This window comes from Tamandua tetradactyla, chromosome 7, assembly GCF_023851605.1.
Source record: "Tamandua tetradactyla isolate mTamTet1 chromosome 7, mTamTet1.pri, whole genome shotgun sequence".
In the NCBI taxonomy this organism is placed as follows: Eukaryota; Metazoa; Chordata; class Mammalia; order Pilosa; family Myrmecophagidae; genus Tamandua; species Tamandua tetradactyla.
In genome coordinates this window covers 80194168-80266256 of record NC_135333.1, presented here as the reverse complement: position 1 = coordinate 80266256, position 72089 = coordinate 80194168, and the positions used below count along the sequence as shown (strand labels likewise).

Below are 72089 nucleotides of genomic sequence, written 5' to 3'. Positions count from 1 at the left end.
TAAGTATTTGTGCTAAAACTAAATAATAAAATATTTTACCATATCAAAATAAAGTATTTTGATTTTAAACAGGTCGGAAAATAGAGAATTCTGCACCACAAATTAGCTATTCAAGAAACCTGTGGACAGAATGAAACATTCTCCTGCCAGAAGGAATTTTACAAGGATCTATGCTTATTAGAGAAACCATCATTATTTTTAACACAGCATTATGTAGTCACAGTATAGTGAATTCTGTTTACACAAACAAAATACCATTTCATGATAGGAAATAAATGTGTGTTTTAGAAAATCTAGGCTCAAGGATAAAAGTACTCTATCCAATCAATAAACCATAGCAACCTACAGAGTTAAAAGAGTCTAGCCCAATTTTTTTTTTTCATCCTTCAGGAAACAACCACAAAATGGGACAAATTATATTGGTATTGGAGCATAAAGGAATGTCATGCTTCAATGTAAATTTGCTTTAGAATAATAATAATTGCAGAGATAAATTATGGTTGAAAGGTCACTATATAAGGAATTCAGGTAGCTATTTGTAGGGCTTGGACATTTCAGTCAGTCTCACTATTTAAATTACATGTTTGTCAGTTAATTAGAAGATTTGAAGAGGGTAGGCACTTATGAATTTGGATATATCTTAATCTTCAACCTATACTAAAGATGATTTATTGTAGTCCACTCACCACAGACTGAACTTTGTATCTAGTAACTGTGTACTGGTCAAAGAAGGATTTCATGAAAGACTGATGCCTCAGTTCTGGAAAACAGCGTGAAAGCTTGGTGCTGGTAGTGGCCCAGAAGCATGATTTTCACATCAAAAAGGATGGTTAATAAAATAAAAAATAGAAGTAGAACTGTTTTTCTTGCAATTCCACCTTGTCATTCTGTTGACATAGAGTTAAATTTCCCTAAATTTAAGGTACAATCTGTTCTCACTATACTCTTCAATGATCTGAAACTGGTTTTAAAATAAGTGGTGGATTTATAATCTAATCCATGTCATTGACAAGCAAAGGAAGTGCCATTGTAATGGCCAAGTTCCTTTTCCAAGTAATGCTATGCAGCATATTCTCCTGTCAGTAGATTTGCTTCAGGAATCACCTCTGCACAGTCAGTGGAATGCATTAGAACATCATGGAGCATTCTTCCAGCTTCCCCGGGAAAGAAAGAATTCTGTTTTCCACTTTCTAATTTTCACTAGATGGATGGACTGTCCCCAATGTCATTAAGCAATGAATGAACGTGTTAAAAATAAATCCAACTATTGCCACCAAGAGGCTACCATGTTATCTTAAGGCAGCTTTAATTCCCTTGCAGGGAGGAAACTGAGTAGGATGGAGCTAGGGAAACACTTAAAACCTCATTACCACATATCTCCTCTTCACCCAGAGGGCCTCCAGCCTGCCCATGATTGTCCTGGCTGTACTTTCTGCGGAACTTTGAAAAGTAAAGGTTCAAAGAGCAAGACTTTCAAGCTCCCCTTTCCATGTCAAACACTTTCAACTCCTGATTTCAAAGTGCCACTCCGTGGCTGTTCAAAGGCCTGTGGACTCGTAGGGGGTGAGATTGGAGTTAAAGGTTGAACTACAAAGCTCCTTGCATTCACAGTAATAGCCAGCTTCAAGATACAAATGGTAATATAAACTCAAGCACCTATCAATAAAACGGCCAATATATGAAAGGAGAAACAGAAAGATTCTAAATGGCCTTTAAATTTTTTTTTTCAACTGAGCTCATGCTGTCATCAGTTTGGATGAAAGCCTAATTGATATTTTGAAGCACTGCGTTGCTGTCTGTTCCCATTACAACAAGGGGGACTGGAGAATCCATCAAGAAAGAAAAAATAAGAAAGAAAAATCACCCACAAACCCCAAAGAAGTTAGATAAGAATAGCTAAAGAAGTCCCTTCTAACATCTGAGAAAAAAAACTCCTACCCCACTCTAGTTGAGTATTCACACTCTACCCTTGTGCTCGCTAGCCTTTTTATCTGCCTGCCCACAAGACATGGAGCACCATTAATTGGTCCTCAGGGAGGCTAACGGGCCTCAGCTTTTATGACTCAGTTCTTTGTATTGTACACATGTGGGCATCTCTCAGGAGATAAACAAAAGAATATGTGTGGAAAGGGACCAGAAATCGCACAAGTCTAAATACTGAATAAACCCTTTCCTTCATTTACTGTTAATGGTTTAAATTACATGAAAAACTCTAATGCCCCACCCATTGCCCTCTTCACACTGGTTAAGCTAATGTGCTTTTTCTCATTGCTCCAGATCCATCGTCTGTGGAATTCTATTTTCTATTTGAAATCAAACACTCTAACTCCTTCTTGGCCCCTTCCTCTTATCCCTCCCATCCTCTGCCACAAATCAGAGAGGCGGTCTTATGGGAAGATAAAAAGAATAAAAGAATACTAGATCATAAGAACTAACTTGGAACCAACACATTGGCCTTGCGTCTCTTCAACACAGTCTAAACCCTGGGCACCTGCAGCTAATTCTCCTGATTTCTAGCCCCGGACTTGGAAGTGCTGAGGCACAGACTCTGCAGCAGTGTTTTTCCTGCCTCATAAAATGTTTTTTTATGTGACCTCCCTTACGCAGCATGTCATTCCTTTACTATAGATAGTAAGTGCTCATTATAGTATTTGCAGCAAATTGTTTTCACATGAGAACTTGTATTGCTTTAATACAGCTAGCATTTAAATGTGAAATTCATCTTGAAAGTAAAATCAGGTTTAAATTTAGCACACATGAACAGAATGCATTTTGCTTCTTGAGGTCTAAAATCAGACCCACAGAGGCCAATGGTAATATTCAGGGGTCAGACCAGGGGCCTTCACAGTGCTACATAATCAAGATAAAACATTTAAGCTTAATATATCTAAAACTTCCAAAATATTCTGAAAAATATATAATTTACAAAACAAGTTGCTTAAAAAAACTTTTTATTTGAGAATAATTTCAAACCTACAGGACATTTGCAACATTAACGTAAACCCCATACAGAGGACTCTAAAATATTTCTGTTCCTCCAGATACACAGATCAACCAATTTTAATATTCTGCTACCTTTGCCATATAATTCTCTCTTTCTATCTATTAATAGATTGAACTACCTATTATCTGTCTTTCTTCTGAACATTTGAAAATAGATTGCACACATCATACTCCCTGAATACGTCATGCTTCCTTGTATGTTCACCTATGTCATCACTTTAAGTGTCGTTACCAAGTTCAATAAATTTAACACTGATATAAAACTTACCTTCTATATTCCATTTTTTCTTATGCCCCAATAATGTCCTTTTCTTTGGAATTTGAAGAAGATTTATTGAAGTAAATTCACATCCCATACAGTCCATCTGAAGTGTACTATCAATGTCTTCCAGTATATTCACAGCGCTGTCACCACAATCAGTTCCAGAACACTTTCCCACTGAAAAGACTTCAACGTCTCATACAGTTTCATGTTTCATCCTCTGCCTTTCCTTCTAGTGATATACATGGCCCTAAACTTTCCCTTCCACCCACAATCACACCCACATATTATCACAGTTACACCCACTGTAATGTGCTTCCATTACCTCCATCCATTTCCACCCATTTAAAATCAAGCTTATTTCATATTCTGCACAAATTAAGCTTTAGCTTCTCCCTGTTTTCTGCCCTTATTCTATTTTTTGGTGACCCATGTTCTAGTTATTAACCATGAGTTTGCTAGTTATGTTTAGTTCATATTAATGAGTGTTCTGGTTTGATAGCTGCCAGAATGCAATATACCAGAAACGGAATGGCTTTTAAAAAGGGGGATTAATTAAGTTGCTAGTTTACAGTTCTAAGGCTGAGAAAATGTCCCAATTAAAACAAGTCTATAGAAATGTCCAATCTAAGGTAGCCAGGGAAAGATACCTTGGTTCAAAAAGGCTAATGACGTTCAGGGTTTCTCTCTCAAGCGAGAAGGCACATGGCAAACAGCATCAGGGTTCCTCTCTCATCTGGAAAGGCATGTGACGAACATGGCATCATCTGCTAGCTTTCTCTCCTGGCTTCCTTTCATGAAGCTCTCCGGGAGGTGTTTTCCTTCTTCATCTCCAAAGGTCGCTGACTGGTGGACTCTCTGCTTCTCGTGGCTATATCATTCTCTGCTCTCTCAGAAATCTCCCTTTCTCCAAAATGTTTCCTCTTTTGTAGGATTCCAGTAAACTAATCAAGACCCACCCAAATGAGTAGAGACATACCTCCACCTAATCCAGCTTAACAACCATTTTGATCAAATCACATCTCTAGGGAGATGATCTAATCACAGTTTCAAACATACAGTATTGAATAGGGATTATTCTGCCTTTATGAAATGGAATTTTGTTTAAAACATAGCTTTTCTAGGGTCCATACATCCTTTCAAACCAGCAAAGTGAGGTCATACAATATTTATCCTTTTATGTGTGACATATATCACTTAACATAATCTCCCCAAGATTCATCCATGTAGTCACATGTGTCATGATTTCATTTCTTCTTACAGCTACATACTATTCTATCATAAGTAGATACCACACTTTGTTTATCCAATCATCAGTTGATGGACACTTGGATTGTTTCCATCTTTGGGCAATTGTAAATAATACCACCATGAACAGCAGTGCACAATTGTCTGTTCATGATCCTCTTTCAGTTCTTCTGAGTATGTACCTAGTAGTGGGATTGGCGGGTCATGTGGAAGTTCTATACATAGCTTCCTGAGGAACCACCGAACTATCGTCCACAGCAGCAGTGCTATCCTACATTCTCACCAATGGAGAATAAGTGTTCCAGTTTCTCCACATCCTTCTCTCCCACACCTGTGCTTATCTGCTTTTTAAATAGTAGTCACTCTAGTAGGTGCGATATGACATCTTATTGGAGTTTTGACTTGCATTTCCCTAATAGCTAGTGATGTTGATTTTTAGTCATTTGTGTATCCTCTTTGGAAAATTGTCTAATCATGTTTTTAATTGAGTTGTCTTTTTATTGCTGAGTTGTAGGATCTTTTTATATATCCTGGGTATTAAACCTTTTCTGGCTATGTGATTTCCAAATATTTTCCCCCATTGAGTAGGTTGCCTTTTCACCTTCTTGACAAAGTCCTTTGGAGTGCAAAAGTATTTAATTTTAAGGGAGTCCATTTATCTTATTTTTTTTTTTCCTTTCTATTGTTGCTTGTGCTTTTGGTGTAAGGTTTAAGAAACCACCTCTACCAAAATATCTTGAAGATGGTTCCTTGTATTTTCTTCTAGTTTTATGGTTCTGACTTTTGTATTTAGGCTTTTGGCGCATTTTGAGTTAATTTTTGTATAAGGTATAAAATGGGGGTCCTCTTTCACTCTTTCAGATATAGATATCCACTTCTCCCAGCCCCGTTTATTGAAGAGATAGCACTGTTCCAGTTGGGTGACCTTGATATCCTTGTCAAAAATCATTTGCCCCCATGCCAGAGACCCAGATTCAATTCCCAGAGTCTGTCCATGAAAAAAAAAAAAAAAAAAAGATCAATTGACCATAGATGTGAGGGTCTAATCAATTCCATTAGTCAATATTTGTATCTTTATGCAATACCATGCTGGTTTATTTTTTATCACAGTAGCTTTGTAATATGCTTTAAAATCATAACATAAGAGTTCTCCGACTTCATTTTTCTTTTTCAAGTTGTCTTTGGCTATTTGGGGCCCTTTACTTTGCCAAATGAATTTGCAAATTGATTTTTCCAATTTTTCAAAGTGGACTGTTATAATTTTGATTGGAATTGCATTGACTCACTAAATTTAACTGGGTAGAATTGACATTAATAATGTTGGTCTTCCAATCCATGAACATGGAATGTCCTCCCATTTATTTAGGTCCTCTTTGATTTATTTTAATGATGCTTTGTCGTTTTCTGGATGCAGATCCTTTATATCCTGGGTTAAGTTTATTGCTAGGAATTTGATTCTTTCAGTTGGTATTTTAAGTGGAGTTTTTTTCTTGATTACTTCCTCAGATTGTTCATTACTAGTGTATAGAAATACTACCGATTTTTGGTGTGTTAGTATTGTATCCTGCCACTTTGCTGAAATCATTTATTAGGTCTATTACCTTTATTGTAGATTTTGTGGGACTTTGTAGTTTTTGGATCATATAATCTGTAAACAAGGAAAGTTTTACTTCTTCCTTCTGATTTGGATCTTTTATTATTTTTTTTCCTGCCTAATTGTTCTAAATAGAACTTCTAGTACAATTTGAAAAAACAGTGGTGACCGTGGGTCTCCTTTTCTTGTTCCTGTTTTCAGCAGCAAAGCTTACAGTCTTTCTCCATTGAGTATGATGTTAGCTGTGGGTTTTTCATTTATGCTCATTATCATGTTGAGAAAATTTCCTTCTATACCTATCTTTCAAAGTGCTTTTATGAAGAAGGGATGTTGGATTTTGTCAAATGTCTTTTCTGCATCAATTAAGATGATTATGTCCCCCCTTCCTTTGATTTGTTAATATTCTATTATACATTGACTGATTTTCTTGTATTGCACCAGGATGAAACCCACTTCATCATAGTGTATAACAGTTGTAATGTGCACTAGGATTAGATTTACAAGTATTTTTTTTTTGAGGATTTTTGCATCTATATTCATTAGAGAGATTGGTCTGTAATTTTCCTTTCCTGCAATATCTTGGTGCGGTTTGGGTATAAGGCTGATGTCAGCTTCATAGAATGCGTTAGGGAGCTTTCCTGCCTTTTAAATTCTCTGGAGGAGTGTGGGCAGGACTGGTGTCAGTTCTTGGTATGATTGGCAGGTAGAATCCACCTGTGAAGCTGTCCGGTCCTGGGCTTTGTGGAAAGGTGTTTGATGGCTGTTTCAATTTTTCTGCATGCTCACTCAATGTCTGCTTAATATTCTTCATCAATTTATCCATCTCATTGAATTTGTTTGGATTTATTTAAACATTTTTTATTAGTTCTAGATTCTGTATTTCCTCTGAAATTATTTGCTCTTTTGATTGGACCCTATCTTCCTGTTTTTAAATATGGCTTATTATTTTTTGCTGATGTCTGAGCATCAGATTATGTTGGAGAGTTTACTCTGAAGATCAGATTCCCTCTCTTGCCAAAGCTCTTGTTGATTGGATCTGTGGTAGTGTGGTTTTTTGACACTTGTTTCATCAGTATTTCCCAACCGGGACCAAGGAACCATGGAAAGGGGCATATACCAGTTCCACAATACTGCAGGGAGAAGGCCAAGTAAAGATGCCTAAAGTCCTTTAATTCTGCTCCCCAAGGGTGCACATTCTTTGTCTGCTTAGCATATGCAGAAAGCCTTTTACGGCTTCCCTGAGGTGCACTTTCCTTATCTGCCAGCAGAGGGCACTCTTCAGCAAACTATTCCCCTCCGCCCTTGGGATGCTGGCTGTTTTTAGCTGTTAGCGCCAACTATGGTGTATGTAGCTGGGCTGGGTGAGGTGGATTGAGACCCCTGCAGGCACAGAGCTAGAGCATGTCCTCCACTGCTCTAGGGAGAGTGGACCTCTACTGCCCTTTCAGTCTAGGGCTGCCCATGCACCAGTCTGCAGAACCAGACACTTTCTGCTGCAAGAATGGGGGAATCGGCACTAACATGTGGGGCTGAGGGTTTTTACCATGTAAAAACAGCTCACAGCTTCTCTGTCTCTTCGCCCCACACTTCCCCGTGTGTTGTACAGCACTTACCCTGATCTCGAGAGATCCATTGTTGCAGATTGCTTTTAACAATGTGCTGATTGTTGCTTAGAACCCTAGTCATTTTTTCTAGGAGAGAATTAAGCTCAGCTTCTCCCTAATCAGTCATTATTCCTTTTGAGCCCTTTCTCCTCCAGTTTTATATCCCATCCAAGGTCATTTAGTCTAGTTAATTGTCATTATCTCTTCAGTTTCTCCTTCTCTCCCCCTTTAATTGAGGAAACATACATAACATAAATCTTTCCATTCCAACCCGGCTCAAGCTTACCATTCACGTTTGTAGTATTGCAGTACCCTCACCATTGCTAGAAGTTTTGCTTCATCCCAAACATAAACCCTACACACTCATTCTGCATTAGCTCTCCTTAGACTCTGCCCGCCCACCCCCACCTTGTTAACCTGGGCACTATCTTCTGTCTCAATGAATTTGCATATTCTTTGAAATTTCCTTTATGTTAAACATGGGGCTTAAATTTAACATCCTGAATCTGAACAATCTCATTTAGTTTGCTACCAAGTTAATGTCAATAGCATATATAAACTACATTCCTATAGTCCTCCATCCCTCCAGCATTATGTAGTTGTTCTTGTCACAAATTATATATGCATACATTATGAGTCCAAAATCGTTGATTTATAATTACATTTTTTTTTTGTGCAATTGATTCTTAGACCCTGTGGGAAGTAAAAAGTGCAATTACAGATCAAAAATAGAGTATCACTGGTATTTATATTTACTCAAGTCATTGTCTTTAATGGAAATCTTTATTTCTTCACATGGCTTCAGTCAATTGTCTAGTGTCCTTTCTTCCAACCTGCAGAGCTCCCTTTAGCATTTCTTGTGGGGCCAGTCTAGTGGTGACAAGTTCCCTCACCTTGTGCTTATTTGGCAGTGTCTTAATCTATCCCTCACTAAAATAAAAAAAAGTTTTGTTGGATGCAGTATTCTTGCTTTGTATTTTTTCCCCAGTACTTTATATCATCCCACTCCTTCTTGCCTTCATTGTTTCAGCTGAGGAATCAGCTTGTAATGTTATTGAGGCCCCCTTGTACATGACACGCTCCTTCTCTCTTGTGGCTTTCAGAAGAGAGGGCTTCTCTCTCTCTTTGGCGGTTGGCGGTTTGATTATAATATGCTGCTCTGTGGGTCTATTTCAGTTCATCCTGTTTGAAGTTTGTTGAGTATCTTGGATGTGTATATTCCCCTTTTTCATTAAGTTTGAGGAATTTTCGGCCATTATTTCTTTGAATATTCTGCATCTCTTTCTCTATTTCCTTTCTTTCTAGGTCTCATGCAATATGTATATTGGTATGCTTGACAAGGTCTACAGGTTCTTCACACTCTGTTAACTATTTTCATCCTCTATTCTTTCAGCTCCTCGGACTGGATTATATCAAATTTCTTATCTTCAAGTTCAATGATTCTTTTTTCTGCTATTTCCAACCTGCTGCTGAACCACTCCAGGGAATTTAAATTTTCAATTACTAGAGCCTGTAGTGCTGTTTGTTTCCTTTTCATAATTTTCATCTCTCTAGTGATATTCATTTTGAATTCATCTATCTTTTTTTTTTAATTTCCTTTGTTCTTTAGCCATGTTTTCCTTTAGCTCTTTGAGTATATTTAGTATCTTTTTTTTTAAAACAAGACTTTGCCTGTAATGTGCCACGTCTGGTCTCCTCATTGGTGATTTCTGTTGCTTTAATCTTCTCTGTTGCCTTGGTCGTCACTTCCTGTTTCTTTGCATGTTTTGTAATCTTTTGTTTAAACCTGGATATTTTGATATTTTAAAAGACAATCACTTAATTTAACTTCTTAGATGTCTGCTCTTTAAGCTTGTATTCAGCTAATGTTAAGACAGAGCTTTCCTTGGATGTCAAGAGATAACAAAAATAAAGTAAAATAAGAAGAAAAACAAAACAAAACAGCTTCCCCAGTCTTTGCAGACTGACCTGTGCAAGTGCTCTCCTTCCAAGCTTCTCCATACAATGGAGTTTAGAGAATATATCCAGGCTGAAGCATAGTGGCCGTCATGATCCTTTCTGCACGTGTCTTGTCTTAAGCATGCACACATTACCCTAGTGATTCCCCTGTTTACATGGATGCAAATACCTCCTCTTCCCTAGGAAACAGTTTCCTCATGGTTGTAGCCACTGCACTGCATGTCCTACAGTCAAGAACTCCTTACCCCGAATTAGTGTTCTGTAGGACTGCCCTCCTGTGGTGTTCTATAGGAGAGCTCTGTGAGCGATCTCTATACGAAGGGCGGGTTCTGGGTCGGCGATTCTGTGACACATGTCCTGGTTGACCAGCAGACCACCGCAGATATATCGGGCTAGATATACATGTTTCCATTCTATGAATGCGAGTTACTCTGCTCCCTCTGGAATGGGAACCAAGTCCCACTGGGAGCACAGGCCAGCTCCAAGCAGAGCCAGTAAGGGGTGGGGTGGGGTGGGGGAGGGACCCACAAGACTGCCGTAAGATCTTACCTACTCTGTAGTGGTCTTTTTCTTGAATCATTGTTCAGCTTGTGACTATAGGCCTTTAACTGTTTTCTGGAGCTTTGCAAAAGATATTTGTGTCAGTTCTTGCTGGTTGTTTATAGCTTCTGTGGGAGGATGGATCTCTGAAACTTCTTACTCCACCATCTCATGCCTAAGATTTCAGCCTGTTCCACTCCAATCTATTCCTAAACATGTCAATATAAATTATTTTATAATGCCCTTTTCCTGTTTCTCTTAACTCAGTCCTCTAGAAAATAGAGCCTGCAGCAAAAGTTTATATGATAACATTTTATCAGAAAAAAGGCAAGTTAGAGCAATAATAGTAAGTGAAAAAGAGAAGCAAAGATGACGTGAGAGAGGTAAGACAGGCCATGTTTTACTGAGTGAGTCATATATTCTCAGTTAACGCAGCTAATGGCATTAGCCTCATGGGCGATTTTCATGGAGTGGTATAAAACTATTGCAACTTGGAACATCCCATAAGAGGAAAGAAGAACAAGGAGTTTATCTGCTGGTTCCTTACTGTGTCCTATTACTGGTTAATATATGATTCATGGGATCTTAACTTTATTGTACATGAGGGGTACGTCTATGTGCTTCTAGGCAACTGCCAGAAATGCCATAACAGAATCTTCATTTATGCAGTTCAGTCACAACGCAGGCATGGAGGTCTCCTTGACCGCTTGTATCATACGTGGGCTGCTCTCGTTTGTCTCGAGGTAGGAGAGCACCTTTTATGGTGACTGGCTACTTAAAGAGCAGGATTTCACAGAGACCCAGGAAGGAACTACAAGGCTTGGTTTGTCGTATATACGACAATATAAAGTTATGCTACGGCATAACTTTAGAAGTCACAAGGGTTCATTTCCCTGCATTTTACTAATCAAAGTGAGCCCATATTCAAGGAGGAGGACACAAGGGTGTGAAGAGCCGGAAATGTGGTTTATTAGCAGACTCAATACAAGTATCTATGCTCTGACTAAATACTTTAATAAAACATAAGACCTATCTTCTCCAATAAAGAAAAAAGTAGCCACTTTCTGACGGAGTGTGAGGTATAAACTGGGCTTTCTGAATGCATTTTTATAACCATCAGCGGATACATATTTATTCTATTCTTACGCTAGGACAAACCTCACACAGGCTAAATAATTTGCCCCAAATCACAAAGTGCTAGTGCTGGAGATGAAGTCCATTCCGATGAATCTCAAGTATCATGTTTTTTAACTGAATTTTTAGGGCTTTTGGAATGCTGTGGGCATAAATACACACAGAGAAGATTTTGCTCTGCCTTTGTCTTATGGGCCAGTTTATGTGAAAAAAAATGTCAGCATTTTTTTTTCTGAGAAGCAAGTGGGTGTTGTACTTATGAAAAACAATTACATGGTAATTCTGTATTCTGTACTTAATGTTGTGTATTACAAACATTCTCAGATTGTTTTAAATGTATGTTTTAAATCCCCTAGGTAGATTATAAATTCTTCTAAGACAGAGATTGTGTTTTCTGTTTGTCCTACATCCCAACTTGCATTACCTTGTTCAATTTTCTACACACAGTTAGATATTTATCACATTTTGCTGTCAAATCAAATTTATCTTTTCATCTGATTAGGAAAATAAGGTTTCCCACTAATCATTTAATGCCATTGCATCTAGTTATAGAAAAAAATTATTATTCTGATTAACCATTTGCAAAGAAGCAATTCTCAGGTGGTTATAAGGAGGGAAAGGTCCTGGGGAAAACTACAATTATAAGCAGCTGCAGAATGAATTACATGTAATTATAGTTGATTCCTGTAAATAATTCTTTCTGTAAATTTCCATTCCAAAAGGATTTATTGCTTGGTAACAAACGCTATTTTGAATTTAAAATACATTTTCCTAAATTTGTGTAAATAAAATTTTATTTACCAAAAAGAAGATGGTGAAAGAAAAAAGGATCAAATGAGAGAATGTTTCAATTTCTAGGTGCATTTCTTACAGGTCACAGGTTGTGATTTCTTACTTTAATAAAAAAAAAAAAACACTTATTTTTTTCTTTAGACTATCTATAGATTAAGTAGAAATGAAATACAAACCCCCTTTCAAAAAGAAAAATATGACATACTAGCTCTATAATAATTGTCAGCAAAATCAAATAACTATTTTAAGCAACATAATAAGTATAAATGACAGGTGGCATCTGATGTGTCACCAAGGCACTCTTGATTACATTAATATGACTCAAATTTTTGTTGTTATTGTTTAGAGGGAATAACTGTTAGTTATTTCCTTTTCTATTATAATTTTCCTATGTTTTCATTGCAGTATATATTTTTTCCTATCAATAATGGGGCAATATGTGCATTATTCATTTATATATATATATGTGTATGATGTGCGTGTATATATATATATATATATATATATATATATATACACACAGTACCATAAATGGCAAAAGAAGAGTTGATGTGTTATTTAAATCAATCTAACATATTGCAAAGTAAAATGCAAAAAAAAGCATATGTTGAATGATGCTTATAAATGGAAAGAGTGTCTGCATTTCTGAATTACAACACAAAATTAGAAGGATAGTTTATGATTTGGTGCTCTTTTTTTTGTAAGGAGAGTTCATCTTCTTCTGAATTATAGCTTTGTTTTTCCACACAGCATCTACTCCCTATGCTATGCATGACTATGACATTAATCTAATGTGAAATAATTTGTATTGTTTAGAGAAAAACTGATATGCATATCTTTGTTTGACATTTAACATTTCTAAACTTCACAAGTCTCTGAGGTAAGACAACGTCCACGCTTTTCTTCAAAAATGTGAACTAAATTGATATGGGTTCTTTTAATTTTTTAAACAAAACTTGCAATTCTTGAAAATTTTTAAGTCCATGAATGTAACTATTCTTTCTGTACTTAATCATCATTATATTGTACATATGAAAGCACACACAGCATAATTACCCACCAAAATATTTTGTGTATGTTGTGCATAAAATCTTACTCATAAACCAGGCACATGAGCAAAATAAAAGAAGAAATATAAAAAACACACAAAGAAAAAGTTTCACCTCTACACAGGGCCTTTATTTTGTGTAATATATTAGGCAAAAATAATCCATCTCTTAGAATATTAAACAAGTCACTCTGATGTACTTCTGCACAAAATAATCTAATTTCCATAAAATGTCCGCAGGGTTTTGCACATCAAGATATCTCTCTCACTAAAAATGTTTATAGAAATAGGTCATTATGGGTATTCCTAAAATAGGCAATTTATTGTTTAAAAACAGCTTTTGTATTAACAGTTGCAAATAAGCTCTAATTTATCAAACATTTTAAATATAAGCAATACATATGTTTATGTTATATTAGTGACACACTTCTTGCACAAACACAGTGTTTATGCAAGCTAATTAGAACAGATATTTACAAAAAAATGAAAATTTAATTTATTCCTGTTGTACTATTAGGTGATAGAGAATGTATCAGACTCTGTAAAATGCAAAATTTTTTGAATATTGAAATAAAATACAAATGAAATGATTGAAAATTATAGTACGTACCCATGCATTTAGTTCCTCTGTAATGTTCAATAATATTTATATATATATATATTTTTTTTAAGACACATAAGTCTAGCTAGTCTATATTCCATACCAGTAAAAGTGAAGGAAATGCAAAACATCTATGCAATTATTTCAGTTAATATACAAGCATTAGGAATTCAAATTCCTAATTAAGAGACAACATGCCCTGTCAGGCATCTGCATGGGCTATTGAACATTGCCTGGATTGTTCCGTAATTATCCTAGCTTAATAGTTCTAAAAACACAAGCAATCTGCATCCATTGAATGAAAGTCCTGCTTATCATATAAGAAGGTGCAGCACAAAAACTTGTTCTGGTTCTATGTATTCATGCTGAAATTTTTTTTTATTGGAACATGGTTTAATTAATCTTTGAACAGAGGGTGACAGCATGCCACCAGTGAAAGTTGTTCAAACATTCTTTATTGAAAAGGAATCACTGCTTGTAGGCAGCAGTAAATGTACATTCATTGTAGGATTTTTATTTTGATACACTCTCTTACTTCGATGACCATATATCCTAGAATAGCAGTTAACTTAGCTTAATTAAATGTTTCTTAGGTAAAACATTTAGGCTTATGCAAGATATATGACACGATATTCAGTTTTAAAATATAATCTTACCTAGGATATTTCATGTATCGTGTGAAAAATAATCTATTGGAATCTTTGCAAAAAACAGTATTTTTAATCATTAGTTTTTAGTACAACTTTGTGTCAGGGTAGAATAACTCGTTTTAAGGTAAAAAAAAAATAGTGGGATTAAATAGATAAGGTGACATAGAGGTCATTATGTTTTATTATCTAACTTAAATATGCAGTAGTATGGAGTATAAAAACATCAAATAAGTGAGTAGCCTTAGATATGAGGAAAAATGTGTTTCAGGGGTAAAAGAATTTATTGACAAAGAAAATAGTATCAAATGTCTCAATAAAGAAGTAAATGAAACAATTAATGTTCTTTTAGTGGCAAAGGGAGTCAAACAATGTAGATTTGATAAATTGATGTTTACAAATCTGATTGACCATACAGGTATAAGAATTATGTGTACAACAATATTTTAAGACAACATATACTATTCAAGTGTCTACATGGGCAAAGATGTACTGGGGGCAAAAAGAAACAAATGATATCCCTTAATGTGCAATTAAGAAAATAATTGATACAAGTCTAAGTGCAAATAAAGCATTCAAAGGGGAGAGCAAAACCAAGAACAGCAGTGAGTAAGTGAGAGAGAGAGGAGATTTTCCAGTAGGACGAGATCAAAGATGATTCTGGAATGTTATCTGCAAAAGATTAATTTTATAATGCTGCAGTTTAAAATTTCATAGCTTGAAACAGTAGGAAGTTTGGTTATAATTCGTATAACTTGAGTTTAGTAGTTAAGAGGGTATAATATGTCTTTACCACTTAATGGTAAGGCTTATCTAATGCTAGTTATTGTTGATTTAAGGTTCATTTCCTCTTACAACTCTAAAATCCATTCTCCTATTTTTCCTTGCCTAGTGCAAAGTGGTCTCTTTAATTATTTTTAATAATTTTAACACTTTTATTATAATAGTTGTTCAATTTCATTTAAAAACAGGTGTGATTTGTATTATCTCAACCTACATACAGATACAACCTGAATAGTAGATATAATTGTTTTCCTTCTACTGATGTGGACTAAGTTGCTATATGGTTTATTGTAGGGACACAGGACTAGGCACAATAGACTTTCAACAAATGACTGCCTTATTATTTACACAGTGCAAAGGGTCCAAAAGATCTGAAGTCAGTTCCCCAGGCAGGCTAACTGGGTCGGGTCAGCAGTTACACACGTCTCTATTTGCAACATAGATGAGGGGCACCTGTGTTGCCTGAGTGTTGGGGCCCTGCCACTGAGCAAAATGCATTCATCAAGCAACTTCTGTGCCATGGAAAGCTTTGGGGGCTGGTGGAGATTTAATATCTCCCCCATGATGATGGTGGTCTCTTTCAAAATGAAACATACTGAACACCTGCACACAAACAAGCAGGAAAGGAAACTTACAAAACACCTGCATGCAAATAAGCAAAAATGGAACCATACTGAGCACTTCACAGGAGCTAAGGGAGAGTGGAAAAAGAGGCGGATAGGTGAGGACAGTTCCACAGAAGCTGCTTTTTTTTCTAATGACCCTATACTCTAGAATGAACACTCTGTAACAGAAAGCTCGAACCTTATTTTTTTATTTTTAATTTGGTAACATATATATTACACAAAATTTTCCATATTGAAAACTCATATATAGCAACTGCATTCACAATGTCGTGCCACCATCACCACCATCCATTACCAAACTTTATATCACCCCTAAAAGAACCACTGTAACCCTTAACCAATAACTCCCCACCTCTCCACCAGCCTCTTGCAACCTTCTTTCTGTCTCAATGATTTTGATTTTTATAGATATTGAATATAAGCTGAATCATACAATATTTATATTTTGGTGCCCGGCCTATTTCATTCAATGTGATTTCTTCAAAGTTCATCTATACTGCAAAATGTATCAGATCTTTATTCCTTTTTATAGCTGAATTATCAATTTACCTGGTGATGGACATGGGTTGAGTCTCTTTCTGACTATAGTGAACAATTCTGCTATGAACATTAATGTACATATATCTATATGAATCCCTGTTTTCAATTATTTGGGGTTTATACTTGGGAGTTGAGCTCATAAGGTACATGGTAAATTTATGTTTAATTTTCTGAAGAAACAGTTCCAAACAGTTTTCCACAACAGCTGCACCATTTCATGTTCCCATCAACGATGTACAAAGATTCTTATTTCTCCACATCCATGCCAATACTTGTTATTTTCTGTTTTGGTTTTTTTTTTGTTTGTTTTTTCTTTTTAGTAATAGCCATCCAAGTGGGTATGACGTGGTATTTCATTATGGTTTTGCTTTGCATTCCCCTAATGGGTAGAGATGCGCATCATGTTTTCATGTTCTTATTGGCCATTTGTATATCTTCTTTGGAAAAATATCTCCTAAACTTCTTTGCCTGTTTTTAATTCAGATGCTGTCTTTTTGTTGTTGAGTTGTAGGAGCTCTTTATATGTTATGGACGTTATATCCTTATCAGACATATGATTTCCGAGTATTTCATCCCATTCTGTAGATTTTCTTTACACTTTTTTGCTAATGTACTTTGATGCACAAAAGATTTTAATTTTGATGAAATCCATTTATCTATTTTTTTCTTTCATTGCTCATGCTTTTAGTGTCATAGCTAAGAATCCATTGCCTAATAAAATGTCCAGAAGATTGCCCCTGTTTTCTTATAATGATTTTATGGTTTCAGTGCTCAATCATTCTTTTGCATGGGATTATCCAGTTTTCCCAGCAGCATTTTTTGAAGAGACTATTTTTCCTTTATTGAGTGGATTTAACAATCTTCTAAAAAATCCATTGGCCATTGTTGTGTGGGTTTATTTCTGAACTCTCAATTCTATTCCATTGGTCTATATGCCAGCCTCACACTGTCTTGATTTCTGTAGCTTGCAGCTTTATAGTAAATTCGAGATAGGTAAATGTGAGTTCTCCAACTTCATTCTTCTTCAAGACGGTTTTAGCTATTCAGGGATGCTTGATATTCTAATGAATTTGATGATTGGCTTTTACTTTCTGTAGAAAAAAATGGTGCTGGAGTATTGATTAGGATTGTGTTGAATGTGTAAATCTCCTGGGGTAGTAATGCCATCCTAACAGAAGCTTAGTTTTAGTAACACTTTCAAAAGTAGAAGAGCAATTTCAATTACTTCTCAAAAATTGTCCCAATACATGGCAAAAGAAATGAGGAAATTTTCAAACTAGCAGCATGAGGAGTTCTTTGAATCTGTTCTCCAGGAAACAAACCTGTTTCCCCAGGAAACAAACATTAAGTGGCAAAAATTGTTCTTTAAAACCCGAACTATTTAAAGTCTCTAGAATTTCTCCTAAGGGCATACGGCAAGTGAAGAAACACTAATTCAAGAAAACCTACCAAATCTCAGTAAAAACAGCATTTCCACCACAACCTTCTGTGTCCCCCTCTCAGCACATAGAAACTGGGTGTCCCCCTCTCAGCTACTAGTTAAGGGGTATAGTTTCTCACTGGGAGGGGCAGACCACCAGCTGATAGTTTTCTCATCCCTGCAACTCCAAGTTGCACAGGCTATATATGTAGCCAGTTCAGCGAAGAAATTGGTGCTCACTTTCTCCGTACAGGCCCTGGTCAAAGGACAGAAACTATGTCCTAGGCATAGAGGTCTAAGATAGTGGGAACCAGACCCCACTTGTGCCAACTTGCTCATAGTGTAGAAGTTCTGCTCTGTGAGAGGTAAAGTAAAATACCAGAGGCTACTGTCCCCACCCAGCACCATTCCTGTAAGGCAGTGGTGTCCCTCCAAGAGAAGCAGGTCATTATACTTCCATCTAGTTCTGAGCAGTGGCTCAGAGATTTTTCCCAGTGGGAGAGGCTATCCATGAAATTAGGGAAGTCCAATCATCTGTCCAAAGGAAACTCCTTTTTAGAAATATAGTGTGGGGAAATTCAAGAAAAATATAATGGAGAATTTGTTGGTAAGCAGTTAAGAGGAGGATGGTAGAGCAGCAAGCTAAACCATAAGACAACTTAATAAAGCTGAACCAGAGAAAGGGACAGCTAATAAGAATCCTCCTAGACCCAAGATGAGCCTCAAAGACAGGACTCAAATACTATCCCTGTGAGGGGCACAAGCTTAACTGGATATGACTATGAAACAATTTATGTTCCAGGACATTGTTGAAACAATAAAACAATTATCCAGAAATTAATGGGCCCAGAAATTCACAGACCCAGGGGCAGATAGCTTAAAAGAAAGATAAAGGAAATAGACAGAAAAATTCCTGCAAATGCCGCTATAATCCAAAAGTCATTGTATACATTTTATAGGCCACATTCTGTTAGATGAGGAGCACAATTGGAGGTGCACATTCAGGGAGGAAGAGACATCACTGAACTAGCCCAGGCAACTCATTACAAAAATAAACAAGCAAACAGCAATAAAAACAAGTCATTGAGGAAGATTAATACATAAAATTTTTGCAATAATTTGCTTAAAATATCTAGTTTTCAACAAAAATTAGAAGACACACAGAAACTCAAGAAGCATACATAGGCAGAGAAACTTCCTGTGATAGGGCCAAGATATTGGCTTTAACAGAAAGGTCCTTGAAAACAACCATAACAAATATCTTATATTTTGAAAGGACTAAAGGAAACCATGCTTAATGAAGTAAAGGTAAGCATGGTGATAATGTCCCATGAAATAGAGAATATCAATAGGCAGAAATTATTTTTAAAATAATGAAATGGAAATTCTAGTGTTAAAAAGTACAAAAACTGAAAAGGAAAATTTAGCACCCAGGCTCAACAGATTTGAACTGGTGGAAAAAAAGATCAGCAAACTTGAAGTAAGGTTGCTAGAGATCACTCAACCTGAAGAACAGAGAGTAAAACAAGAACAATAACCTATTAAGTGTACCACCATATACATAATGCAAATGTCAAAAGGAGGAGAGAGAAAAAAGAACAGGAAGAAAATTTTTTAAAATAATGGGTGAAAACTTGCAAAATTTTATTTAAAACTTTAATTTTCATGTCAGTGAATGTCAACAAGTGCTATGTAGGTTTAATATAAAGATATACACTCCCAGATTCAGCATAGTAAAACTCCTGTAAGCCAAAGACAATTAAAATATTTTGAAAGCCACAAGATAATTTGTCACATAAACATGCAAATTATGAGAAGATCAACATTTGATTTCTCTTCAGACACAATGAGGGACAGAGTGTGGTGGGATGAAGATTACAAGTGATGAAATAAAAGAAAAGAAATGAACCAAAAAGCCTCCCAACCAAGAATCATATCCCAGAAAAAACTTTCTCAAAGATGGAGGTAAAACATGGTCCCAGAAGTAATGAAATAATTATTTTCAGCTTTTGGCTTGGAGAAGCCCAGAGTGCAATTTTCTTTGATTGTCCTGAATGAGGTTTCTTCTAACACCAGCCACAAAAGTCCTCTGTGTCGCCCTAATGAGGTCATCAAAGTCGCGAACCTGAGGTTCACAGATGAGGAAGTTGTTGCCATGACTACAGTGCCCCCAAGATCAATGCCTGAGTCTGTCTCCAAAAAACACTGGTGATGTCATTGTCAAGGGAACTGGTGACTGAAAGGGACTAAGGATGAGGGTGAAACGGACCATTCGGAACAAAGATGCCCGGACTGAGGCGACACCTTCTGCTTCCACTCTGATTATCAAAGCCCTCGAGGAACCACCTAGAGACAGAAAACCATTAAACACAGTGTAAGTATCACTTCTGATGAGACTGTCAAAGTTCTCCAACAAATGTGGCACTTACCTTTAACCAGAGAACTTTCTGGAAGGATTAAAGAGATTTTAGGGACTACTCAGTCTGTGATATCATAGACATGACCAGCAGTGATGCAGTGGGATGCCCTGCTAAGAACCACACTGGAGAAGATTTCCATGAAGGAATGAAGGGTCATTTGTGACAGCCGGAAGTCAGAGGTGGGTAGTAGGGGTGGGGAGAGAGAGAGAGAGAGAGAGAATCAGTTGTCAACAGATTGGATTTATGGAAAATACTAAAAGAAGTTCTTCGGGCTCCAGACAGTAATTCAAATCCTCACGATAAAACAAAAGATCACCAATAAAGGAAATTGCATGTCAGGATAAATGCATATTTCTTTACTTTTAATTTACTTAAAAAAGTAATTGAATAAATAGCAGGAATATAATTGTATTCATGGACCTATAATATACAGAAATGTGATATATTTGACAATAATGTGACAGAAGAAATGATAGGAACAAAGCTATATTGGTGTAAGGGAAAGACATCAATTGGAAGCCTGAATCCACATTGTCTTAATTTTGCAGGGCTACTGAACAAAATACCACAAAAATGGTTGGCTTAAATAAGGGAATTTATGGACTCACAATTTGGAGGCTAGAAGTCCAAAATCAAGGGATTGCTAGGCCATGTCTTCTCTAAAGTGTAAAATTCTGGTGGTCACTTATAGCCAATATTTATCTCTGTCACTGCCTCCTCCTGGGGCTTGTACTTCCATATCCAAATTTCCTTTGTTTATATGACTTCAGTCCACCCTGATTCAGTTTGGCTTCATCTTAAAAGGATCTTCAGAGATCCTATTTACTAACGAGTTCATACCTATAGGGTAAGGGATTAAGTCTTTAACATGTCTTTGTGGGGGACAAATTCAATCTACCCCACCCAGGAACGGATGAGGAGAAAAAGAACGGTAAATAAGATTGAGAAAATAAATTCTATTCATACACACTTTCCTTTTCCCTCTTGGCTTCTTTCTTAGATGTAAAATTATACAAAGTAATAGTTACAACAATACATTGTTGTATTTGTAACATATATAGATGTAATATCAATAACCATAATGGCACATAAAGGATGAATAGGGACTAGAGCTATTCAGGAATAACATTTCTATATACCACTAGAATTAAAGTTACATTAATCAAATAGCATGAATCCATCAGGAAGATATAATGAGTATAAAACTATATCCATCTGGCAATAGAGGCCCAAAATATATGAAGCAAAATCAGACATAACTGCAGGAAGAAACAGACAATTCAACAATAATAGTTGGGGATCAGTAGCCCACTTTCCAGAAAAGATAAAACAACAACTAAGTAGATGAACAAGATCTTATAGAAGACTTAAAATAACACTATAAAACAAGTAGACATTGCAGACTGCTATAGAAACAATCTGTCCAACAGCAGAATATACATTCTTCTCAAGCACACATGCGCTATTTTCTGGGAAAGACCATTTAACAGAAAGAAATCAAGGCTAAATAAATTTTAAAACAATTGAAGTCATACAAAGTATGTTCTGAGATAAAAAATGAATGAAATTTGAAGTTGGTCATAGAAAGAGGAATCCACATTACAAAATAAAACAAAGCCACAAGAAAATTTAGGAAAGACTTGAAGATTAAAGAAAATGGAGACCCAATGAATAAAGCCTATGCAATGCAGCTTAAGTAAGGCTTAGGGATAGATTTATCATTTTATATCCTTTATATTTTAAAAAAAGAAATATCTCAAATCTATAAACTGTTCTTCTGCCTTAAGATACAGAAAAAAATAACGGAAAACTAAAACAAAACATGGAGAAGGAAGGAAATAATAAAAGATGAGGGTGGAAATTAATGAAATAGAAACTTGATAAACATTAGAGAAAATCAACAAAACCAAAAATAATTTTTATGTAAAGATTTAAAAATTGGTCAAATCTTTATTATAAATTGGTCAAGGAAAAAAGACTCAAATGTCTGAAGTCAGTAACAAAATAGGGGGTATTACTACAAACCTTGCAGAAATATCAAGAATTATGAGAGAATACTATTAACAGCTATATGCCAACCAATTAAATTTATGTGAATAAAGTCTTTGAATGACATACACTATCAAACTGACTTGAGAAGAAATAGAGAATTGAATAGATGTATAATAAGCTAAGAAATTAAATCAGTATTCAAAACACTACCCATGAAAAAGATGATTTCACCATTGAGCTCTAATGAATAAAGAGGAATTCATAACTTAGCAAACTCTTGCATAAAATAAAAGATGTAGGAACACTTCAAACTCATTCTTTAAGACTTTTACAGTAGTTATTAAAACCAGATAAAGAGATCACAAGAAAAGAAAACTATAGATCATTATTACTTATGAATATAGATACAAAATTCCTAATAAAATACTAGCAAATTGAATCCAGCACCATATAAAAAGTTTTACCCAGAAATGAAAGGTTGATTTAACAACTGAAAATAAACTTATATGATACAGCACACCAATAGAATAAAGGACAAAATCCACATGATCTTCTTAACAGAGGTAGAAAAAACAGTTGATAAAATCGTACATCCTTTTTCAACATTGTATTGGAAATTCCATTTATTGCAATTGGGAAAATGATAGAAATAAAAGTGATGTAGATTGGAAAGGATAAAGTAAAACCATCTCTATTTGCAGATGATGCAATATTGTGCCTAGAAAATCCTAAGGAATCTACTACATACTTTTTCAGAACAAATGAATGAGTTCAGCAAAGTTTCAGAGCACAAAATCAATGGCAAAAATAAAGTGTATATCTATACATAGCAAAGAACAATCTGAAAATGAAATTAAGAAAGCTTTTCTAGATACAATAGCTTCCAAAAATAAAAAATAAATAAATTTAGTAAAAGTAGTGCATAACTTATACTCTGAAAACTACAAAACATTGTTGAAAGAAATTACACAATAGCCAAGTAAATGCAAATATACCTCATATTCATTGATTGGAAGACCAAATATTACTATAGTGAAAATGCTCCCCAATAGTTCTACATCTTCAATGCAATTATTGTCAAAATTCTAGCTGACTTCTTTGCAGAAATTGAGAAGCTGATCCTAGAATTCACATGGATTCTTAAGTGACCTAGAACAGCCAAAAGATTCCTGAAAAAGAAAAATGAATTTGAATGACTGATACTTCCTGATTTCCAAACTGTCACAAAGCTACAGCAATCAAGACAGTATGGTCTGTCATATTTATAGATATATGCATCAATAGAATAGAACTGAGTCTAGATATAAATCCTCATATGAATTTTCAACAAGTGCCTTGGAAATTCAATGGGAAAATAATAACCTTTTCTACAAATAGTACTTTGGCAACAGGATGTTCAAATGCAAAAAAAAAAAAAAATGAAATTAAATGCTTACCTCATACAAAAGTTAACTAAAAATGCATCAAAGACTTAAATATAAGAGCTACAGTTATACACTTTTAGAAGAAAACGTTGGGATATAAATTTTAATGGCTTTGGATTAAACAATGGTTTTTAATATATGACACCAAAAGCACAAGTAATAAAATAAAAAAATAAATAAATTGAACTTCAGAATTATTTTTTTACATGCTGCAAAGGACACCAAAATAGATAAAATATTTGCAAATCAAATATGTAATAAGGGACTGTGCCAGTTTGAGAGTATTATGTACTTTCAAAAAAAGCCATGTTTTAATCCTGATCCATTCTTGTGGGAGCTGCCATTTCTTTTAATTCTGATCCAATACTGAATGTGGAAATGTTTGATTAGATTATCTCCACAGAGATGTGATGTGCCCAACTGAGGAGGTGACCTTTTGATTAGATGGAGATGTGACTCCACCCATTCTAGGTGAGTCTTGATTAGTTTACTAGAGTCTTTGAAAGGGGAAACATTTAGGAGAAACCTTGGGTATGACAGAGCTGAGACAGAGGAGAGAGAGAGAAAGTTGACACAAATACTGACACTTGGAGAAGAAAGACATGGGTGTTTGGAAGTACTTGAAGTCCAGCAAACATCAACATGAGATGTTAAACAAGCACAAACCTGGAGAGAACCAGGGGAAGCCTCAAGATGAAAGCCAACCTCGGAAAAGAAAAGTGAGGCACTCCCTCAGGAACAGAGGCTGAAAGCAAAGGAACCCAGGAGCAAGGGATCAGCAGATGCCAGCCACATGATTTCACAGCTAACAAAGGTGTTCTGGATCCACTGACCTTCTTGAATTAAGTCTTTCTCCCTGGATGACTTAGTTTGGACATTTTTCTAGTTTTCGAACTGTAAACTTGCAACTTAATAAATTCCCCTTTTAAAAGCTGTTCCAATTATGGTGAATTGTATTCTGGTGGCTTGCAAACTAATACAGGGACTTTTATTCCAGATATAAAGACATCATGAAACTTATAAATTAATAACAAAGAACCCAATTTAAAAATGGACAAAGAACTGTAATAGATATTTCCCACATAGCTTTACTCATGGCCAATGAACTCATAAAAAGATATTCAACATTACTAGCCATCAGGGAAATACAAATCAAAACTATGATATACCACTACAATGCCTATAGTGAAAAACACATATAATAAAGCATGTTGGTGAGAATATGGAGAGATTGGCATCCTCAAACATTGTTGGTGGAAATGTAAATTGGTGCAGCCACTGGGAAAACATCATCAACATGAAAAATCCAGGAATTTCACTTCTAGGAATATATTCAATAGACATGAAAACACACATGTACAACAGAAACTTTTCACCCATGTTCATAGCAGAATTGTTCTTAAGAACCCAAACTGGAAGGAGCCAAAATGTGGAATGGATAAATAAAATATGATATTTCTATATAATGGAATATTTTTCTGTAGTAAAAAGAAGTGAATTACTCCTACATGTTACAACATGAATGAACTCTGGAAACATTATTCTCTATGAATGGAGCCAATCACAAAAGACCACATACTGTACGATTCCATATATATGAATTGTACGTATTTGTCAAATGTATAGAAATTGAAAGATTGATGGGTGCCTAGGCCTGGTGGTAGGGGACGGGCAAGGAAATGATTATTAACGGGTACCTGGCTTTGAGGGATGACAAAAATGCTCTGGAATTATATTGTGGTGATAGCTGCAGTTTTTTATTATACTAAAAGTCATTGAATTGTAAGACTTTAAGTAAATTCATCATATTGTACATCTGGTGAATTATATCTCAAAGTCATTATAAAAAGTAATCTGAAAAAGATGAAAGGGAGGATATCTTTTAGTTACTACTGAATGAAGATATTGTCTATTTTTTCCTAGAACCAAAAATATATACATATTTCTAGGGGTGAGGCAGTGAACCCAGAACAGTTCTTTGCTAAGGCTGAGAGATGTCAGTTAAAGTCAAAGCCTTACCAGGGCTGATATAATAACTTGGATTTAAATATGTATAATCAGCCCATAACTACCTGTCCCAATAATTATTAAGGCAGAACCAAAAATGTCATCCAAAGCAAGACTCTTCTACAATTTCTCCACAGTATGTTGTTATAGCTTCTTTATGTTTCTCAAGTGATTTTCATGTTTAATTCTTAATTCTTTAAGTTACTAATAAGGCTTTGCTCAGATCTTAGCTCATAAAAACCTTTCCATCTTCCTGATTCCTAATTTACTGTCTGTAGCTTCTACTGGATTGTAAGTGTCATGAAAATGGAAACTTTGTCTCTTTGTTGGGAATGCAGTTCCAGTTTTTACAAAACAATGCCTTGAATATAGATGGCATTCAATAAATATTGTTTTTCAATAAATATTGTTTAAATGAATGATTCACTTAATGAATTAATAGATCTTAACCTGATTTCATTTCTATACAAATGCTTGGGAATATTCTTCATTTAGTGCCAGTTTTCTTAGAAATCGAACATGTATTATTACTGTTATCCTCCTTTTATCCTCTCCTACCAATAAGTCCAGAATAGCAAGCTATTTTCATTTTTCTAGTATTGGCTACTAATCATGGCAAAAAAATCAATTTGGGTATGCATCAATAATTTATCATTTTAAAAAGAAATGAATCAATGCCAAAATGAGGAAAATGAATGCATTTAATCAATATATTAACTTACAACAATACAAATTTTATGTTATTTATCCTTCCAGTTAAAGGACAAAGACTAAAAGAGATGAGCATGTGTTATACAACATTTGTATAAATGTTGAAAGGTGAGGAAAGAATGAGAGGAAAAGTAGGATGAATGTTTGAAAATTCAAAAATATGAAAAACTAACACATTTGCTAGTAAGCATTTTTTATGACAATTTCAAAATTTCAAACTGTAAATATTAAAGATTTTACTACCTAAGTTCAGAATTAAAGTCATTTATGAAAGTTCTCCCTTTTTGTCAAACTTAAATAATGGAAATATACCATTTTAATATCTCATATGAAGAAGGAAAACTAACTGGAAAATAGATAACTTTATAATATCTTGTGATATTATTGTAAAATACATTTAATATCATAATGTAATTTTGCAATATGAGGCAAAATTTTAAATATAGCTAGAAGAAATTTAAGGAACAGTAAGAGAGTTCTAATATATAGTATAAAGACCCAAAGAAGATGTGATGAAATGAAGTTAGCAACACAAAAGACAGTAGGAGCCTGAGTCTCACAAATTTTTCAGAAAGAAAGGTTCAAAAGGGTTTGCACGTTCTGAGTCAGACGTGAATTGAGAATTGTATAAAAGGAAAACACATGTAAAGCATGTGTTTTCTGTGTAATTTTTTATTTTCCTTATTTCTATGGATATAGGTATAATGTACGAATATTTCAGCCGCATGTCAGAAGAACAAATGTCAAAGTAAATAATACCATAACAGAATAAAATTTCTGGTTTTCACAAATACACTGAAGTTTTAACCAAAAATATTATTGAATTTTAAATAGTTGAATTCAGCAGCAGAACCAGAATTTCTACATGTCTTTAGCTGATAGATTACTCCTTTAGCCACCGCACTGCACATTCACTGTTCTAAATTAACACTCACTTGCAACTGAATGTTGTAGAGAAGCAAGATCTATTTTGACTTGTTCTGTCAATGTCTGCTATTGTGGAATGGTTTTGTTACCATCAAGTTATTAAAAAAGCAAAGTAAACTATGAGAACTGTAAGAAAATATCAGTCTCCCATTGAATTAAGCAGCTTTTTAGACTTTTAAAATAAGGGTGATAATGATGGTGATGATGATGATGATACATTTTAACCAAATCAGTTATTTTGAGTATTGGCATTGAGACCAATATCCATTGGGAGTCTGAAAATTTTCTGTCGCTTTTTTCTTTCTTCATTCTGTAGATATTTTTTTATTATAGCTCATTTAAAGATGATTTATCAAGGAAGTTGCTATAGAAGATTTTGAATTTCTTCCTTGTGATATTTTGAGATATGGAATTGACTCTTTACTTTTCATCCTCACAAGATTTAAAAATAATGCCTGGTTATAATTTTTTACTTGAAAGGCTCTTGGCTAAAGTAGAATTAAAGCACTAAATGTATACATAGTTCATATTCATGTCAAATGAAGAATGTTATTATGCCAACCAGTTAAATAATAATAAAATTATGAGATAATCTAATCTTTATTATTCTTTCTTGCATTATTATTTAAATTATATAAACATTTGCTGGTTCAAAAGGATTTAATCATCCTAAAACGTTTAATTTACTTTCTTAGTATTCCCACTAACTCTTAATCTATTTCACTATTTCTTTATCTATTTGAAAGTTTATAATAGTTTTTAGACAATTAATACCTTTCAAAAATAGTAATTGTTGCAACACTTGTCCCTTATAATTAAAAGTAAACATTTATAAACCTCCTAACTGCTAGTTTTTCACACATAAATAACAAAAGAAATATTTCGTTCCAAATTGCATCTGGAAAACTTACCTATATTTGAACATGCATAGTCACATATTAATTATACATTCAAATGCCAAGCTTGTTTTTTATTATCAACTTCAGTACACTAATTAGATATGAAGGTAGCTGTGAGATTACACCATCATCAGTAAAGAAATATAGTTCATAGGAGTTAGCACTGACAAAAAATAGACTTTCTGTCATTTGGTCTTAAACTGGACACAATGCAAAGGACACATACAAAGTTGAAGCCCAGATTTGGGCTGAACACCAAAATCAAGCTACATTTCAATGCATCATTATCATTAACTCATGACTCTGGTTCAACAGTTGATCAATTATCAGCTGATTCCTCACCATGAAAAGGGGTTGAGTGATTATTTCCTGAGGCAACAAAGGAAAGTGAGCTTGGCAAAATGGGGAACTGTTATGCAACGTGTAGCCAGTATTGCCATGTGACCCAAGATACTACGGGAAAAGGTGGTCAAAGGGAAGAAATGGCTGAATCCCTAGTCTGAGTGTGAGAAAAGAGTCTGCAGTAGTAGATACTCTGATGGTCCTTGACCTTGTATGTTTAGGAGGAGAAAGAGCAGTATAAAGAGGAGACTAATACATACTGAGCACCTAACCTATTGTAATCCCTGGACTAGCTACTTAATTAATCTGTAGGACCGGCTACATAATTTTTGGGAGCCAGTGCAAAATGAAAATGCAAGCATCCTAAACATAATTACAAATGTAAAGACGGTGACTACAATATATTAACCAGTCATGGGATTCTTCTGAATTCAGGGCCCTGTGCTACTGCAGAAGTTGAATGCTCATGAATTTGATGTTAGTCGCTTCAAGAATGCTGTGTAATGCACTAGGATTACCTTCCAGAAACCTACAATCTCCAGATAGTTTCTAAACCAGGTAAGTCCTGAGACCCAGAGGGCCTAGTCTCTCCAGAACATCAACTAGTTCCATCTCTTTATCCCATAATATCAACGGTCCCTTCCAACATGAATAAGTTAGAATGGCCATTGCCCAAATACCCCTAAAGAGTGGGAGAAAGATCAAAGGAGATGGTGTAGTTATACAGAGAAGGTAGGGTTGAACAAATGAGAATGATTGTTGAATCATTATATTTATATATGATTTAGTCTCCAGTGTTTTGGAGTAGCTAGTAGTAAAAACCTAAAATTGTGGAATTGTAACCTATATCAAACTCGGAAATCTGGTCTGCAACTAATTTTTGTGGTGTGCTTTGAAATGTATTACTTTTTTTGTATTTATATTATTTTTTACAAAAAAGAAAAAAAGTCTGTTGTGATGATGAATGCACAGCTATATCATGATATTGTTAAGTTCTGATTTTATACTTTGGATGATTACATGGTATATGAATATATAATATATATCAATAAAATTGCAGTTAAAGAAAAAAATGCTATAAATACATAATTTTATCCCTCTTCTGTATTTAAAAAACTGAGGTTAGAAAGGTTTAACTTAGCCCAAGTTTACACATTTTGTAAAAGACAAAGACAGGTATGTATATGACTCTAATCTCTCGCTTTTTTCATTTTTACCATGCAGTTTGTTTTAAAGGCTTACAGAATATTAGTAAATGTATTATTCATAACATCATACAATATATATTTAATGTATATAAAGTATTCAATCCTCATTGTCTCATAATATGGTTCTCTTACTTTTAGGTTATTGTATCGTGCTTTGCTCTGTGCAATCTGCAGCCATTTTCCAAATGAGAGTGCGATTACACATCCAATGGGTAGGCTCGGCAATATGGCCATGAGAGCAAGTGCAGTCTTGCAGCTTTTCAGCATCCATGTAGAACTGGGATTCCATTAATGGCAAAGCAAGAAGACCATAATTGTTTAAGCAGCAGCTTCAGTTGATTGCTTCATATATGGTCCTCTTAACTGTTCATTAATATTGAAGGCCAGGTAATTCCTCCTTAAAAATCCTATGGTACTTGTAAACCTCACTTTTTGCCAATTTTTCTTTTCTGGTTTGTAATAGAGAGGTGGTCTTTCACCCACAGGAGTGCACTCCATGAATCACTAGTTTGTGTACTCTGCTGTGGGCAGTCCACAGGTTTTATATTTTTGTTTTTATTTTTGTTTTTTTTTTTTACTTTTTTGAGGATGGCAAGTGAGAAAAGGGCTTGTAAACAGCATGTGACTTCTCACTGAACAAATTAGGCCTTGTGAATTGTATAAGTGAGCAAATCTAATTTTAGTGAACAAAAGAGGCTGGGAGATGCTGAGTGTAATTTTTATGTAAAAATAGGAAGTCTCCAAAGACGTCTCTCTTTAAACAGATGAATGCAAATGACCAAAGTCATCTAAATCGAGAAGGTTGATTTATGCATTTTCCATTGTACCCTTCAACAACAAAAAAGCTTTTTTCTGTTTCCAAATAGTATGCATTTGGGGTAAAGTTTCACTTTATGCACCGAGAAGGGCTAAGAGAGGAGCGATCCAAAGCAGTCATGTAAAGAAATTGTTCTCTCTTTCTTTTTTTCTAAACAGAGCTTCTGCCAAATAGGCTGTCCAACTGTCTACTGTATCCACTTTTAGCTACTTGAATTTTAATTGAAAAATAAAAGTTTCAGCGTTATGTATCAGAATATATGATTAATTCTCCATTGGCATTCTATGTCTTCAGCAGAGAGCAGACATGATAAGAAAAAATAAAATTATGCATGAAAATAGAGAGCAGCTCAATTCCCAAATCAGCATCAGCTATTTTAGAAGATGCATTTTATTCATTGGCTCTCTCAGCATTGTCAGTGCTTTTAGTTCAGGTCTAGCTTTCAGTACTCAAATATCTTTAAATGACTAGTGAATTGTTAGCTACTAACAATATGTCTAAACAATTGTTCTGTTTAAGACAATGGACTACTTATGTGATTTTCTCATACTCTTATTCCTAGGATTTCTTCTTTCCCCTCCTCACTTTCTAATATCCTTTACTAATACTTGAAGAATTTTATAGTAATATATAGCAAGAGTGAAGAAATTTCAACTTCTCTCTCTTTATACATGTATCTGTGTGAGTCTGTTTGTTTATCCATCTATCCGCACATTCATACGTTTATTCAACAAGCATTTCTTTTTTTTTTTTTTTTTTTTTTTTTTTTTTTTTTTTTAAGAGAGAGGAAGGAAGGGAAGGAAAGACAGAGAGAAGGAAGGAAGGATGGAAGGAAGGAAGGGAGGAAGAAAGGGAAACATCTTTAAACATTTTCTTGTTTTATTGTATTTTGTTTGTTTGTTTGTTTTTTACATGGGCTGGGGCCGGGAATCGAACCGAGGTCCTCCGGCATGGCAGGCAAGCACTTTGCCCGCTGAGCCACCGCGGCCCGCCCAACAAGCATTTCTTGAAGGCCAAGTACATTCCAGCCATTAGGCCAAGCACTGAGGATGTTTCAGACAATCCCTCCTAGAGTTTAAAGATTAGCGGGTTACATTGGTTGCCACTGAAGGAACATTTTAAATTCATTGCTTGACAATTTTTCTTGTCACTCTGCCAGTCTAGTGCTGCATCTGAACCTTAAACCCTGGTTTTAACCATATGCAACTAGGAATCACAGCCTCCCCATGGCATACACTTTTGTGCTTTTGTGCCTTTCTAAGGCTCTCCCTTCTATTTACATTCCCTTGAACTCTTTTAAATATGTAAATGAAATGTCCAAATTGTCTGTCCTTCTCGAGTTACTATTTTCTTAAATATTTAAGTAAAATGGCTTCAGTTCTTGTCATGGTCAGGCTCATGTGTCCACTTGGCCAGGTGGTACCTGTTTGTCTGGTTGGGCAAGTGCTGGCCTGTCTTTTTCTGTGAGGACATTTCATCAAATTAAATCATGATCACGTCAGCTACATCCACAGCTGATTCCATCTGTAATCAGCCAAGGGGAGTGTCTTCTTTAATGAGTGATGCTTAGTCTAATCACTGGAAGCCTTTTAAGGAGGATTCAGATGAGACAGGCTCTCTTCCTGCTTCGGCTGGTGAGTCTCTCCTGTGGAGTTCGTCCAGATCCTCCATCAGATTCATCAGCTTCACAGCCTGCCCTACAAATTTTGGACTCTATGTTCCCACTTTTATAAATTTTATTTTTATGAAATTTCCTGTTGATTCTGTTTCTCTAGAGAATGCTAGCTAATATAGTTCTGAATCCTATAATTTATGGGAAGTGCACCACTGTCAACCTTCTCTCCAAGAGACTTTTGAGGATAACCTTGCCTTGAATTTCCTTGATTAACCCTTGCTACGAAGTCATGCTGCCCTTGAATTCTGAATTCTCAATGTAGATTTTGGTAACTAATACCATGACTCCTGTCTTCTTTTTTCTTTCCTTTGCTCATATTACTTAACACTTCTCCTTCATTTTCTAAAAGTTGTTTCATATAGAACTGTTTACTGAATTTGGGTATAAAATGGAGGATGACTACAGCACAGCCCAATCTAGGAGCCAATAAATATTCTCCCTATTATGCATACATTTTGTAAAGATGCTGTCACTCCTGCCATTGGGTGGGTTAAGGGGATCTTCTCTTGGTCCCAGGTCATGTTCCTAAGTTGCATTGTCCTTCTCCCCAGAAACCTCATTTCAAATGTTTGACTTGTTATTGTGCCCATATACTAATTCTCAATTCTCATCTCTAACTAGCTTCAGTATATCTTTTACTTTTATGTGTTTTGCTCAACAAAAGGACAATCAATATAAAATTCCCTCTCAGTTGTACAAAGCACCGGCGGAAACATGGGCATTTATAGTTTGTGCTTTTACTTGGGTGAGGTTTAATTCCTGCATAAGCTTCTTTCATGCTCAGACAGGGATTGTTAGAAAAGGCTGTTTTTGTCATTTCAATTTAAGGTCAGGCCCTCTTTCTCAAACCCGTACTTTCTCCTCCACTAGAAAAAATGTTTACCTCACTGTCAGATGAATTCCTGAGGTCCTTCACACATCTATCTTTTTATTTACCACATTGTATTATATTCTAAAATAAATTTGCCTCTCATCTATCCCCTAGCATACATTAGATGTGTAATCAGCAATTATTCAATAAAGAAGTGGTTATTACTCTCTTTGCCAGAGCTGTTATGACAGATATTACACACAGGTTGGCTTTCAACAACAGGAATTTATTGGCTCAGGGTTTGGGAGGGGAAAAGTCCAAAATCAAGGAATTATCGGGACCTTGCTTCCCGTGGGGTCGACAGTGTTCTGGTGCTGGCTTCCACAAGCTGGGGGGTGGCTTGGCTTGCATCTGCTCTTACGTTTTTGCTGGTTTCCTGCTTCTTTCTATGGCTGTTTCTGGTTTCTGGCTTCTTTGTACCAGGTCTGCAGTAGCATGCATTAGTAGCATAGTAGTGTATAGTAGTATACATTAAGGCCGGTCCTGTTTCTGCTTGTCCACATCTTAGAAGTTCCTATTCACGAATAAGTCTTTACATTAACTGAGAATATCTCTTCAAATGTTCCATTTACAAATGGATTCACACGCACAGGAAACTGATTGAGATTAAGAATATATGTTCTTTATTGGGTTACGCGATTCATTCCCCACATACACTAAAAGAAGGCACAAAATGTTTCTCACCTCATAGCCAAGGTAAATTGTCTTACTCTTTATCTATGCACCTAAACACCAAAAATCCAGAAAGAAGATTTGTACTTCAGTGAAGAGGGAAATATCTTCAGAAGCATGTTTTACTGATTTCATAAGGAAGCATTACTTTCTCAGCAATAAAGAAAAAAGTAGAAATGAGCCAAAATATTTGTCTGCATATAAGACTAGGTTGAGTGATTATTCTGATTGCTTGGGTTATCAACTCTCTGAACTATACCCAGGAACCCATTCATCAGTCCATATATTTCCCTTGTCCCCTTTACAGCAAATCCCCTGCCACAGCTGCAGACCCTGGCAGCTGCAATCTGCTGCCTGACACTATAATTTCACATTTTCTAGAATATCATATAAATGGAACCATACAGTGTTTTTTATGACTGACTTTTTTCACCAGTGTAAAACTTTTCATATTTCATATAGTGTTGCATATATCAGTAAGTCATTCCTTTACGTTGCATTTGAGTATTCCATTGTATGGGTATACCCAGATTTATTTATCCATTTGCCGTTTCGTGTCTATTGGGATGTTTCAATTTTGACTGTTATGAATATAGTTTCTATTAGTATCAATATATAGGCATTTGATTAAACATGCATGCTCATTACTCTCAGTTAAATATCTACAAGCAGGATTGTGGTTTATGTGGTAAGTACATATTTAAAAAGTAACTTCTGAACTATGTTTTTCAAAGGGCTGTTCTATTTTACATCCCACTAACTGTATGAGATGCAGACACTCCACATCTTCCCAACACTTGGTATTTTTTATCTTTTTAGTGTCAGACATTTTAGTAGGTATGCAGTACTATCATTGGGCTTTAAATCTTGTTCTTCTAATACTATATTACTTATCTTTCCATGTATTAGTCATTTTCCAGTTTTCTTCATAGACATATACGTTCAAATCATTTGGCCATTTTACTAGGTTTTATGAGATTTTTTTTTAATTATTGAATTGTAAAGGCTCTTTATATATTTGGGATAGGAATCCTTTTTAGATATGTGTTCTGCAAAAATATTCTCCCAGTTTCTGGTCATCTTCATTTTCTTAAGAATGCCTTAAGAAGAGCAAAATTTTAAGTTTTGATGAAGTCCAATTTATTGTTTTTATTCTTTTATCTTTCATGTTGTTTTGTCCTATCTAAAAAATATTTAGCTAACCCTATCATTACATTTTTACTTCTTCAAGTCTTGATATCCTTTATGTGAAACCCTCTCCTTAGCCTTGGCTTCAATTATTATCCGTGTAACCTTTACTCCAAAGTTTGCGTTTCAAACCCAGAGCTCCCTTTTGAACTTCAGGCCTGTATATCCAGTCTACATTACATCTTCTCTTTGATACTTCAAAGGTATTTTAAATCCAAAATATTTGGGACTAAATATATCATTTTTCTTCCTGAAAATACAGCTCTTTCAGTATTCTCTGAGAAATTATTGATAATTTTATGTGTCTTTTCTTAAAAAGTAGTAATCCATTAAGCCTAGTCGTGATGAAATATAATCAAAGGAGCACAAAACCAATAGGAACTCTAACATTTTAATTGTAAATCTTTCAAACACTTAATCGGTCCAAGTACATGTTTAAATTAAAATAGATATGTAACCACCTGCTATACCACAGTCTCTAGACTTCAGAAACTTGCTGGAATGTTCTTATTTATCTCACAAATAATTTTCATACTTTCTTTCACTCTAGGTGTCTTGTTCTTAGTGTTTTGTCTTAACCCTTAATTCTGTTTTTATACACAACACCTGTTTTATTCCACAAATGGCTTCTCCCTAATCATATATCTAATACCATCTTGCTTGACCTCAATTAGAGAGCATCTTTCTTCTTTAAGCCCACATTGTCATTTTTTTTTTTTTTTACATTACTGGACCAGCACACACTATTTCTTGCCTCAGACAGTAGGCATGTGGGATGGGGAAGAGTAGAGGGTGGAAAAGGAGAAAGCACCGAAATTAGGCATTCAGGGCAAGATTTCTCTCTTTTGGAACCCTATGTGTTAATAATTATTGGCCCATAACATGTTTGCATTTCTCTCTCACTATTATAGGTTATTTACAGTAAGGACTGTTGTCTGAAACCTCAGTGACTGAAAAGTCTGCTAAATGAATTAGCAGATGTTCATTAAGTTTCTGCTAGTAGTTTCTTTATATTAATTTGTTTATTAATTCCTGTCTCCATAAGTGTTTTGAGAGTTAGAGGAGTGCTGTGTTTGACTTTTGTCTTATAGAAAAGCAATGAAAATTGCTTTTTTTTTTTTTTGTCTATTTTGCTTTGAAAATACTAGAAAGCAACTGCTTGCCTCACTATACCTACCTCCAAACCTACCCGTTTCTCTAAGATCTTACCGTGGGAGGTCAAGTCTTTGCATCCTCAAGGGTTTTAGATTTTCAGGATAATTTTGATATGTGAATTTAAATTGTATATAATTTTAAATATTAAAAAGGTATTATTTAATTATTAATCAAAGGTATATAGTCTACTCTTAAAATATTTGATATTCTACTTTTGAAATTGTACAATAAGTCTAGGTTTCTGGTCTTGAATTATACAAGAAAAATGTTGGATAGGGATGCTTTAAGGATTATTTAAAGCAACACTTTTAATTCAAATCTCTGAACAAAACTGTTTATAAATATTTATTCATGTATATATACGCATATACTTTTTTGTATCTATAGATACACAGTAAATTTTCTAATATTTTATATATTAAAAACATATATTTAAGTATATTCTTTTTTTCAAAATATCAGTGTCAAAATTGAGGAAAAGCAATTCTTCATCCACCTTACTGTGACTAAGCTTTCCAAAAGTCTGTAAGCAGTGGGAAAATTCAGACACCTTTACATTACACCACAGAGACATTACAGGGGCATAGTAAACATAAATCTTAAAAATAAGTGTAGGGCGGGCCGCGGTGGCTCAGCGGGCAAAGTGCTTGCCTGCTATGCCGGAGGACCTCGGTTCGATTCCCGGCCCCAGCCCATGTAACAAAAACGGAGAAACAGAATACAATAAAACAAGAAAATGTTTAAAAAAAAAAAAAAAAAAAAAAAAATAAGTGTATATTTCCTTAATGAAGTAAATTAAAATAAAATGCCTAACAGATGTATTTATGTTTATATCATTTTATGTTAAACGCTAAGTTATCACTGATGTTTCATTATATTAAAATAACATACTACATTCTGTAATTGATAGTTCCTGTTCCCTGCTGCTCTTTCTTAAATATATCAAAATGCTTCCATGTCACCAATTTGCTTTCATGTCACCAATTTGCATCCTCATTTCCCAAGACTCATTGATGGATACTTTTCTTGAAGATACATGTTTATAAGAAAATTAAGATGCACACTTTTCAATTGTCATTGCTTCCAAGCATCTTTAGTATCTCCCATGTTCCAATGGGGAACCACTTTTCCATCATGTAAGCCATACTGCAATGGCACACAAATGCTTGTTCAAGCCCCAGATCTGTCACATACTTTTTTAAGCATTTCTGAGGCCTCAGTTCTTCATGAACTCAAATGGTTAATTAAATATTTCAACCATAACCATGAACAAAAAAGAGGGAAACCCAGTCAGTCACATAGGGAATTAATATTGTCTACTCCATTTTTCTAAGAAAAACATTTTCTAAGAAAATCCCTTTGAAGTTTAATAAAAAGACTAACAAGACATGCCTCCAGATTGGGATGATCCAGAACTGGACTCAGTTTGGAAATCACTTTGTAATTTCAATGTGAATTGAGTTTCTTGTCAGCATGGTTTGGCAGGGATTTAATTGTCAAATAGTGTGCCTGATGACTTGCACTGATGTCAGTCATTATAAAAATTATTAATGGTGCCAATATTCTAACACCAATCATTGAACTCCCAAAGCTGTTAGATTTTGTCATCTTCACTGTGTTTCAGTTATTCAATCAACAAATATTTATTAAGCACCTACTATGAGGTGGGGAATGTGGCATTGGGATACAGTTCCCACCTTATGTACCTGACATTATAGTGCAGAAGAAACAGACCTTAAAAAAACGTTAAAATAAATCAAATAATTTTAAAGGAAATAAACACAGTATTGAAATGCAACTGGAAATACTAATTAAAGCTAACAAATATTGGTTTTAACATAGAAATCATGAAATATCTTCAATCATGGGTTAAGCTATATACTCTCTGAGAAAATAAAGAACAGAATCTCCTGATGATGAAAGAGGTGAGATAAAGGGGAAAGAAACGTGTCTTTAAGAGTATATTTGTTTCACAGGACAAGCCATGACAAACAGGAAAGTTTATTGAATTACTTCTTCAATTGGCTGCTTTGGCTATTGATGCCTTTGTATATGTCACCTGGATGATAAAAAGATCAAAAAAAGGGATATCATTCAGATTCATTTTCAAACATCTCTCAATTTGCAATTCTTTTATATTGTTAGGAAAATGTGAGGAAGAGAATGACATCTTTGAAATCAGCAAAGCTAAAGGCTCGTAAGTGGGAGAGGAAGGGAAGAACGGGCAAAACCATAACCGCTAACATGTATCATGTTCCGAATCTCTCTACTATATTTTTTACAAATTCAATTCTGTGGGCAGCATGACATTCTCTTTATTTCTCTGTTTCGTTCTCCTGCTTACCATGACGACATCTACTATAGTCAACAAAATTAATTGTTGAATCACTTTATATCATCGCCATGGGAGTTTTTCCTTCGGCACAAAGTATATTGTACCACCACATAAACCATTACTCTAATACCTTATTTCTATTTCTATTGATCATAAAATAATCAAATTATTGTATCAAATGGACCAACTTTAATTTGTAAAAGAGCCCTCAAACTTACATGCAAAATGAGAAAGTGCAATTAGTAAATTTGAAAATCAATGGCATATTATGTAAAGTTGACTCAAATGGCTGTTACATGTTAGGACATCAATTAGGAATGTCCTATATCTAATCTGGGTTTATTCTTGCTGCAGCAACAAGGCAGTGATACATGTTCCTAGAATCCACCGAAATTTAGAGTTCTAATCTTAAGGGTACTCAAACTCATTTTATAGACATGTGGAGTCAAGAGACAATAAAAATGACTTGTGAACCAAGCAACATTAAGGCTAAAAAAATACTGCTTACTTTGAATATTAATTGATTAAAATATGCTATGTTAGGGATTCTCCTACTATATACCAATGATTTTTCATTAGATCACTGGTAGCAGTTTTTAAAATATACTTATAATAATTTTTTATTGATAAGTCTATACCTGGTCCTGGGTCACATCTTTTTTACTTTTTTCACATTATCTTCCTTCTTTCTACAACTAGCAAAATTCTTTCTTATTTTCCTTTGATCCATAATGAATTATTCACATCCAGAATCAATTCTGCTAAATTTAGATACTTCAATAAAGTTGTTTGACCCCAAATATTTATAATACAGAAACATCCTTCATAGGGTGAATTCTTATAATATTTCTCAATAAAAGACAAGAACATATTCTAAAACTATAATTAATGAAGAGGTAATTGGTAAGTGAAATTAACTTGATCCAGTTTTCTGGGGATCTAATGATGCAGAAAATGAGATGACAGCTGGACTAAATTAATTCTAGCCCTTAGATCTCAGGCAAACACATGGGATTCGGTGTTATAGATTCAAGAATCCCGTTAGGCAGAAATAAAATTAACTTATGAAGGTGACTTATGGTTTTGTTTTGTTTTTGTTTTTTATTTTGTTCTTGTTTTTTTTCTGTCCATTTGCCTAGAAAGCTCATGTCCAAAGCTATTGCATCATAGAATATAGAAAACATAAATTAACCTGGAAAATTTAAGTGCAGTTATTACAAATTAATTTCTGTTAAAATAAAATATTAGACATGATACCACTTACAGGAGTTGATTTAAGCAGTTTACAATTCATGAATCACTCCACATCTACTGCATGTGGAAAAGAGCTCCGTGAGGGGGTGGAAAGAGGGAGCTTATATAGGGTAAACAGGGAAACAACTGAGGAAATGTCGTGATCAGCTGACATGAAGTTTCCATTTTACATAGGAGGTCACAAAGAGGGGAACAGATATATATTGATAAATATAGCATGCTTGTCCATTCTGATAACCTCTCTCTACTGAATGGAAACTGGTTTATCCCCAGGTGTTGTTTATCTGCAATTCTGCAGTGTGTATTTAATTCTTCCATTGTCTTGGAAAGCTCCTATAGATACATTGCTTCGCTACTGGAAGATCCTTTCTCAGAAAGGGGTCCCTTTTGACAATGCCCAATAAAGGCAGCTACTTTTTATTTAATAATTCTGTACTTAACAATTCTAAGGGCTTTAGATGGTTCTTAGGAAATATCTAATTTTGAGTAAACCTTTCCTTGGCTAGGTTTGCTACGATAAATTAACAGTGATTTTGCTCAGTGTACCTAGATAAATTGCCCTGTTTCAAGTAATTATTTAATAACACATTTGCCTAAAATATTATTTTGGTTTGGGCCAAGCTGATGTTGGGCTGCTCTTTCAGACAGTACTTGGATAATAGATGTCCACTGTTTTTTAATTTCCTTCTAAACCTGTTTTAGTCACAGGAGGACACGTTTAAATTCATTCATTTAAATTTAGCCAACATAAACTGAGCCTCCGCTTTATGGCACATATTGTGTCCAACTATCTGGAATATGGATGGGAGAAAAATCACAATACATTATATCTAAGAAACTTTTACACATAATCAGGAATTTGATTAGTTACCTAAGGCTGTTTAACGAATTGCTCCAAAAACATAGTGCTTTAAAATAGACACAGTCATTTGTTACATTTAATGGTGTCTGCCCGTCAAAAATTAAGGAGTGGCAAGATTGGGTGGATTTCGTTTGGAGTTTCTCATGAGGTCACAGTCAGATGTTAACAGAGTTGCCTTGACAGGGAGGGAAGGATTCTCTTCTAAGGTTGTCCACTTATATGGCTGGCAGAGTTGGCAATGGTTGTTGGCTGGGGCTCTCAGTTTCTTTCCAAGTGGTTCTCTCTACTGGGGTGCTTGTGTCATCTTACAGCACGGCAGTCGGCTTCCCCCAGAAAAAGTAATTCAAGAAAAAAAAAAAAAAAAAGGCAATGCAGGTCCAAGATGGTAGAGTAGTATATTTTACAAATGACTCCCTCCATTAGAAAAATGAAAAGCCTTGAGAAAGAGATTGAAATTAACCAGCAGAACCAGAACAGACATTTAGAACAACTATAGGAATGCCAGAGGAAGCAAGAGCTGCCAAAAATTCAACTTGTGGAGGTGAAAACACAACCAGTGACCAGCTTCCATTGCTCATCCCCATGTCAGTTGCTGTGGCAACACAGCCTGGATTCTGTGAGTGGCCAGCCGAGGCCAGAGATGAAAATGGAACCCTCCTCTTCTAAGAGTTTGGGTTGAGCTTGGAATTTGATCTGGGGGATGTCCAAGGGACTGGCATAGAAGCAGGCTTCAGTTTTGGCTCTCTGAGCAGCAGCACTTCCATCGAGAGTAAAGAGCCATCTAGAGTAAAGAGCTAGTCCACGTCCTTTGGTGTTTTTTAAATGTCTTTATTCCTTTTGTGTGTGGGCATTTCTCTCTCCCTGAGAGCAAAGCATAGGACCCTGGCCTTGGTTTTTAGTCTTCTTTGCAGCAGCTTCTGGTTTCACACTGTTATCTTCTAGGATCTACAGATGCTGTGCCTGTTTTCATTCACTAGGTTTCTGCTTTCCCTTCATTGTTTCTAGATCTGGTGAATCCCCAAGGGATGAGTCATTTTGGCCTTAAAAGCAGTGGCTCCTGCCTTCCCACTGACACTAAAAAGACTTGGAAAGGCGGTACATTTCTTCTTTTTTTTTTCATTGTGCCTTTTTTGTGTTTGTGTGGGTGTTCTGTATGTCTGTTATTATTTTTTATTGTTTTCCACCTTCTTTCTCTTTCTTTCCTTTCTTTATTTTTCTTCTTCTCTTCATTCTTTCCTTAGCCTAGTGGACTTAAGATTGGAAAAATTAGATTCCCACAGTGACCACAACATAACATTAAGAATGTCCAGTTATCAAAAAACATGTAGTGACTTCCAGGATGATGGCGAAGCGGAGTGGAGTCCACTCCCGCTCAGTGAAACAAGATAGGAGACAGGGAGAAAATGCCCAGGAGGGCAGGTCCCAAGGTACGAGCAAACTAGGTGAGTTTCTACATAGTTTCGGGGAGGAGATCATTGGTGAATCAGGGGAGAGCAAGTGGGATGGGTAACCAGAATCCCCTAGGGGGGCGTCTGCAGTGCACAGGGAGATGTAATAGGAGGGAACTGACCCTCCTAGGCTCCTGCCCGCACAGCTGCAGGCTGGGGAAACCTCCCCACGTGGTTGCAGTGGGCAGCGCCCTTAGGAAGCCCGGAAACCAGCGATCGTCTACCTCGGGTTGGAGGGAGTGCCCACCCGGTTAGGTGTGGGGGTAGCCTGCCTGCAGTTGCGGTGTCTGGCAGGCCCACCAACACTGCGGATCTGCTGGGCTCCCCAGCCCCCTGGCAGAGACTCGAGCTCTCGGCCTCGGCCTCGAGTGGCTTCCTCGAGGAGGGGCAGGGCGAGCGTGCCATCTGCTGGCCAGACTCGGTAAGTACCGGTGGGTCTCACAAGACAGGCAGGGGCGAGCTTGAGGGAGGAGGAGCCTCACAGTCACCACCTGCTGGGAAGAAGGGGTAAGTCCAGGCAAGTTAACTCCCTATCTGCCTAGGTCTTTTTTATTTTTATTTTTTTCTTCTTAATGTTGTTTTTTTATTTTCCCCCTTTTAAAACATATTATTTCTATACACTTTTGTTAGTAATATAATTGTCCTTTTCATTTTTAAAATTTTTATAGATATTTTATATTATATTTTTATTTTCTGTTTCACATATTATTTTTTATTATTCCATTCCATTTATTTATTTATTTATTTGGAATGGGCAGGCTCCGGGAATTGAACCCAGGTCTCTGACATGGCAGGCGAGAATTCTGCCAGTAAGCCACTGTTGCACCACCCTCATTTATTTTTATTACTACTATTATTATTTTTCTCTTAAATTTTCTCTGCCTCTGGTGAGAGAAACAGCTGTCTTTACAAAATGGGATTAGGATTAAAACATGGCTTCTCTAGGGTACTGTTCTAGTTTGCTAGCTGCCAGAATGCAATACACCAGAAACGGAATGGCTTTTAAAAAGGGGAATTTAATAAATTGCTAGTTTACAGTTCTAAGGCTGAGAAAATGTCCAAATTAAAACAAGTCTATAGAAATGTCCAATCTAAGGCATCCAGGGAAAGCTACCTTGGTTCAAGAAGGCCAGTGAAGTTCAGGGTTTCTTTCTCAAGTGGAAGGGCACATGGCAAACACAGTCAGGGTTCCTCTCTCATCTGGAAGGGCACATGGCAAACATGGCATCATCTGCTAGCTTCTTCTCCTGGCTTCCTGTTTCACGAAACTCCCCGGGAGGCATTTTCCTTCTTCATCTCCAAAACTCACTGGCTGGTGGACTCTGCTTCTCGTGGCTGTGTCGTTCTGTTCTGCTCTCTCTGAATCTCCATTCTCCAAAATGTTTCCTCTTTTATAGGACTCCAATAAACCAATCAATACCCATCCAAATGGATGGAGACATGTCATCACCTAATCCAGTTTAACAACCACTCTTGAGTAAATCACATCATCCAGGGAGATGATCTGATTACAGTTTCAAACATAGAGTATTGAATAGGGATTATTCTACCTTTATGATATGCGATTTTGATTAAAGCATGGCTTTTCTAGGGGGCATACATCCTTTCAAAACAGTACAGGTACATAAATCCCAACTTAAAAATCGTGACAACCTACTTTGAAGACTTGGAGAAGCTGGTTATCAAATTTATATGGAAGGGAAAGAGACTTCAAATAACTAAAGATAGCCTTAAAAAAAAAAAAGGAAACTTCGAGGTCTATCACTTCCTGACTTTAAAGCTTACTCTAAGGCCACAGTAGTCAAAACAGCATGGCACTGGCACAAAGACAGGACTGACCAATGAAATATAATTGAGAGTGCAGAGATGGACCACCAAATTTTATGGACATTTGATCTTTGATAAGATCTCCAAATCCACTGAATTGTGAGAGAATAGTCTTTTCAATAAATGGGCATGGGAGAACTGGATTTCAATAGCCAAAAGAATGAAGGAGGACCCCTACTTTACATCCTATACAAAACTTAATTCAAAATGGATAAAAAACCTGAATATAAGAGCCATTACCGAACTTCTAGAAAAAAATGTGGGGAAACTTCTTCAAGATTTAGTAATAGGAGGTGGCTTCTTAAACTTTACCCTAAAGCACATACTTTGGAAGAAAAATTAGACAAATGGGAACTTCTTAAGATCAAGAACTTCTGTGTCTCAAAGGACTTTGTTACAATGGTGGAGAGGCAGCCAACTCAATGGGAGAAAGTATTTGGAAACCACATATCAGATAAAGGCTTGATATCCAGTGTACATGAAGAAATTATATAGCTCAACAACAAAAGAACAAACAACCCAAGTATAAAATGGGCAGATGGAATGAATAGGCACTTTTCTGAAGATCAAATACAGATGGCTAAAAAAGAGCTGCTCATCTTCATTGGCTATAAGGGAAATGCAAATTAAGATGACAATGAGATATCACCTCACACCTGTAAGAATGTCTGCTATTAAGTATTATAAATCTTGGAGAGGATGCTGAGAGATTGGAACACTTATTCACTGTTGGTGGGAATGAAAAATGGTTCAGTCATTGTTGAAATCAGTTTTGCAAGTCCTCAGAAAACTAAATATTGAGTTGCCCTATGACCTGGCAATACCAATACTTGGTATATACTCAGAAGAATTGAGAGCAGTGATGCGAACAGACATTTGCATACCTATGTTCATAGCAGCGCTGTTCTAGTTTGCTAGCTGCCAGAATGCAACACACCAGAAACAGATTGGCTTTTAATAAAAGGGGATTTATTTTGTTAGTTCTTCAGAGGAAAGGCAGCTAACTTTCAACTGAGGTTCTTTCTTATGTAGGAAGGCACAGGATGGTCTCTGCTGGCCTTCTCTCCAGGTCTCTGGGTTCCAACAGCTTTCCCCGGGGTGATTTCTTTCCTTATCTCCAAAAGCCTGGGCTGAGCTGCGAGTGCTGAGATGAGGTATGCTGAACTGCTTTGGCTGTGCTTCGTTGAACTCTCTCATTTAAGCACCAGCCAATTAAATCAAACATCATTCACTGCAGCAGGCACGCCTCCTAGCCTACTGCAGATGTAATCAGCAACAGATGAGGTTCACATGCCATTGGCTCATGTACACAGCAATAGAACTTGGCCCCTTCACCTAGCCAAGTTGACACCTGGATCTAACTACCACATGTGCTATTCACATTTGCCAATTGTTGGAAACAACCCAGGTGTTAATCAACAGGCACGTGGATAAACAAAATGTGGTATATACATATAATGGAATATAATGCAGCATTTAGACAAAATGATATCCCAAAATATATGACAACAAGGATGAACCTTGAGGATATAACGCTGAGTGAAAGAAGTCAGACCAAAAGGACAGATACTGTGTAGTTCCATTATTAGAACTCGATTAAAGCTGCCAATGTTCTGGAGCAACTAGAAGGTAAATTTTGAGATGAGGGCATGGTAGCCCATGACAAACTCTGGGAACTGTTCTGCAGCTGCCTGTTGAAATGTGCTTTGAAAATTATTGTTTTTTTTCTTCTTTTCTTTATATATATGTGATATTTTATAACAAAAATGGCACAAAAATCATAGACTGTTATGGTAATATTAGATAAAATAAATTCCTGAAATCAAAAATTTGAAAATATTTAGTAACATAGCTCACTATTATAGCAAAGTTGTAACTTTTCCCTTGATATTTTGAGAATGCACAGTTTTGATAGTTAATCAAATGGTATTTAAGATAGTGTTTACTATTTAGGATTTAAAAAACTCTGATATATGTATCTATAGATTTTTTTCCTTCCTGCTTTAATTTTCAATTGGTTTATGAAACATATTGTACAAACAGGTTTTACTATGATTACTTAGATTTTTTTAATATGCCAATGGATATGCTAACTAAGATATACATTTTCAGTGGTTAAGATTTTCATATGTTAATTGTAAAAATATTTTTATCTTCATATTTTCCTGAAATCAGGAAAATATTTAGTAACATAGGTCATTACTATACCAATGTAGATATTTGTGAGAACTTTCTCCTTGATATTTTTTCTTTTTTTATTAATTAAAAAAATTAACAAAACATTTAGAAATCATTCCATTCTACATATACAATCAGTAATTCTTAATATCATCACATAGTTGCATATTCATCATTTCTTAGTACATTTGCATCGATTTAGAAAAAGAAATAAAAAGAAAACAGAGTAATAAATAAAACAATAATAGAGAGAAAGAAAAAAAAACTGTACCTCACATGCAGTTTCATTCAATGTTTTAACATAATTACATTACAATTAGGTAGTATTGTGCTGTCCATTTCTGAGTTTTTGTATCCAGTCCTGTTGCACAGTCTGTATTCCTTCAGCTCCAATTACCCCTTATCTTACCCTATTTCTAGCTCCTGATGGTCTCTGTTACCAATGACATATTCCAAGTTTATTCACTAATGTCGGTTCATATCAGTGAGACCATATAGTATTTGTCCTTTAGTTTTTGGCTAGTCTCACTCAGCATATCTCCTCGATATTTTGAGAACAGTCACAGTTTTGATAGCTGATCAAATGGTACCTAAGATAGTGTTTAATACTTTGCTATTTGAATTTGTAGATTTTTTCCTTGTTGCCTTAATTTTAAATTTGTTTATGAAATGTACTGTGTAAAAATAGGCTTTACAATAATTATATGGATACTTTATTTAGACATGCTATGGTTAAATTAACTAAGATATCCATTTTTGTTGGTTCTATATATATTGAATAAAATGATACATATGATCCAGTCACAGGACAAAAATAAAATTCAACAGAGAATATTCTGAAGGCAGTACAGTCCCCAGAATTACTAGTGAATGATCTTGAGAAACTGTCATAAATAGGATCAATGAACTAAAGAAAACATGGAAAAAGAACTAAAGGAAATCAAGAAGACTATCTAAACAAAATGAGAATTTCAATAATAAATATAAATTATAAAGAATAACCAAGTGGAAATAAAACTCATAAGAAACTATCTTAAGAGAAAAAATTCAGTAGAGGGGTTCAAAGCAGATTGGAGGAGGTAGAAGAAAATACTTGCAAACTTAAAGACAAAGCAAATGATATTGCTAAATTGAGGAGCAGAAGTTTTTAAAAAATGACAAAAAAAAATATGAGCAAAGGCAGAGGAACCTTGAGACACCATTAAGTGTACCTATATATATATATCATAGGAATCCCAGAAAGAGAAAAGAGAGATAAAGGGATCAGAAAAACTATATGAAGAAATATTGGCAGATAACTTCCCAAATCTGATGAAATATATGAATATATAAATCCAGAATGCACAATGAATGTCCAGCAGGATGAACTCAAACAGCTCTGCACCAAGACACATTTTGATCAAACTATCCAATGCCAAGGGCACAGACAGAATCTTAAAAACATCAAGAGAATCAATGTGTCACACATGTAAAGGGTTATTAATAAGATTAACAAATATCTCAGTAGAAATGGGAAGACATATTTAAAGTACTTAAAGAGAGAAAGAAAAGCAATTGTTACCCAAGAATAATATACCTAGTAAAGTGGTCCTTTAAAAATGAGGGGGAGCCTGGAGTCTTTAATGAAAAAAAATAACTACAGTAAGATATAAATTCACACTCTCTATATTCTCTGTATTGGCAAGGATACAGAGTAATATCGACCCTCTACATTGTTGGTAGAAATGTTTAAGAGTAGCCATTATGGAAAAGTTTGGCAGTTCCTCAGAAAGTTAACCATTGAATTACCATATGATCTGGCAATTTCACTCCTAGGTATGTAACCCAAAGAATTGAAAGTAGGGACTTGGACCAATGAATATTTGAATGCCAATGTTCATTGCAACATTATTCACAATTGCCAAAAGGGGAAGCAGCCCAAGTATCCATCAACAGATAAATATAGAAACAAAAAGTGGTGCATCCATACAATTGAATATTATTCACCCTAAAAAAGATATGAAATGCTAGTATATGCTACAACATAGATGAACCTTGAAAATATCATGTTAAGTAAAATAGGCAAAGTGCAAAAAGAACAAATATTGTATGATATAGTTTTATGAAATACTTAGAATAAGCAAATTCATAGAGACAGAAAGCAGAATAGTACTTACTAGGGGTACGGAAAGGGAGAAGGAGGAATTATTGTTAAATGAATATAAGTTTCTGTTTGGAATGATGGAACTAATCTAGAAATAGATAATAAACATTACACAGTATTGTCAATATACTTAATGTCAAAGATTATCCACTTAAAATTGTTAAAATGATTGTTATATATATATATATATATATATATATATATATTTTATTATTATTATTTTTTTTAATGAAGGAAAAATTAAGATATTTCCAGACAAACAGTAGCTGGGTGAGGTTAATACCACTAGTACTGCCTGATAGTAAATGTTAAAGGGCATCCTCTATGTTGAATAGAAAGAACAGTAGACAGAATTTTGATTTTGAATGAAGAAATAAAGATCTCTAATGTAAGTAAAAATATGGGTCAACATAAATGCCAGTCTTATTTCATTTTTAATTCTTTTTTATCTTGTATGTCTTAAAATTGAAATACATAAAAACTAGAATAAATCTTTATTAATAACACAATGCATAAAATGTCATTTGTGACAAGAACAACATAAGAAGGCATGATGAAGTGATACAGGTACTGTGCATGTCTAGGCTATTGAAATCAGCACAAACTAAATTGTAATAGGTTTATTATTCAAAGTATAATCCCATGGTAACTATAAAATGATATTGAACAAAAATCTACACAAAAAGATAGGATAAGTTCAAAATGACTCATTATAAAATATTTTCTAAATAATAAGAAAGAGAGTAGTGAGGGAAAGGAGGGGGAAAAATGAGATTTTTAAAAATTAGCAAAATGACAGAAGTAAATCTCAATTTTTCAGTAACTTCCTTAAGTGTAAGTGGATTAAATTCTGTAATCAAAAGATAATTTTTGGCAGAAGGCATAAAGAAATATGATTAAACCGTATGCTGTTTACAAGAGACCTATGTTAGATCTACGGATACAAATAGGTTGAAAGTGAATGGATGGAAAAAATATTTCATGCAAATAATAATCAAAAGAGAGCAGGATCAATTCAATAAAAAGATGTAGCTTTTATAACATATTCATGAAACAGAAGAATGCCAAAATACATCAAATAAACTTTGAAGGGACAAATAATTCTATAATAATGGTTGGAAATTTCAATGTACCATTTCCAATACTGGATAGAACATCTAAACAGAAGACAAATAAGAAAATAGAAGATTTGGGCTACACTATAAAACAACTAGATCTAACCAAAGTCTATAGAACATTCAACCAAACAAGAGAACATGCATTCTTTTCAGTTGCAAATGGAATATTCTCTAGGATACATAATATTGTATGACACAAGAGAAGTCTAAATGAATTTTAAAATATTGAGATCATAGAAAGCAATCTCTGTGACCACAATGGAATGAAACTAGAATTCAAGAACAGAAAGAAACTAGAAAATTTACAAAATGTGGAAATTAAACAGCACACTCTTAAATAAACAATGGGCTTAATAAGAAATTACAAGGAAAATCAGAAAATTATTTAGAGTCAAATGAAAACAAAGACACAACATAGCAAAACTTGTGGAATGTAATGAAGGCAGTGTGCACAGGGAATTTTATGATTATGAATGTTTTTATTAGGAAAAAGAAGATATACCTCAAATTAAAAACTTAACTTTACATCTTAAGGATCTAGAGCAAAGTAAATCCAAAAGTTAGCAAAAGAAAGGAAATAATAAAAATAATAAATGAACTAGATATTGGAAAAACAATTGAGAGACTAAAAAAACAAAAAGTTGGTTCTTTGACAAAACTCAGTGAAAGTATAGCAAGCCATAAGCTACACTGAGAAAGAAAAAAGAGAAAAAGTACAAATAACTAAAATCAGAAAGGAACATGGTGCTATCACTATTGACTTTACAAAACTAAAAAGGATTATAAGAATATTGTGAAAAATCGTACAACAATAAATTAGGTAATTTAGAAAAAATGGGAAAATTCTGCGTTACATCAATTACTCAAATTGACTGAAGACAAAATAAAAACATCAAACAAACTTATAATTACAAAGAGTGAATTACTAATCACAGACATCCCATCACTGCTGATAGTGCAGGGTTTCTTTTTTGAAGTGATGAAATATCCGAAAGTTATATAGTGGTGATGGTTGTGCAACTCTGTAAGTATACTAAAAACTGGATTATACATTTCAAAAGAATAAATTTTATGGTATGTGACTTGTATCTCAATAAAGCTCTTATTAAAGAAATATTCCACCAAAGAAGAGTCCAGGACCAGATGGCATCATTGATGAATTTTACTAAACATTTAAAGGAGAATTATGGCCAATGTTTCTAAAACTCTTCCAAAAAATTCAATAGGTGGGAATACTTTCTCATTCATTCTATGAGGCCAGCATTACTGTGATACAAAAGCTTAGTAAAGCCATCAAAAGAAAATACAATTAGAGACCAATTTCATTTTAATGTTTTTATTGTGAATTATAACATATATACAAAATCCTCAATAATTTTCAAAGTACATTTTAACAAATCTGTTAAAGAACAGATTTCAAAGTTTGGTATGGATTACTGTTCCTCAATTTCAATTTTTTCCTTCCTGCTTCTCCAAGTCACTAGAGACTAAAACAATATAAATATGATGATTCAGTAGTCATACTTATTTGATAAAACCTAACATGTCTGTTATAACCCTTCCTTCTACATTGATCCTTCTCCCAATATTTAGAGATATTAGGGCTCTTCCCATCGTAAATTTTTCATGTTGAAAAAGGGTGTTGGCAAAATAGGATTGGGGAATGGAATTAGTTGAAATTGTTGGAGAAGCTGGTACTTCTGGTTTTCAGGGTTTATCTGGCTTAGGAAACTTCTGGAGGTTCTAGATTTCTGGAAAGCAAACTTAGTGCATGAAACTTTTGTAGAATCTCAAATAGAGCCCTAAGTGTTCTTTATTGTAAACAAGAATTATGTTGGTTGGGGCCTATGAAACCATGGCAATTAGCAATATCTAAATGAAGCTTGCATCAGAGTAGCCTCTAGAATAGCCTATAAACACTATTTTAGCTCTCTTAGCCACTGATACCTTATTTTGCTTCTTTTATTTCCCGCCTTTTGGTCAGGAAGGTATTGTCAATCCCACACTGCCAGGGCCAGTCCTATCCTTAGGAGTCAGGTCCCAGGTCCTCAGGGGAGCTTTCACCCTTGAATGTCATGTCCCACGTAGTGGGGAGGATGATGATTTTCTTTGCAGAGTTGGACTTAGAGAGAAAGAGAGGTCACATCTGAGTAACAAAAGAGATTCTCTGGAAATAATTCTTAGGTTTAATTGTAATTAGGCTTAGCTTCTCCAATACAGACATAAGTTTCATAAGAGCATCCCTCAAGATCAGGGATTGGCCTATTAACTTGGGAGTACCTAATGTTCGAGACAGCATCAGGGGGTTCCCAAGTGGAAAAGTTTAATACTTCCATATTTTCATTCCTGTCACTCAAGGGACTTTGCCAAAACATTTTCATTATCTGCCCAGCAAGCCTTGGATATATCCAAGTATTACATTAAGCTATACAGAATTACAAGCCCTCATTCCCATTCTGGGCTACATGTACTAGACCAATTTTTTTTTATGATATAGCTGAAGAAACCCTCAACAAAGTTCTAGCAAACCAAATCCAAAGGAATAGTGAAAAGGTTATACAGCGTGATTAAGAGGGATATTTCCCAGAAATGCAAGGGTGGTTCAACAAATGAAAATCAATGTAATCTACATAAATAGATTGAAAGGGAAAAAGTGATTATCTCAATAGATGCAGGAAAGACATTTGGTAACTCCAGCACGCTTTCTGAATTAAAACCATTTGGAAAACGAAACAGAAAACTTTCTCAAGATGATCAATTCCTGTTGTAAAAAACTTACAGCTGTTATCATAGTCAGTGATGAAAGTTTTAAAGCATTCACTCTAAGTTCAGGAATGAGAATAGGAGCCCCTCTTTTACCACTGCTTTTCAGTACTGTGGTAGAAAGTTTTGCCAGAGCAGTTGGGCAGGAAAAAGAAATAAAAGGTTTTAATTTGGAAAGGAAGATATAAAACTTTCCCTATTTGCAGATGACATGACTTTATATATAGAAAAACCAAAAAAGTCTGCAGGAAAACAATTAAAGCTAATAAATGGATTCAACAAAGTTGCAAGGAACAAGAGCAGCACACACAAAATAGTTGTGTTCCTGTACACCAGCATTGAACAATCCAAAGAGAAAATTAAGAAAACAGTTCCTTTTACAATAACATCTAAAAGAAAAAAAAATCTAGGATTAAAATTTAGCTAAGAATATAAAAGACTAGCATATCAAAAACTAAAAAATATTGCTGAAAAAAATTAAAAAAAGACCTAAATAAAGGACATGGATATCTCATGTTCATGGATTGAAAAAGTTAATACTGCTAATGTGTCAATATTAACAAATATACAAATTCAGTGTAATAGCTATTAAAATTCCAGCATCTTTTTTTTTCAGAAATGGAAAAAAATCAATCCTCAAATTTATATGGCATTTCAAAGGGTCTTGAATAGCCAAAACCATCTTGAAAAAGAACAGGGTTAGAAGACAAACTCCCCAATTTCAAATTGCATTACAAAGTAACAGTAATCAAAACAGTGTGGTGCCGGCATGAAGAAAGACAAATAAATCAGTGGAACATATTTGAAAGTTCATAAATAGACCCATACAACTATGTCCAATTGATTTATTTTTAACTTTTTTTACTGTATAATATAACATATACACAAACCAAATAAAGAAAAAAGCAGTAGTTTTCAAAGCATTCTTCAACAAATAGTTACAGGACAGAATCCAGAGTTTGTCATGGATTCGCATATGATCCTCTCAGATTTTTCCTTCTAGCTGATACAGAATAAACAAAACTAGAAGGAAGAAATATTCTTTTATTACAATTGACTTGTTTTTTCTTTTTTGTGAAAAATAGCAAAATACAAAAACAGCAATAAATGTCAAAGCACAGCACCACAATTAGTTGTAGAACATATTTCACAGTGTGGCATGGGTCACAATTCCACAACTTTAGGTTTTTACTTCTAGCTGCTCTAAGATGCTGTAGACTAAAAGGATATCAGTTTAATGATTCAGCAGTCATATTCATTTGTTAAATCCTATCTCTTCTGTATAACTCCACCATCAACTTTGATCTTTCTATCCCTCTCTTTAAAGGTTTTTGGGCTTTGGCCATTCTAAATTTTTCATGTTGGAAGGGTCTGTCAATAATGTGGGGTTGAGATGGAACTAGCTGATGTTCTGGAGAGTTTGGGTCCTCTAGGCTTCAGAAGATATCTGGTCCAAGGACCCATCTGGAGTTTATAGGTTTCTGGAAAGCTACTGTAGTGCATAGAACCCTTGTGAAATCTTATATATTGCCCTAAGTGTTCTTCAGGGTTGGCTGGAACCATCCTGGTTGGAGTTTGGCAGATTACGATAGCAATGTCTAACAGAAGCTTGCATATGAGCAACTGCCAGAGTAGCCTCCTGACTCTACTTGAACTCTCTCAGCCATTGATACTTTATCAGTTATACTTCTTTTCCCCCTTTTGGTCAGGATGGAATTTTGATTCCATGGTGCCAGGGCTGGACTCATCCCTGGGAGTCATTTCCCACACCACCAGAGGGACTTTCACCCCAGGATGCCATGTCCCATTTAGGGGAGAGGGCAATGATTTCGCTTGTAAAGTTGGGCTTAGGGAGAGTGAGACCACATCTGAGCAACAAAAGAGGTCCTCTAGAAGTAACTCTTAGGCATATCTATAGGTAGGCCAAAGTTCTCCACTGCCTACCTAGGCTTCACAAGAGTAAGCCTCAAAATCAAGGGCTTGGCCAATTGATGTAGGTGTCCCTAAAGTTTGATGCAGTATCAGGGCAGTACCTGTTGGTAAAGTTTAATACATACCTGATGGTAAAGTTTAATACCATATTTTTTTCTCCCACTCCTCAAGGAACTTTTCCAATACTTTTTGATTATCTGATTAATATCCTCTAGGATGTATCCAGGCATTACATTAGGCTATACAGAATTAAAGGACCTCTTTCTTATTCTGGGCTCCCTGTGTTTCAGTTGTTCAAATGAGCTATACAGATAGGTTGAGTTAGATTATGTGCTACCGAAAATTGTGGTTCCAGAGCAAGTAAACCTTATTTCCTTTGGTCTCAAAGAGTATGTGTTGTTCTAAAATATAGACAATGTCTTCTTTACCCCTGTATTCTGAACTGCTTTAACCCCAACCTGACCAGCTTCATTCTTATCTCTAAGTACCAGGGGATATATATATATACACCTCTAAAAATCTGGAAATAATAATTACCACTCTGGATTAAATGTGCCTGCTATAATTGCATACAATCTAGACCCCTGTTTTCTTATAAGTATTTTCTAAAGGATACCATACCATAATTATTCTTTCATTTCTGGCCTATTTTGCCTCGCCAAATGTCCCACTCATTCACTTACATTGTTAAATGCCTCACAACTTTGTTCTTTTTTATAGCAGCACAACATTTGATCACACATATATATATATATATATATTCACCATTGTTCACCAATCTCTTTCTCAGTCAGTGCATCCTTCAGTTAAATTTAGCATGGTCATAAAAGTGGAATCATACAGTATCTATCCTTTTGAGTCTGGCTTATTTCACTCGGCATTATGTCCTTGAGGCTTATCCATCTTACGTCTGCTTCAGGACATTATTTCACCTTACTGCTGCATAATATTCCTTTGTATGTGTATACCACATTTTGTTAATCCACTCATCTGTTGCTGGGCATTTGGTTTGTTTCCATCTTTTGGCGATTGTGAATAATGCTGCTATGGTCTGTTTGTGTCACTGCTTTCAGTACTCTTCTGAAAAATGCCTATTCATATCTCTAGCCCATTTTATGCTTGGGTTGTTCTTTTGTTGTTGAATTATATGATTTCTTTATGTATATAGGATATCAAACCTTTTTCTGATATGTGATTTGCAAATATTTTCTCCCATTAAGTTGGCTGCCTCTTCACCTGTTTGACCAAGTCTTTTGAGGTGCAGAAGCATTTTGAGGAATTTCCATTTATCTATTTTTTGTTTTGTTGCTTGTGCCTTGGGTGTAGAATTTAGGAAGCTACCTCCTATTATTAGGTCTTGAAGAACTTTCCCTACATTTTCTTCTAGAAGCTTTATGGTGCTGGTTCTTATATTTAGGAGTTTGGTTCACTTTGACTTAATTTTTGTATAGGGTGTAAGATAGGGGTCCTCTTTCATTCTTTTGGCTATTGAAATCCAGTTCTCCCATGCTCATTTATTGAAAAGACTGTTTTGTCCTAGTTCAGTGGATAGGGGGGGCCTTGTCAAAAATCAGTGAACCATAGATTTGGTGGTCTATTTCTGCACTCTTGATTCAATTTCATTGTTCAACATTTCTATCTTTGTGCTAGTACCATGTTGTTTTGACCACTGTGGCTTTATAATAAGTTTTAAAGTCAGGGAGTGATTAATCTTCCCACTTCATTCTTCTTTTATAGGATGCTTTTAGCTATTTGGGGTCTCTTCACCTTCCAGATGAATTTGGTCACTAGCTTTTCCAAGTCTTCAAAATAGGTTGTTGGAATTTTAGTGGGTACTGCATTGAATCTGTAGATCAATTTGGGTAGAATTTACATCTTAACTAAAGTTAGCCTTTCTATCCATGAGCAGGGAATGTCTTTGCACCTACTTAGATCCTCTTTGATTTCTTTTAGCAACGTTATCTAGTTTTCTGTGTACAAGTCCTTTAAATCCCTAGTTAAGTTCATTCCTAAGTACTTGATTCTTTTAGTTGCTATTTTGAATGGATCTTTTTCCTTAACTGACTCCTCAGTTAGGACATTGCTTGTGTATAGAAATATTATTGATTTTTGGACATTAACTTTATATCCTGCCACCTTGTTGAATTGTTCATTAGCTCAGGTAATTTTACTATAGATTTCTCAGTATTTTCCAAGTATAGTATCATGCCATCTGAAAATAATGAAAGTTTTACTTCCTCCTTTCCAATTTGGATGCCTTTTATTTCTTTGTCCTGCCTGATTGCTCTAGCTTGAACTTCTAGCACAATGTTGAATAATAGTGTTGATAGTGGGCATCCTTTTCTCATTCCTGATCTTAGGGGGGAAGCTTTCAGTCTCTATTGAGTATGATGCTGGCTATTGGTTTTTCATATATTCCCTTTATCATATTGAGGAAGTTACCTTTGATTCCTATCTCTTGAAGTGTTTTTATCAAAAGAGATGTTGAATTTTGTTGAATGCTTTTTCAACATCAGTTGAGATGATCATGTGGTTTTCACCTTTGTATTCGTTAATGTGCTGTATTGCATTAATCGATTTTCTTGTGTTGAACCATCCTTGCATTCCTGGTATAAACTTCACTTGTTTGTGTTGTATAATTCTTTTAATGTGTTCTTGGATTCAATTTGGTAATTCTTTTTTCAGAATTTTTGCATCTATGTTCATTAGGGAGATTGCCTGTAGTTTTCCTTTCTTATAGCATAATTGCACGGGTTTGGTATTAAAATGATATTAGCTTCATAAAATGAGTTAGGCAGAGTTCCGTTTTCCTCAAATTTTTTAGTAAAATTTGAACAGGGTATGTGTTAGTTCTTTTGTGAATGTTTAATAAAATTCACCTGTGAAGCCATCTGGTCTTGGGCTTTTCTTTGTAGGAAGATTTTTGATGACTTTGAATCTCTTTACTTGTGATTGGTTTGTTGAGATGTCTTATTTCTTCCTGAGTCAGTGTAGCTTGTGTTTCCAGGAATTTGTCCATCTCATCTAAGTTGTCTAGTTTGTTGGCATATAGTTGTTCATTATATCCTCTTATGATTTCTTTTATTTCTTCAGGGTCTGTGGTAACACACCCCTTCTCATTTCTGATTTTGTTTATTTGCATCCTCTCTCTTTTTTTTTTTTCTTTGTCAGTCTTGCTAGTGGCCCATCAATTTTATTGATTTTCTCAAAGAACCCACTTTTGGTTTTATTGATTCTTTCTATTGTTCTTTGCTTCTCTCATTTACTTAACTCTGTTTTAATATTTGTAATTTCTCTTCTTCTATTTGCTTTGAGGTTATTTTTCTGTTCTTTCTCAAGTTCCTTACATTATCCCATTCACTTAACTCTGCTTTAATCTTTTTTATTTCTGTTCTTCTGTTTGCTTTAGGGTTAGTTTGCTTTTCTTTCCCATATTCTCCCAGATGAGCAGTTAAGTACTCTTGTTTTTTAATACAAGCATTTAGAGCCATAAGTTTCCCTCTCAGCACAGCATTTCCCACATCCCATAAGTTCTGATATGTAGTGTCCTCATTTTCATTCATCTCCAGATAGCTACTGGTTTCTCTAGCAATTTCTTCTTTTACCTACTCATTGTTTAAGAGTGTGTTATTTAATCTCCACATATTTGTGAATGTTTTTAATCTTTGGTGGTTATTGAGATCCAGCTTCTTTCCCTTGTGATCAGAGAATGTGCTTTGAAAAATTTCAGTGTTTTTAAAATTTATTAAGACCTGTTTTGCGTCCCAGCATATAATCTATCGGGAGGATGTTCCATGAGCACTAGATAAAAATGTATATCCTGATGTTTTGGGGTGCAATGACCTATATATGTCTGTTAGGTATAATTTCCTTATCAAATTGTTTATCTTTTCTATTTCCTTGTTGATCTTCTGTCAGGTTGTTCTATCTATAGAGGAGAATGGTGTATGAAGTCTTCTGCTATTATTGTTGAAACATCTGTCATTTCCTTCAGTTTTGCCAATGTCTGTCTTATGTACTTTGGAGCTCCTTGATTGGGAGCATAAACATTTATGATTGTTATTTCTTCTTGATAAGTTGTACCTTTAATTAATATACAGTGTCCTTCTTTGTCTCTTATGATGCCTTTACATTTAAAATCTATTTTGTCCAATATCAGCATAGCTACTCCTGCTTTCTTTTGGTTGCAAATTCAGTGAAAAATCTTTTTCCATCCTTTCAATCTGCTTGTATCCTTGCATCTAAGATGAGTCTCTTGTAAACAGCATATAGTTGGATTAAATTTCTTAATCCATTCTGTCAATCTGTATCTTTTAATTGGTAAGTTTAGTCTGTTAACATTCAGACTAAAGTTATTCATGTAAAGTTATTACTGAAAAGGCATTTCTGGAGTCCACCATCTTATCTTTTGGATTTTATTTTTCAGATCTATATATTCTTTTCCCTCTTTCTCTTTTTATCCTTTGTGTTGCCCTTACCGACACTCTTCAGTTCTGTGCCCTTCTTCAGAGACCTCCCTCTCCTATCTTTTTCTTTCAACTGGCAGAATTCTCTTTAGTATTTTTTGTAGAATTGATCACTTGTTGACAAATTATTTCAGGATTTGTGAACATTTTAATCTCTCCCTCAGTTTTGAAGGACAGTTTGGCTGAGTACAGAATTCTTGACTGGAAGTCTTTCATTTCAGAATGTTAAATATATCATACCACTACCTCCTCACCTCCATGGTGCCAGTGAAGTAGTTTGAACTCAATATTATGTGGTTTCCCTTGTATGTAGTGGTTTTTTTTTTTTTTTCTCTTGCCACTTTCAGAATTTTATGCTTCTCTTCAACATTTGACAGGCTGATTAGTATCTGTCTTAAGGAAGGCCTATTTGGAATTATTCTATTTGGAATTTGTTGAGCTTCTTTGACTTGTATCTCTATTTCCTTTATAAGAGTTGGGAAGTTTTACCCCATTATATCCTCAACTACTCTTCCTAGCCCTTTACTCCTCTCTTCTCCTTCTGTGACACCAATGATTCTTATATTTGTGCAATTCGTTTTGCCCATCATTTCCCTGAGATACAATTCAAATTTTTCCATCTCTTTTTCCATTTGCTATTTTGAGTGTTCAAAATCAGTTATTCTTTCCTCTAGTTCACTTATGCTTTCTTCTGCCCCTTCAAATATGATGTCTCTAGTATTTTTGTCTCTAGTATGTTTTTCATTTGGTCTACTGAATCTTTAATCTCTGTGATATCTGCTATTTTTCTATTTATTCTTTCTAATTCCTCTTTATGCTCTTCTATCATCTTCTTGGTCTCCTTTATGTCATTTGCCATCCCAGTTACTTATTTTGGAGATTTACATGAACATCTTTGATGCAATGTCTGTGTCTCCTCTGGTGTTTTAATTTGTTCATAAAGCTAGGCCATATCTGTCTGCATCATGATATGCTTAGTGATCTTCTATTGTCTTTGCCACATGTAAATATCTTGATTAATTTACTCTGGAAGTTGGTTTCCTTTCAGTAGTCTAAAGCATTGTGTTTGCAGGATGAATGTGTAGCAGGATGCAGGGCATGGGGTGGGGCACAACAGTGGAGTGATGTGTTGCAGCACACGTAGGCTCAAGTTGGGGATGCTACACTGGTGCCTGTGAACATTCGCACCCAGCGGCTGGGGAGGATGTGCCGGTGCATGGGTCTTGGGGAGTGGGTCCCTGGTATGCACTGGTCTAGTGCATGGTGCACTTTGTGTGCATGCACAGAGCTATGGCAGCAGGTTGGCATTATGCCTGCATGGGCTGGGGGCATATGTGACCTGGCTGTGCAGGTCAGCACTTTCCTAGAGCTGTGGGGTGTGACTGGGGGTCCTGTGCATGTGCAGATCTAAGAGTGCCATAAACTGATGTACCTCTGTGGAGAGCTCAGGGGTGGCGATTCTAACATTAAGTAGAGTTATGAATTAAGCTGATCTGTATAAGACTAAGGCATATCAGAAGACTTGGTAAAGGATGATATCATCCATATTTTAAAACTTCAACTTCTGTGTGAGGCTAAAGAGAGAGATGTTTATTTGGGGCAAAATTTATATTTTTGGGTAGTGCATTTCCTAATTTAACTTCTATGCTTAGTTTAGTTGCACACCATAAGTCCATGGAATCTTGAATAGGAATTTTGTTGGTTTGTCCAGTTTAGTGTGATGCCCAATAAATCCCAGAGTAATTTGGGCAGTGAATATAGTATTTGTGAAGTCTCCTTGGGGGAGTGGGGAGAAAAGGGGAAATAATCGACTTCCCCATTTGGAGAATTTCTGATATACTTCAAGCAGTGGGGACAACCAAATCAATAGGCGAGCCCTTAACTTGGGGTCTGCACCTATGAAACTTATTCCTGCAAAGGATAGGCTAAGCCTACTTAAAATTAAGCTTAAGAGTCACCCCCAGAGAACCTCTTTTGTCACTCAGATATGGCCTCTCTCTCCAAGCTGACATGGCAAGTGAACTCCTTGCCTTCCCTCACTGTGTGGGACATGACTCCCAGGGGTGTACATCTCCCTGGCAATGTGGGACAGAAATTCCAAGATGAGCTGGGACCCAGTATCAAGGGATTAACCAAAAAACGGAAGGGAGAAATGAGAAAAATAAAGTGCCAGTGGCTGAGAGATTTCAAACAGAGTTGAGAGATTATCCTGGAGGTTATTCTTATGCATTATATAAATATCCCATTTTAGTTTATGGTGTATTGGAGTGGCTAGAAGGAAGAAACTGTAAAGCGGTGTTCCAGTAGCCTTGTTTCTTGAAGATGATTGTATAATGATACAGCTTTTATAATGTGATTGTGTGTTTGTGTAAACCTTGTGTCTGATGCTCCTTTTATGTAGGGTGTGAACAGATGAGTAAAAAACACGGATGAAAACAAACAAATAATAGGGGGAACAAAGGTGAAAATAAATTGGGTAAATGGAAATACTAGTGGTCAATGAGAGGGAGGGGTGGGGGTATGGTATATAAGCATTTTTCTTTTTCTTTTTTTCTTTTCTACTTCTTTTTCTAGAATGGTGCAAATGTTAAAAAAAAATGGTCATGGTGATGAATACACATCTATGTGATGGTATTGTGAGCCACTGACTGTACTCCATGCATGAAATGTTTGTATGTTAAGAATGTGTGTATGTTTGTATGCTAAGTTTTGTCAATAAAAATATTTTTAAAAATTGATATCTTAGCTTATCCATAGGCATATTTAAATAAATTATCCATATAATCATTGTAAAACCTGCTTTTGCCAGTAAGTTTCATAAATCAATTTATAATCAAGGCAAAAAGGAAATAAAACTACAGATTCAGAGAGCAGAGTTTCTTAAATTCTAAATATTAAAACTAACTTAAATACCATTTGATCAGCTGTCAAAACTGTGAATGTTCTCAAAATATCAAGCAGAAAGTTATTAAAAATATCAACGTTGCTATAGTAATGACCTATGTTACTAAACATTTTCCTGATTTCAGGAAAAAATAAAGATACAAATGTTTTTACAATTAACATATGAAAATCTTAACCACTTAAAATGGGTATCTTAATTAGCTTATCCATAAGCATATTTAAATAAAATATCTAAATAATCATTGTAATGCTTGTTTGCACAATATTTTTCATAAGTTAATTTAAAATTTAAGCAAGGAAGGAAAAAATCTACAGATACAGATGCCAAAGTTTCTTAAATTCTAAATATTAAACACTATCTTAAATGCCATTTGATTAACTATCAAAACTGCATGTTCTCAAAATATCAAGTAGAAAGTTATTGCAAATATGAAATTTGCTATAATAGTGACCTATGTTATTAAACATTCTCATATTTTTGATTTCAGGAATTTATTTTGTCTAATATTACTATAGCTGCTTATAGTTTATTTTTTAACTGTTTCTGTTGTTGTTGTAAAATATAGCATTTATATACATGTATGTGTAGTATTTGTTTTGGCTAAGATCAAGTGTATTATCTGTTCTTATCAGTTTAGTATCTGATACGTCCTCTATCCAACTGATTTTTGACAATGTTGCTAAGTATATATGGTGGGGAAAGAATATTCTCTTTAACAAATGATGTTCAGGAAACTGGATATCCATGGACAGAAGAATGAAGCTATGCTCCTACTGTACAGCATATAAAAAAATCAACTAAAATGGATCACAAATTCAAATATAAGAAATAAAACTATAAAACTCTTAGAAGACAATGAAGCAGCAAATCTTCATGGCCTGGAAGTCAGTAATGGTTCTTAGATATGACACTCAAAGGACAAACAACTAAAGGCACAATAGATAAAAGATTTTATCATTTTTTAAAAAATGGTACATGAAAGGAAATTATGAAGAAAGTGAAAATACAACATACAGTATTGGAGAAAATAGTTTCAAACTATGTATAAGATTAGGGTTTATTATCTAGAACACATGGGGATAATGCAACCACAAAAAGACAAACAACCCAATTTAAAAATGGGCAAAGGGCTTAAGTAGATATTTCTCCATAAAAGATATACAAAGAGTCAAAGTCACATGAAAAAGGGGCTCAATGTCATTAGCCATTAGGGACATGCAAATTAAACCTGCAATGAGATACCAATTTACATGCACAAAGAAGGTTATTATTTCAAAAATGGAAAATAAGTGCTGAAGAGACTGTGGTAAAATTGGAACTCTAATGCATTTTTGGTGGGAATGTAATATTGGTACAGCCACTGTGGAAAGTAAATGATGATTCCTCAAAAAACTAAACATAGAATTACCGTTTTATCCAGCAATATTACTTCTAGGTATACACCTAAACAGTGAAACAGGATCAGAAACAGATACTTTTACGACCATGTTTCTTGCAGCTTTATTCACAATAACTAGAAATTAGAAATAGTCCATGTGCACATCACCCAATGAATGGATAAACAAAGTTGGTATGTACACACATGCAATAGTATTCACCCAGAAGAAAAAATAAAGTTATGAAACAGTCTGCAAGATGTAGAACTTGAAACATTATGCTTAGTCAAATAGCAAGACTAATAAGGAAAAAATATTGTATGATATCCCTTAGATGACTAGCAAATTCAGAGATAGAAAGCAGATTAGATATTACCTGGGGAGGATGGGGTATATGTTTGTAAAATTTAAAAAGAAATAGAAATTCTAATTTGGAACTATATTAGGAACAGTAAAATATTTTCAAAGTAAGATGAAAAAAAGTATGTGTATAGTCAGTTTTAGATGTACATATTAGCTCCTGCTTCCTAGTTAAGATATTAGAAGCACACAAGTCTGTATTTTCAAGAGAGGCAAGAATATCGTTCATTAGAAACATAAATTAAAAGATATTATGTTGTCAATGGTAGAGGTACAATTTTAATATTATGTCTTTGATTATGTTTAGTGTTTGTGTTTCAGAATCTTATTCTGGATAATAAAAACATTATTGACAAGTTTTTAAGTACCTGGTGTTGGATATATGTTTAAGAGCAAAGAAAGAGAAAAAATACAAATTGTAAATTGGCAAAGAACAAAATGGTGATCAGACAATAGTTTTCTTAGTGCTTTGATTAATGCTGATGAGAGTAACTAGATCAAGACTGAATATTACTTACAATTTGCCGGGTTTTTGAAGGTCAGAATTTTTGTGAGCATCAATAGTAAATCTAAATGTTCTCTACTGGGCATAATAGTAAATTGCATTTTGGAGACAAATTCTGCTATTCCATGCCTGGCATTTTTCTGATGATAATTGACAGTAGTAAGGGATTCAGATCATTAAATGAGTTAAAATAATAAATTACTACATTTATACTTAACAACAAATAGAAAACAGGATATATATATATATATATATATATATATATATATATATTACATATATATTTATATTTATTTCATGAATCTATAAACATAAAAACAACTACACAGCGTTAGAACTCTATGGTATAATTAGACCCAGTAGCCAAATTGGTGAAAGTTGCATTCACAATTTGTACAATTACAATTACCACTTACAATAGTTACTTCTAATGAATATGATAGCACATAATTAGATAAAGAATATAAATGTCGATAAAATATTTGCCAATAAGTAGCAGGCTCAGGGCATCATAAAAATGAAAAATTTTAAAATATAGTCAAAGTCATAGTGGAGTACACTAATATATTTTGGCATTCTCTCAGTATTCCTAAGTGAACTGAGAAAGAGCTTTAATTAGAAGTGATTTTGATTCCTTCACTTTTATGCTGTGAGAAATGTAAAACATTCTCCAAGAAACTGTTCTTCACATAAAATTAAGTTTAATAGATGTATAGTACCTTGCAAGTAGCTTCATTTCTTTCCATCTGAATTATTTAATTTATTTTATTGGTATTTGGATTTATGTCACAAAACCTTCAAGGCTTGAATTACTGTGTGTCCATTAGAGGCCCATAAAGCCCATTTAAAGCCATATTTGTTAAAATTTGCAAAAAGTACATTTTCTCTGTTTGTTTCAAGAGTTTACCAATGGCACTGACACAGAAATACAATGCCAAGTTTATTTTTTTAGCTTGCTATATATATTGCTTCAATTTTCACACTAATATATGATGCTTAAATTTGCCCAGTATCTTTCATACTGTATTTGATAAGAGTAGAGATATTCTGAAGGTTTTCTTGTTTGTAAAAACTATGTATCATGCATATTTTTAAAATGTGTATTATAAAGAAACACAAAAACAAAATAATTGTGCTAGTAATAATTCTAACTGCAAGGAAATTTTGTTTAGAATGCTAAACAAAAGATGTTTCAGTCTTAAATCAGGTAGTTTTCTATTCTTTATCTGGGCAACAGCATTAATTATTCAAGGAAGCCATAATTTAGTTTTTATCATTGGTTTAGAAGAGTTATTTTTCCTATATACTATGAGTCATGAAAATATTCTTTTTTCAGGTGTTAGTGATGAAAAATAAACTAAAATTAGGTGCATGAAAATGAAATATAAAGCTGGATCAATTTGAGAAAAATTGTATGATCATTATGCTCTAGAAAATCTAAATTGTGAGAAATATTTTTTCATTCTCTTTGTTCTTCGATGTTGGCATTAATATTGAATCTTGGGGGAATGGGGTGGGAGTCACAAGGAAACCGTGTCTGCCTGCCCATCAAGGAAGGGATAGAACCTATAAACCAAGGAAAAACATGGGTAGGTAACTACCGAACTAACTGCAGTCTTCAAATAGGCAGCTATTGTTTTGAAAGCTCAAGTAGGAGACAGAATATTAGTACCTCAAACAATAGGTGAAGACCTAAAATTGGGCCTAGGGAATTAACATATCTGAATCCTTAATCAAAAAGGAAAAAAATAATATTGAAGGTCCTGTTGACTAGAACCTTTGATGATTAAAAAGCTTGTATCCATACATCTTATCAGGTAATTTCTATTTGTGAACCATCCTTGTCTCTAATTCTTATTTCACTATAACAGAAAAAGAAAATCACCACATTTCAGGAAGTTAAAAGATAACTTTGAATGTTCCCTTCACTTAATTTTTTCAATATTTGGTTACAAGAGTTACACACATGTGTGCACTTACGCTGCACTTATTTATAGTGGTACTTATCAAAGTACCACTAAATTCCAAATAGTGCCTTCCAGGAGGAAAACACTGCCCAGCATGCACACAAGCTTGTAAAAAATACTAGTTTATAATTTTGTCATTCTTTAAAAACTCCTGGTTATTAGTACCAGGTAAAAACAAACAAATAAAAACAGTTTCTAGATACAATAAAAAGGAGTAAACCTGATTTTTAAAATCTAATTCAACATATCAGAAATTTTCCTGTATGTTTTGCAAATACCCTTCTTATCCCTGAGCTGTGTGTGTGCTTTATATTAGACGAGCAAAGCTTGAACTTGATATAGCAATAGCTAAAATAGTTCACAGGAAAGTCACAAAAGCTAATCTGTGGGAAATTCCTCAGGTTCAAAATACGTATACTCTATGCTCAGCCATTCAATTCACTACTTGGAAACTGTTTAAATGTTTTTTTGTTTGTTTGTTTGTTTTAACAATTCTGATACTTTCGTTGCTTCATCTGTAAAATGGATATAATAAAAGCCTAAGAACAGAAGCTCTGAACCATACAATTTTTTGGGTAAACTTTACTAGCTTAAGGTTCATAATTCTGTTTTATTATTATTACTTTGATTCAGTGTTATAACTAAATTACAAGGCCTCTCCAGGTGTAAATATGACAAAGTAGAGACCACTTAATTATGATAACTATGTTGGATTGTGTTCAAAGAACATACATGAATGTCATTTACATATGTATGTGAGAAGCATAGAGACTATATATAAAAGTTATTTAATGCTAGTCAAGCAAACAGTTAATATTTATTCCAGCAAAAATAAAGTCCCTGTTGCAAATAAGAGTCAGCTTCTATACTCAGTAAGCCAGAATAGTTGATATTTTTGTTTTGGATGTATTTTTAAACTAAAAGAATAAAATATCTAATACAGTGCTAAGAATATATTAGTTGATCAAAATTATTTGTAAAATTAAATTTAAAGGCACTTGGCACTCTTCCAAAACATCCTACTGCAACATCATTACATTCCTATCAAATGATATCATATGCTATCCTATCATCCCCACATAAGATAGGAAACTTGCTACCTCATGACAGGGCTGTTGCATCATTAAACAGATCTAGCTGTTAATAAATTCTAACCTTAAATTGAGTTCAAATATGTCTCCTAATGACTTCCACTCAGTTTTATTAACCCCCTTCCCCCTGCTGCAGAGAGACAATACATTTACTTCCTCTTCTATAAAATATCCTTTAAATATTTGAAGACAACTTCCATGTCTTCCTCTAGTTATTTCTGAACTTAAAAAACAAATAGTTTTAAATATATTAGAGACATTGGGGAGAAAATTTTAAATTTTCTTTTATTGAAAATATATATATATACTGCTAACGTGATTTATTGTTGTTGTTGAGAAGTAAAAAGAATGAAGAAAAAAGAAAAAAATGTCAAAGCATGAAAAAATGTTAGTGTACTCATTAAAATGTGATTAAATGTTTAAACTTCCAGTACATTAGCACTGACATTTTGTCTTTTGAACGGTGTCAGGTAATGAAGGTCAACAGGAGCAAGCTTTCTATTTTGCCCCTTAGTTCGAAGCACACTGTACTTGGACTTCACAGCAGGGAACTGTCAGGCACTGTTCTCCTCTGTGCTGCTTCTCTCTAAGTACTATCTTGCAGCTGGCTCCAGCATATGGTAGTGTATGGAGCTATTTTCTGGGCTCCACTGCCTCAATCACTATTTAATGATTAATTATTGCAGTCTGAGGTCAGGGTGAGACATTGAATGCTTCACTTAAAAATCTTATCTATGGGAAATGACAGCAGGCAAGGTTTTGAAACTGAGTTAACTTTGTATTTCTTCTGATGAATTACTTGATTTTTTTCTATCTCCTTGTAAAGAGTAAGGTGAAAAAAAGACAAAATGGTCAAGTAGCAAAAGCCAACAATGACTGGGGTGGTATTCAGGAGAACAGTTTACGATTGTCACTCACAATAAGAATAGTGCAGACAGATACACAATGACTAACTCTCCACTGGAAACCAACCAAACAACTTTCAATTGACATTCCAGGACATAATGGCTCTGAGCTGTGAAAAGAGTCTTCTGACAATGTTCCTGGTAAGCAAATAAGGGTGAAATATATTTTCTACCAATACATGGTTTTATATTCTCTGTAAAATACAGTGTATTTTAAGCTTAGCTGTAAAAGAAATAATTTAGCTGGTATTAAAGTATTAAAATTTTCTATTTTTACTTCTCAATAATTATACATAACTTTGTATCAATTATACTGAAATAAACTTTTAGTTTAAAAACTGGAGCAGCAGTTTAACAACTAATCTTAACCTGAATCATGCAAGCTGACAGATAAACTCTGACTCTGAGAAATTTAGATTACAATTTAGAAGAATATAGGAATTATTCAAATTTTTATTGAATACAACTAATCTATATTTTTCATAAATTTCAAATATTATTACTACAAAGCAAGTTATCTGTTTTTTCCTCATTCAGTTTCTATTTTTCTTAATTGGAAACAAGTTCAAAATATTTTCAGGGTACTAGAAAGATAAAAAGCAATTATGCAGAAAAGCTATTATTCAATGGTATTGGTCAATATTCTTAGCATGAGGCTTGGTAATGGACTAATAGATAATTGGAAATGTTTTAAGAGTGCAAAGACAATTTACTGAGATCGATCAGGATTACACTGCCCATTTGTTGAACAGATTCTAACAGGTCACCAATATATGAAAAGAATTATTTTTCAAATGTGCATATTTAAGTTTATGATGTAGAACTTAGAATATGTTTTTTTCTCTGAAAAATTTCATAAGTATTCGTTAGGTTTCCAGGCTAGGCAGCAAAACAACTTTTAACTTTAAATTGAGCAAGTCTGTATTTGCAATAAAATGGGGTAATAAATATTATTGTGAGACATTATATGGTATTGAAACGATAAGCTTACAGCATTTATAACTGGTGTGTTGTTGTTGTTGCTAGGTTGGTTGGTTGGTTGGCTTTTAATGTAGTCTAGGTTTCAATTTGGGATTCTGGGATAAAATTTCTTCCGTTCCACATTCTCAGCATTGAACAACAAATTGTCTTTCATGTCCAACTATGTTCTTCGATTCACTCCACAGACACCTATGGCAGCAAAAAGAGTTGTATCACCATAGTTTTAAATATGCAAGAGTCATGTATGAGGCCTGTGCTTGCCTCACAGGGATTGCGCCTATAATTAAAAAATAATAAAACAGATAGCTTAATTCACAAGATATATATATTACTTTTTAAACTAAGAAGGAAGTATTATAAGAAAATTTGAAAGTACTTATCTAGAACACCAGATACAATAGAGATATTGTCTAATTATATAATAATATTCTCCCGAACTTTTAGGTAAATAGTTTTAAAAGCTTTTTCAAAATTACAAGAGACAATTTACTTTGCCTTTGGTCTCTGTGTCTAAATAATGTAAGGAAAATATTCTAACTTCATGTGGCTTACTTCCTCATCTTGAGGATCAATCAGTGAGTTCCAAGGGAAGTGTCAAAGAATTTCCAAACTCTTCATATTCAGTTGGAAAAATAAAAGTTTTAAGAATTGGATTATTTCAACTATTAGAATTCCTAGACTGTTTCAAAGTTTCTCACAATGTTGCCACAGTTTGGCTCTGATATGCTATTACTTGGAGTACCCACAAGACACATTTTGGGCTTGTACTGGGTGCACAAGAAAAAAAAAATGGGTAAGAGAGGAGGTGAAGAAAATGATTTGGAGCATGGCTAGTCTATGTATCCTTCAAAGAGCCCTGGTATAAAGCTGAGGATTTATGGCATATGTTAGTCCTGGTTGTTGCTGAAATGGCCACACAATCACAACATAGGCAAGCATAGTGCCTAACTACAAATATAAAAAAGGTACCAAACTCATTCAACCTACTCTAAATCCTGAATAGGAGAATTTCGATTTCATTTGGTTGATCTGGCATATTTATATCTCCAATTTAATGAAGCCTGAAGAGTCAAAGTAGTAGTGTTATGATGAGTTAACACCACAGCTTTGATTGCTCACCATCCAAATAGCAAAATTTCCTAATATCATTTTATGGGACTTAAAAGACATTAAACTAAATATGATTGCTGCTCCATAAAATGGTAGAATAGTTTTCCATATACTGTATATATGCAAATACAATATTCCATCTCAACCTCCAGTGCCCATAGTAAGTTACCCTTACAGCTTAGATTGAACAACTATTATTGGTTTACATGCTTCTAAATCTTGCATTTTGTGTAACTAAGACAGAGCTAAGCTTTCAAATAATAGAACAATGTCTTGTACAGAAGACTATCTAGTTTAAAAGCTTTGCCTCATTATACAAAGGTATCCTTACCCATTTGAAATAAATTCATAATACACACTGAAGACAGGGCATATGACCTGAAAATTACATGGGAATCTTCTAAATGCCAAATGTTTTAGATGATTCTTATTCTTTCAGAGAAATGTTGGGCTAGGGATGAGAGATTCAGAAGAGAGGGAATTACAATCTAAAAGTACAAACTTCAGTGATTATATACTATAGGGACATTCAATTTCTAGCTTTTAAGAGAAGCAGTAAATGTATGAATCATTATTTCATCAACCACTTAGGAATCCTTAGATTACAAAGCTCTCTCGCAGTTATAAATGTCAGTATATATACCTCAGAATTGCAAGAAATTTTTTGAGGTTCATCTGTATCACAAATGAAAATCCACATCAACCAAACTCTTTTTTTTTTTCTGTACAAATTGTTGCAAACAGAATTACATAAAGGAAATATGTGAAATGGTCACAGGATAAAGGCCTGAGTATGTAGATGTAAGATATGCCTTTGGTTATAAGAAACGTCTTCCCCTTACCCCACCCCTTGTGATATGCTCAGTAAAGTTTTCTTTATGGCTTTCTCTACTTTTTTCCACTGGTATGATGACAACCATGACAATTTTATTTTATAGAGGAATGCTTTTTAATGCATTGATGTGTAAAATAGGTTTAGTATACTCAAAGCTGCTCTTTACTGGAGAGATTATGGCACAATTACTTGACTATAATGATAGGTAAAACTCAAAATAGCCTCACTTTGGATAAGCATCATGATTCAGGATATATTTCTGGACTATCTAACTTTGCCCAATTCCTTTTTCCTTTGTCTTCTAAGTATAGATTCTCTAATCAATTTCTGTTGTCACTGATAGGACCTGAATTTCTATTTTCTTTCTAGACTTTTTCACTATACCCTTGACTCTTATTCTTAAGAGGGGGTGATATTTATTTTGGATATGTGTAAAATTAAAAGTTACAAATCTTTGTTTTTTGTCTCTTAACGTAGACATTCTCTCATATTTAAATTTAATTGTATTATATTATACTTTGTGCTGCCAGAATTTAAAAATATGGAATGATTTCAATTTAATATAGAAAATAAGAATTTGAAATTCTTTGTTTCGCAGTGGAAATATGGATTCATCTAGATGCCCAACGATAGAAAGAACCAATAGAAATCTGATTTGAAATTTGGTAGGTACCAGGATATGAGTTAAATTCCCAAAGAAAAGAAATGAAGAGGTACTGATTCTTATAGGACATTTCAGAACTATTGAAACCTTTAGTATGATCAAGGTTTAAAAGCAGTCAGAGTATAAAGAAAAGAGAATGATTTTCTGAAAAGGATACCTTTCGAGAAAGGTGGGCTGTGAGCAACCTTCGCTCAGGTTAATGGGAAGTGTGCTTACAGGAGTATCCTACCCTCCATTTGTGGGACATAGTAGACTAGAATCTGACACGTCACTGAGACATTTAGAACAAGAGCCTACCTTTTATAGTGGTGGCGTCAGGAGACTGTCATTACAATAGTACAGAACGCTCCTTTCTGAACTTGTTATGACAGTTGCAAGTATTTTCATGGACCAGATGTTAGCTATATGGAAAGGAGCTTTGGCTTGGAATCATTAGGTTTTATCTAAAGGCCACCTAGAAGGTAGAAAGGAGTATCAAAAAGAAGGAGGAAGATAAATTCTAGAGGATGCAAAGAGCCACTTAACCCAACTAAAAGAGATCCTCATGAGACAGAATCCCAGAATCTCCAGAGAATTTTTGGAAGAACCCAGGGAAAGAAAAGTCAAAACCTTTGTCAAGCTCAGAGAACAGAGACACAGTTTATTCAGGTAACTAAAAGTCTTTTCTGTGCCCTTCGCATTCCTTCCTCTTCTTACTCACACCTGAAAGGGTTTTAAATTTGATAACAAAGGTATACATGGAGATGGGGAGAAATTATAAAAACAAGCTTGAAATTATAAAAACAGCCAATAACCACCCCTTTATACTTCTGATTCTATTCTGCAGCAGGCACACCTTGGATAGATAGAGAGGGCCTATCTCTATCTATAATGTTGAATGAAGTAAAGAATGAATGAGAGGAGATTCAACCAGGATGTGGTGGTTTGAAGCTGTCATGTACCCTATAAATGGTCA

The 72089-nt window shown here is 34.7% G+C and overlaps 1 long non-coding RNA gene and 1 pseudogene across 2 annotated transcripts; both read left to right on the top strand.

The window, feature by feature from the left end:
* Positions 1-19946: 19946 nt before the first annotated feature.
* On the top strand, positions 19947-30790 carry LOC143689817 (uncharacterized). 2 transcript variants are annotated; one of them, XR_013178924.1, is made up of 4 exons: positions 19947-20175; positions 28959-29081; positions 29870-30118; positions 30707-30790. It is a non-coding gene; the product is annotated as an uncharacterized LOC143689817 (long non-coding RNA). The 2 variants fall into 2 exon arrangements; XR_013178925.1 differs by having other exon boundaries at positions 19947-20400.
* A 31137-nt stretch (positions 30791-61927) lies between these two features.
* On the top strand, positions 61928-62099 carry LOC143643087 (U2 spliceosomal RNA; annotated as a pseudogene).
* Positions 62100-72089: the final 9990 nt, after the last annotated feature.